This window comes from Lethenteron reissneri, chromosome 2 (assembly GCF_015708825.2).
Source record: "Lethenteron reissneri isolate LAM-NWPU_2019-01 chromosome 2, ASM1570882v1, whole genome shotgun sequence".
NCBI lineage: Eukaryota > Metazoa > Chordata > Hyperoartia > Petromyzontiformes > Petromyzontidae > Lethenteron > Lethenteron reissneri.
Window position 1 is genome coordinate 10,765,664 of NC_083780.1, and position 72,089 is coordinate 10,837,752.

The 72,089-nt window shown below is 53.2% G+C and overlaps 1 protein-coding gene across 1 annotated transcript; it reads right to left on the reverse strand.

Annotated features, from left to right (window-relative positions):
* Window positions 1-9,305: 9,305 nt before the first annotated feature.
* Window positions 9,306-52,584, reverse strand: LOC133343943 (liprin-alpha-4-like). The gene is made up of 32 exons (XM_061553976.1): window positions 52,462-52,584; window positions 49,985-50,074; window positions 41,641-41,742; window positions 40,429-40,593; window positions 40,071-40,145; window positions 39,388-39,486; window positions 38,807-39,031; window positions 37,309-37,455; window positions 36,618-36,752; window positions 35,316-35,399; window positions 34,761-34,892; window positions 34,552-34,614; window positions 34,032-34,123; window positions 32,997-33,132; window positions 32,250-32,584; window positions 31,751-32,033; window positions 30,898-30,927; window positions 30,101-30,234; window positions 28,840-28,979; window positions 27,724-27,817; window positions 26,989-27,070; window positions 25,755-25,955; window positions 25,073-25,135; window positions 24,097-24,123; window positions 23,346-23,521; window positions 22,822-22,919; window positions 21,702-21,877; window positions 20,034-20,102; window positions 19,061-19,226; window positions 17,772-17,839; window positions 16,431-16,499; window positions 9,306-14,749 (listed from the first exon to the last, which is right to left on the reverse strand). The coding sequence occupies exons 1-30, from the start codon at window positions 52,516-52,518 to the stop codon at window positions 17,781-17,783; spliced, it is 3,735 nt and encodes a 1,244-aa protein (XP_061409960.1). The 5' UTR covers window positions 52,519-52,584; the 3' UTR covers window positions 9,306-14,749; window positions 16,431-16,499; window positions 17,772-17,780.
* Window positions 52,585-72,089: the final 19,505 nt, after the last annotated feature.

The following is a 72,089-nucleotide window of genomic DNA, read 5'->3' on the forward strand; positions in this document are numbered from 1 at the left end:
ACAGTGAACGAGCAGTGCGCGTTATTACTATTGTTAAATGTATACGCGGTTTATATTTGACAGTGTAACTGCATTCGGGACATGAGTGAATTATGTTTCAAGTTGAACCAAGTTGTAAATGACAGATCTCATCAAAATCACATTTATAATTGGGATACTTTTTTTTTTAATAAATCTGGGCGTAACATCACAGCACAATGGAATGAGTTGCCAGATTCGAAAAATAACCAGCCAATAATCCACTCGACTGGGATTGCATACAGCAGCAACATCATCCCACTCCGCCCGCCCTATTGTGATTCGATTGCAGACGCAGTCAGTGAAACACAACAACAACAACAGCAGCGACGCTTCGCTTGCCAATGTCCTTGCCGTCAAGGATCAAAATGTCCCAGCTCCTCCTTTGAACGAATCCCCGATTTTTGGGACAAACGAAATAATGAAATGTAACAACAAAACAGATTCCGATTGTGATTCGAATAAGCGTGTTACTTCTCATACATTTTCACGGTAAAAAAATAATAAAAAAACAAAATCCAGTTAATGCTACGTTGCTGTAGAATCGCGAAACTTTCCAGCGAAGGGCCATTTCGGTAAAAAAAATAATAAAATAAAAAGACCCACCTCATCTTCTTGGTTCCTTCGGCTGCTTGCGTTGTGGCCAAAAAGTCGTGAGAATTATTTTATAATGTTTTATTTTTATTATTTTATTATTATTTCCATTCTACGTGACTTTACCGAAAGAACCAAGAAGATGAATCCCTGCAGCCACGAAAGCTTTAAATCGAAAGACCCACCCCGTAATTCCGGACACGAAACACAACACGCAATTTGAGCGTTGGTGAGAATCGCAGCGCCCCCCATCATCATTATCATCGCGCAGGCCAGTCCCTCTGTTATTTTGAACCGGGTTTTCGGAGCTACGCCGCCGGGACTTCTCCTCTTAACCCCTCGACGCGACCGCGACCCCAGATGGCGGCTCGCGTTGCCAACTCGCTGCAATCGCTTCCGCGCATTGTTGTTTAAGATCATTTTGCCGCTCGTGGATTTCCGCACGATGGGGGGCCTACACTTCATCTTCTTGGTTCTTTCGGTAAAGTCACGTCGAAGGGAAATAATAAAATAATCAAAATAAAACATAATAAAATAATTCTCACGACGTTTCGGCCACAACGCAAGCAGCCGTCCTCACCTGAGGCCACCGAAAGAACCAAGAAGATGAATCCTTGCAGTCACGAAAGCTTTAAATCGAAATTTGGCCGACACTTCGTTGGGCTATCATCTGTGGTGGCCAGGTCGCTTATGAAACGTAAGCCAAATAGCTCAGCGGGCTTTACCTGGTAAGATAAAACAAAATAGTTTAGTTTGTCTTCTTGGTTCTTTCGGTAAAGTCACGTAGAATGGAAAGAACCAAGAAGATGAATCCCTGCAGTCACGAAAGCTTTAAATCGAAATTTAGTTTAGTTTGATTTGTAGATTTTTTTTAAAGCGATTTGTTTAGCTTCTTTGCACTCCTATTGTGTTTTTGTCATGTTTGTGGTTGTAACGCTCTGACCTGTACTGGATTCCTCGAGTATAAACAAATTTTCTGATTCTACCTGTCAACTTGCTGACCAGAGGTCACCCTTTAGGAAAGTGAATTGCAAATCTCAGCGGAAACGGGGGGAGGGGGGGTGTCTCTCCTCCCCCTGTAGGATAAGGCCGACCCCATCGATCGATCGATCAATCAATGGTCAAACTTCTCCGCACGAGTATTAGATTTACGTCCGAAGAGTCGCGGCCGGTGCATCAATCAGCCGCCGTCCTTGGTTTAAACAAGGTCGGGGCGGTGTACGAGAATCTCCCGAGTGATTAATAACTCGGTCCGAGCGTGGGACCGCGTTGTACCGGGGGGAGGGGGGAACGGCACGATCCTTCGACTCGGGTTCACACGTAAAATTTTGGAAAACATTTTCACGAAAATTAATTGTCACGCACAACGAGTCTGTGTGCAAAATGTCAGCTCGATTGGATCACGGGAAGTGGGTTAAAAAACGACCGAAAGATTTGCACGGTCGTAAGCGCGCAAGCAAGTGAACTTAATATAAAGGATTTAATAAATTAACCCGTAAAAACAAAGTTTTTCACTATAAATCCTTTATATGCGTGGCGGCTAGAGTCCTCTCGTCCACTGGCTTGAGATGGCTGCCACCTATGGGTCAGGTGATTGCCTGCCACCATTACGCAATTGGTAATTAAATATAAAAAAATCCTAAAAAGTGTAAAATTTTGGAAAAAAAATTTTCACGAAAATAAATTGTCACGCACAACGAGTCTGTGTGCAAAATGTCAGCTCGATTGGATCACGGGAAGTGGGTTAAAAAACGACTGAAAGATTTGCGCGGTCGTAAGCACACAAGCAAGCAAGCAAGCGAACTTAATATAAAGGATTTAAAAAAGATCTCAGAGCTGCCTCTGCGATCTCCACTTCCGTGGACCGCTTCTCCTACACGAAGGGTTTGAGCCGCCCGTGCTCGAGTTTCGGGTGGACACATTGTCCCGTGACGACGTGACGACGATTGCAGCACAAACATTGCTTCCCTTTATTAATGCTACCCCTACCCCCTCCCTTTGATGCTGCTAATCCTGCATAATGCATGGGCATAATATGACTTTGAAAACCCCCCATCCACCTCCTACGCATTTCACAAGTAGCACTAGTCGCATTCCTGCATTTCCTATAAATATGCTAAATTCATATTGATATGCAAATTATTTTATCAAGGCGCTCTTCCTCCTCCCTCCTAGCTTAAATAGACTCTCCAAGCCTAGGACGTGTCATTCAGACTCTGTCTTATCGACAGACATGTTCTTCACCTGAGGACGGCTGCTTGCGTTGTGGCCGAAACGTCGTGAGAATTATTTTATGTTTTATTTTTATTATTTTATTACTTCCCTTCTACGTGACTTTACCGAAAGAACCAAGAAGAAAAATAACACTGGTCAAAAAAAAATAAAAAAAAATTTCTGGTCTGGACTTTTGCAGCTGTTTTAGACTAATTTCAGGGTGCTGATTCCAAATCTGATCTCAGATTTGCTCTATCACATCTCATCTTTTTGCTATCGGCATACCCCATTTTCATTGATTTTACCCGAAATTAACACTGTCACTTATGATTGCAAGTTGTTGCGAGTCAGTGACTGCTTTAGTGTTAAAATATGGTGCTGTATTTTTAGGATAGTGTGTTTATAATATCATTTTATGTAGATATCCACATTTATTAAATATTTTTCTTCTGCAGTTTTTATTGAAAATGCAATATTTGATATCTCAAAAACCTGATGTGATAGACAAAAACTGATGCCAGATTTGGAATCAGCACCCCAAAATTACCTTATAACCGTTGGAATACCTTATGCCAGAAAAAGTGTGTTGACCAGTGTAATATAATCGGGATACAATTGGGGAAAATGTCATCGTCGTCAACACAACAACAACAACGCGGGGAGATCAGATCTCTGCACCAGAGCTGAGCATGATGGCAACGTGATTTTTAGTGTAAGTGCCAGATTAAAACCGCTATTGAAATCGCGAATTTACACCACTTCCCCCACCTCACCCCAAACCCTGTCGGGTTCACGTTGACCTCTGCCTTCCCACATCGCTGCAGCTCGTCCGCGAGCCGGAGCCACTGCGTTTGGTCGGTGTTGGCCCTCTCTGTGTCAAGCCGTGAACGGCTCCCTTCATCAGACGCACTGGGACTCTACCTCGACGTTTCACTCCTATCGTGTGTTGTTGTTGTTGTTTGTGTGTGTACTGTTTGTTGGTGTAACGTTCTTACCCCGTGCCCCGGCTGGACATCTGTGGAAAAAAAGAGCTTTAGAGCTCTTCGGATTCCTCCTGCATGATAAATACCATATTCCGATTCTGAAATGAGGTCACTCCCGTGATACCAAATGTTGTTGTTGTTGCGTTATATGGAATTTCCAGGCGAGTTGGGCGTCTGTCTCAAGCGGCGACCTTGACATCGTACACTCAGCGCAGGCCCACATTGAGGGTTGAGCATCGTCACACCGCCCCCCCCCTTAATTAATTTGTTTTCCCCTTCTCTGTTCTTCCCCCTATCCGCTCCAAATCGATCGAGTCGATCATTGCCGCGACGTGCCATCGCCGGCTGCCGTGTCTCGCCGCGCACGCACGCGCTGGCACGCCGCACGCCAGCAATAACGTGCACGCGCTCAAATGTATCGTCGACAGCGAAGACGACGACAAAACAACAACGAGAAGAGGCGCGGCTCGCTTTGCAGCCTTGGCACGACCACCAACTCAAAAGAGCTGAGAGTTCTCGATTATTGTTTTGTTTAATCCAGGCAGCAGAAGGACAAGGCAACTCCATAGCAGAGGGTGCTTTTGTTTTGTTCGATCGCGTAAATATAAATGTGTCGTTAGCTGTGTCGGGTGGTTGCGGGTTTAACGACACATTTATATTTACGCGATCTAACCCCAACCCCCCCTCTATTATAGATAATATTGGTCGCGAAAGCCTCCTACGTGTTCAACGGGACAAGGCAACTGTTTAGGGGTTTCACACTTATTACGATTCGTCAGCACTGCGTGAAGCCCATCGTTGTCCACGGCCACCCGTTGTGCCCATAGGGAATTGGCGGTGGTGATCGGAACCCGCACCCCGCTCACTCTACACGGTGGGGGAAACCACGCGTCACGGGCTGATGGAGAAACAATACAAGATTCAAGTACTTTGGCTGAAGAGGCAATTCATCAGCGAGCCAAAAAAACAAACTCAACGACATTTACACGCGCGCACACACATACACACACACACACGTATAGTACATTGTGCTTGACTCACAATCACGAGGTTACGACTTCAAATCCCTGGTCCGGGCTCAAATTCAAGGCTTCTCATCTTTTCGGCGTCGGTGAAAAATTGGAAACCACTTTTCGGGAACCCAACAACAGCGGTTTGTCGTGCGGATTGACCGGCCCCCTAGAAAAGTTGGGGAACTTCCCACACTGCTCCAGGGCCACTGCTAGACAATGAATGCTGCCTCATTACGAATTTGTAACGGAGAGACACCGGTCTGACTTTTTGACCGCTGACAACGATGGGCTGCTCACGAAAAAAGTATCCACGAGAATTCGGTGCGAACGCCGGCGGAGCAAGCGAACTCTGCCTCGTTGCTCATTTCGGCGGAGGGAGATGCGTCCGAATCACGTTTCCCTCCGCCCCTGGAAACATCGTGCTAAAGATATTGATTCGTAATCATAACGTCAACGTGTACATGCGCTGCTGCGGAGGCCCCAGGAGGATGAACAACAGCCGAGCGGGAGAGGCAACAGCCATGCGGTGCGCCGACATCAACTCCCCGCCTACCCCCCCCCCCTTCCTCCACCAAGCTCTGCGGACCTCTATATATTAAGATGCTATTGGCCAATTAATGTCTAGATATTATTTGTTGCACACAGCGACGCCTAAGGTCAGACTGTTAACCAATTTTTTAAATTAATACCCACCTCTCCCCCTCCCCCCAACCTGACTTTACTCAATTTGCGTTCGCTATTCGGCGAATCGCTGCAAGATGTCGTGTTTACATAGTAGCGAGATGTGCGCAATTAACCCATTAAGTAAGCAAGCCGCGGCGCTACGGCTGCGACGACAAAGCGACAATTAAGGGTCTGACGGGTCATCACCGCTGCGCATCCCACGCGACGTAACGAGGGCTTCGTTTGCATCAGCCGTAGCCGCCCGAACTCCGAGGGAAAATATTCCCCCCGCCAATAACATGCGCGGAGACCACGGCCCCCGGTTGCGCAACGGCCCGCAACCGGTTGCAAAGTCGTCCGTTGCACGCAACCGAATTGCGCAACCGATCGCCGCCGAGATGTTGGGGCGACCGGGCTTAACGAACAACAAAAAACACTCAACACATTTGTCACGAACACTGCCCTAAAAGGAAAACGTGTATATATGTATGTGTTATAATGAATATCCCTTGTCTCAGAGCGGGGCAATGTGTTGTGCTTCGTGTACCACCGACAACGCGGCGCTCACGATGCGTTGTTCTCGTTCAATTGACCGTGTTGTTTTTGTGTAAAATATCGACGGCGATCGCGGGATAAGAGAGCATCTTTTTCGCGTTCTCTGCAGCGAGTGGTTTACGCAGAAATATCGGTGGCGAAATAACGTCGTATTTTTTAAAGTGTTTGATTTTCTTCCGACTATAATATAGCATTTAAATAAGCAATCTGTTAATAAGTCGTAATGAATTGCAAGTCTTGTTCTGCTAAAAGATACTCGATTGCTAATGGCAACATTGACATTCAGGCACGCATCCCACACACGTAATATGACTCTGTCATCCCCCTATCTACATCAGCTCACACCTCCCGTAAACCACGTGACTTCTTTGTGCCCCCCACCGACTACCCCCCCCCCACCACTCTGAATATCCTCCCAACTCTCCACCCACTGTGAAAACAGAGGCCATTCGTTTTGCCTCGCACGGTCACACCCAGGCGATGTATCGTGACTTCCTCTTTGCCTAATCACATCACAGAGGTCGCAAACGGGTTTTGATTCCTTACCCGTACCCGGCCGCACTAGGGTCGCAAACGGGTACCCGTACCCGGCCGTACCCGTACCCTACCCGTACCCAGCCGGGTACGGGTAGAGTACGGGTATCGGGTACCTGATTGCGACCTCTGGGATGAAGCCATGTTGCAGGCGCGGGTGGGTGACTGCAGGGATTCATATTCTTGGTTCTTTCGGTAAAGTCACTTAGAAGGTAAATAATAAAATAATAAGAATAAAACGTATAAAATTTGATTTAAAGCTTTCGTGACTGCAGGGATTCACATTCTTGGTTCTTTCGGTAAAGCCACGTAGAAGGGAAATAAAAAAATAAATTAAATAAAACATTATAAAATTTCGATTTAAAGCTTTTGTGACTGCAGGGATTCACATTCTTGGTTCCTTCGGTAAAGCCACGTAGAAGGGAAATAATACAATAATATAAATATAAAAAACAATACAAATGATTACGACATTTCGACTGCAACACAAGCAATCATCATCAGGTGTGAGACACGGACAGTGAATGGAAACGAAACGCGATTGGTAAAAACGTACGTTTGTTGTTTGTTTGTTTGGGGTCAGGCCGCCTAATGAACGGGCCGTGTTTGCGCTGTGAAACCCTCCACCACCCGGCGCAGGCGAAAGGCGTCACGAGTGTCCGGTGCGTGGTGAGTCGGGAGGACGCGGCTCGCCGCTGGGGTTCGACTCGATTCGATACGCGACGCTTTGCCCGAAACTGCGTCAAGCATCCTAGATTTGAAGCTTTCGTGACTGCAAGGATTCATATTCTTAGGTTTTTTCGGTAAAGTCACGTAGGTAAAAATTTAAAATTTGTAAAATAATAATAAAATAAAAATCACGACGTTTTTCTTACTTGATACAGCTATCGTGCTGTGACGGTTCCAGCTGAAGACGGAGGCTTGTGTTGCCTCCAAAACGTCGTGATTTTTATTTTATTTTTTATTTTACTTTTATTAATTTTAATTTTTTACCTACGGGACTTTACCGAAAAAACCTAAGAATATGCGTCAAGCATCCTCATGCGAGATGCCAAGGGGGCATCGGACTAACGTCGGGTTGCGAAAAGCGACGTTGCAGACAAACAATTATAGGGACAATTATCGACGATATAATTGCGGTGAGGCAGTTGAATTGTTTAAATATCGCCGTTCGACGGCACGACCATCAACATATCCGCCCGGAGCTAATTGACCGCCCACAACGCAGCCAAGTATTTGTGCACAGATTAAATTAATGGAGGTGGGGGGGGAGGAAATAAACCGATAAAACAATGTTTAGGCATACTCTCTGGTTCTTTCGGTAAAGTCACGTAGTTAGAAATAAAACAAATCACGACGTTTCGATCGCAACACAAGCGGTCATCATGAGGCAAAGGAGTCAGCCTCTAAAGGCAAACTGTTTGTAAGGGTTTGTGGATAAGCTTAGCCCAAGTGTATCAACAACACCAGGAGTACGGGCGGTGCATGAGTGCCAATGCAGCAACAATGCCAATGCAGCAACAATGCCAATGCAGCAACAATGCCAATGCAGCAACAATGTCAATGCAACAACAATGCCAATGCAGCAACAATGCCAATGCAGCAACAATGCCAATGCAGCAGCAATGCCAATGCAGCAACAATGCCAATGCAGCAACAATGTCCAATGCAACAACAATGGCAATGCAGCAACAATTCCAATGCAGCAACAATGCCAATGAAGCAACAATGCCAATGCAGCAACAATGCCAATGCAGCAACAATGCCAATGCAGCAACAAGGTCAATGCAGCAACAATGCCAATGCAGCAACAATGCCAATGCAGCAACAATGCCAATGAAGCAACAATGCCAATGCAGCAACAATGACAATGCAGCAACAATGCCAAACGCTGGGGATGCGGGGGGAAATTAACTCGGAAAAATAGACTAGTACCCGGCAGACATGATGGAACAACCATAAACAGTGAAGGTTTCACCTGGTTAATAACAGCTTCAAATCACGAATGTTTAGGCATTGAGGCCACAAAACCCCCACCACCACTGCCACCACCACCCCCACCACCACCGCCACCACCACCCCCGCCACCACCGCCACCACCACCACCGCCACCGCCGCCACCACCACTACCCCCACCACCACCACCACCGCCCCCACCACCACCGCCACCACCACCACTACCCCCACCACCACCGCCGCCACCACTACCACCACCGCCACCACCACCACCCCCACCACCACAACCGCCACCACCACCCCCACCACCACCGCCACTACCACCACCGCCGCAGCGCGTGGGTCCATCGGAGCGCCGCGGCCCCCCTTCGGACGCGAGCGGCGCCGAAGTAACAAAACAAAAAGCAAAGACACGAACCCGCCGCCCGCAACGTCATCCACCGCTCGATGGTGGCGAGCGGCACGCGCGAGGCGACACCCCCGAAGCGTCGATTGATCGCTCGCGCGCGCTCACGACGACGAGGAGCTACGGCCCCCAGCCCCCCCGCCCCATCGCCGTCATCGGCGTCGTCTGCGTAAAAACGTTCAAGCGCCCAGATGAATTTCTCCGCGTCTCAGCGGCGAATGAGCACAATTCCCCGAAGCGATCGCCACGACTACAATTTGTGACTTCATTTCGCGTTTTCTCAACGGCGAATTCCTGAAACGAACGAATTTTCTACTCCCCCCCCCCCCCCGCCTGCCCCGCCCGCCCGCCCCCCGAGAATTTTTCAGGTTTTGTTGCAAACGTTCAGGCCTCTCTCCTCGTTAATCTTTTGTACATCTTCCATTGAAGACAAACGTGTGGCACACTCCGCACGGAGCTCTGCTCGGATGAAAGAAGAGAGCATCTATGATACACAACACACACAACACATGCACGCGGGAACGCCACCGACACTGCAGACCAGGATCACTGTCATCAACCCCGTGAAAGGGTTTTGCTCCGTGTCTATGCAGTGCGTTAGACGCAAATAAATTACCTTGAATGCTATGACATATATATATCTCATGGTGCGTACGTGTTTAAAGTACTGTACGTATGGTACATAACTTCAGAGGATGTGGATTTTACATTTAATAGAGGAATTGTCAACTTATGGAGGATTTACCTTCCATGAACTCAGCAGTTGCATGACACCAGGGAATGGTTCTTGTTTATCGGAAATAATATCATCCTTATTGAGTTTCAAGACTCGTTTTTTCAGGAGGGTCCTGCCAGGTTTTCGCTGCGCGGGATGGACGATGCTACTCAGTGTGATGCCCAAATGAGTAATGTGCAGGTCATTTGTAAGCCTTGGGGTATTTGCCAAATACCAATTACAATGTTTGTCTTTCATTTTTTACAGCTATGGAAGAGAAACCCGAGAATCCGGAGGAACCCCACACACAACAGTGAGAGAATGTACAAACTCCACACACACTCACTCTCACACTCACTCACACACTCTGCAGGACAGGCAAATAACACGCTAACTTCACACTCACACACTCACTCATACACACACTCACACACTCACTCACACACTCTGCAAGACAGGCAAATAACATGCTAACTTCACACTCACACACTCACTCATACACACACTCACACACTCACTCACACACTCTGCAAGACAGGCAAATAACATGCTAACTTCACACTCACACACTCACTCATACACACACTCACACACTCACTCACACACTCTGCAAGACAGGCAAATAACATGCTAACTTCACACTCACACACTCACTCATACACACACTCACACACTCACTCACACACTCTGCAAGACAGGCAAATAACATGCTAACTTCACACTCACACACTCACTCACACACTCTGCAGGACAGGTAAATAACATGCTAACTTCACACTCACACACTCACTCATACACACACTCACACACTCACTCACACACTCTGCAAGACAGGCAAATAACATGCTAACTTCACACTCACACACTCACTCATACACACACTCACACACTCACTCACACACTCTGCAAGACAGGCAAATAACATGCTAACTTCACACTCACACACTCACTCATACACACACTCACACACTCACTCACACACTCTGCAAGACAGGCAAATAACATGCTAACTTCACACTCACACACTCACTCACACGCTCTGCAGGACAGGTACATAACATGCTAACTTCACACTCACACACTCACTCATACACACACTCACTCACACACTCTGCAAGACAGGCAAATAACATGCTAACTTCACACTCACACACTCACTCACACGCTCTGCAGGACAGGTAAATAACATGCTAACTCTACACTCACACACTCACTCATACACACACTCTCACACTCACTCACACACTCTGCAGGACAGGCAAATAACACGCTGGATCCACACTCTCACACTCACTCACACGCTCTGCAGGACAGGTAAATAACACGCTAGATCCACACTCACTCACACTCACTCTGCAGGACAGGTAAATAACACACTAACTCCACACTCTCACACTCACTCACTCTGTAGGACAGGTAAATAACACACTAACTCCACACTCTCACACTCACTCACTCTCTGTAGGACAGGTAAATAACACACTAACTCCACACTCTCACACTCACTCACTCTCTGTAGGACAGGTAAATAACACACTAACTCCACACTCACACACTCACTCACTCTCTGTAGGACAGGTAAATAACACACTAACTCCACACTCACACACTCACTCACTCTCTGTAGGACAGGTAAATAACACACTAACTCCACACTCACACACTCACTCACTCTCTGTAGGACAGGTAAATAACACACTAACTCCACACTCACACACTCACTCACTCTCTGTAGGACAGGTAAATAACAGACTAACTCCACACTCACACACTCACTCACTCTCTGTAGGACAGGTAAATAACACACTAACTCCACACTCACACACTCACTCACTCTCTGTAGGACAGGTAAATAACACACTAACTCCACACTCACACACTCACTCACTCTCTGTAGGACAGGTAAATAACACACTAACTCCACACTCACACACTCACTCACTCTCTGTAGGACAGGTAAATAACAGACTAACTCCACACTCACACACTCACTCACTCTCTGTAGGACAGGTAAATAACACACTAACTCCACACTCACACACTCACTCACTCTCTGTAGGACAGGTAAATAACACACTAACTCCACACTCACACACTCACTCACTCTCTGTAGGACAGGTAAATAACACACTAACTCCACACTCACACACTCACACTCTCTGCAGGACAGGAAAATAACACGCTAGATCCACACTCACTCACACTCACTCTGCAGGACAGGTAAATAACACACTGGATCCACACTCACTCACACTCACTCACACACTCTGCAGGACAGGTAAATAGGAGATGTTAACAACCTCGCTTGGTGTACAGGAGGTTGTGGGTTCGAACCCTACCCTGCCGCCTGCCGCTGTATATTTGGAGTTTGCGTGCCGTTTCCCTCTCACCCGTGGTCGCGTCGATTTTTCTCCGGCTCCACTGGTTCCCCCCCCCCATCTCATCTACATTGAGAATCAACGTCACGCGTTTAGAGTGTTTGGCGACTGCTATGAATTTGCCACGTGATGTCGGTAAGCTTCTTCGTCATCCGTGATGGCCAAGTCGCTTCTAAACTACGCTATCATACAGGGAGCTTCAAAAAATGCGAACACTTATACGGGACTCTCGTGTTTAATGGCAAACTAACGGATAATACTACGCTGTAACATATGATGACAAATGTAACGTTAATAGCTTCAAAAAGTCAACGAGTCTCCCCTTGTCAACGCGTGCCTGGAATCTTCTCCAGGTGGTCTCCAGAGCTCGGAGGAGGCAGATTTTTCGCGTGTTATTGTAGCAAATTCTCAGAAGCGTTAAAAAAAAAATTGTGCAGCACCCTGTTAAAGGAGTAGCCAAGTGGGGCCTTAACCCGGTAAACAAAAACAAACATTTTTTATATTCTTGGTTCTTTCGGTAAAGTCACGTAGAAGGGAAATAATAAAATAATACAAATATAAAACAATAAAAATGCAATCAATGATTGCAATCAATGATTGCTTGTGTTGCAGTCGAAACGTCGTGAGAATTTTTATTGTTTTATATTTTTATTATTTTATTATTTCCCTTCTACGTGACTTTACCGAAAGAACCAAGAATATGAATCCCTGCAGTCACGAAAGCTTTAAATCGAAATCAAACTTTTTTAGTTTCATGGTTTAGGGTGACGGTCAGTAGGGGAGTCTCCCGGCTCCACGCGGCTCCACGCGGCTCCAGGGGTTGTCTGTGAGGCACGGCAACCACGCACTGGTTCGTTCGCTCGCCACCTACGAGAATCGACCGGGTCGCATGGTCCCAGATCGCGAGGCCATCCCAGAAATCAATGAATCCCGTTTCGTAGCGTCGCACTCGCGGCCGCTTGTTCTGTATCGTCTGGCTCATTGTCTATTGTCTGTCTATTGTCTATTGTCTCATTGTCTGTCTCTTGTCTATTGTCTGTCTATTGTCTCTTTGTCTATTGTCTCATTGTCCCATTGTCTATTGTCTCATTGTCTCATTGTCCCATTGTCTACTGTCTGTCTATTGTCTCATTGTCTGTCTTGTCTATTGTCTGTCTATTGTCTGTTCTGATTGTTCTGGCTCGATGTTAGTTGTCTCACGTGCTGTACTTTGTTCGGTCTCGCTCCTACTGTCTCATTTGTTCGATCTCGTTTGGCGCTGTTGGGCTCGTGGGCTTTGTCTCTCGTTCCCGTCAGCCGTCTCCATTTGTGTTGTCCGTGTCATCTTGCGTAAATAACTTGTATACGTTTATATTGTTCAGATCTGGTTTCCACGCTTCCCTGTTTGCACCTTCTCATTCGTCTCTTGCATCTGCACGCTGTCCCGTCGAATCATTTGTGCCCCTCACTCGTACGGATTCCCCCTCGTCTCGTATCGAGTTACGTCACGTGGGTCCTTTCTCGGTTTTTCTTTTCCCTTCCCGTCTCCTTTGTAGCTTTGTTCACTCGAATTGGCATCAACACATCGTGCGGATCTCATGTTGCGCGTCATCTCCCACGCATCATTTGAGCGGTGAAATGTGATTGCTTTCGGAGGGGGGGGAGGAGGGGGGTGATGCGGCCGAGCGCCGCTTTGTTGTCACGGAGGCTCGCGGTGCGAACCCGGCGGCCGCCCCGGTTAGTACTTGCGGTGCGCGGATCGTGAACAGCAAAACAAGAAAGCGCCGCCTGCTTGACAGCGGGACGTTACGGATCCCGTGAGTGGGCCACGTGTTGCCGGCGTCACGGTTCCACCGTTTTTGCCGAAATCTGTAAAACGACACCCCCCTTGGTACTTTCACAACGGGGATGGGGGGAGGTGGGGGGGGGGCAGGAGCCACACCGCGACATCGTCGTCGTCGCGACATCGCCCCCCGAATGCCAAACAACCGCAGGCTATACCCGTCCGTGAGACGCGGCGTGATTAGCCCTGCGCTGCGAGAATGGCGCCGACTCCGAATCGTAACGGCGGATGATGACGATTTGAACCTCGACGCGTTTGCCTGTAGGAGAAACCCGCTCCCCCTCCCTTTCCTTAGGATGAGACCCAAACTTCCCGCTCCGGATTGCTTTTTGACCGACTGTGTCCGCAGCTCCCGCAAAACAACCTTCCGTGTCTTCTTGGTTCTTTCGGTAAAGTCACGTAGAAGGGAAGTAATAAAATAATAAAAATAAAACATAATAAAATAATTCTCGCGACGTTTCGGCCACAACGCAAGCAGCCGTCCTCAGGTGAAGACCAGGTCTGTCGGGGAGACAGCGTCTACGTGACTTTACCGAAAGAACCAAGAAGATGAATCCCTGCAGTCATGAAAGCTTTAAATCGAAATGTAACTTTCCGTGTGTCCTCCACCGGCTTGCTCCACGGGCCTCCTCAGCATCCTCGTCCACCATCTCCGTGTCCTCCCTCCTTTCTCTCAACGTCCAACTCCAGCTGCTGGACGTTCCTCTTCAACTTTCTACTCTCATCTCCTCCTCCCTGGCCCCTTCTGCCTTCCCGGCATCTCCTCCGCCGTCCGTTTCCCTCTGCGTCTTCCCCGATCTTACGAAACCCTACGGCGTGGGCACAGCGGCGGCCGCGTCGTTCGCCGCTCGTTTGCGGAGGCTCGCGGCTTGTATGCGACAGGCCACCCTGGTTATTGCTGCGGGCGTATGAACCGTTAAAAACAATTAAAAAAAATCATACTAATAATAATTTTAAAAAGTTACATTAAAAAAACACGCGCCACATGCTGCACTCATAGCGGCCGTTCAAAGATCCACGCGGCGTCGTTCCGAAGAGAGTATGACTCGTTGTAGGTTTTTACCCTTTCAACTGGTACAAAACTGACACCTTTATACAAGGCATCATGTTTGCAATAACCACAACACAAGCAGTCAAAATGCAAACAAAAAGAAACAACTCTGATAATGGTAATGATATGCACTGTCCTTGAAGGTGATTGGTCCACACCCGAGACATCTAAGGAAAGCTGTCTCGAGTGTGGACCAATCAACTTCAAGGACAGTGCATATCATTACCATTATCAGAGTTTTTTCTTTTTTTGACTGCTTGTGTTGTGGTTATTGCAAACAAGATGCCTTGTATAAAGGTGTCAGTTTTTGTACCAGTTTAAAGGGTAAAAACCTACTAATATATTTTGCCACTGGTAAAGGAGGTCTCATAGTATATAAGAGTATGACTCGTTTGAGACTACGCACACGAACACACGCACACACACACACGGCAGCGTCGCTCTCTTGCCGTGAAACTCTGCCCGCGAATCACGGCGCCTTCGCGAGAGCCTTGTGCTATAAGAGCGGCGTGAATACCGACCGCTCTGAATCGTTATCGAAGCAGGGTGCCTTCGTTTTCGTCACCTGCGTCTGCTGCTAGTCATCATGTACCACCGCCTCTACGTAAATTTCAGATTGTTAATTTTGGTCTCGTTTCCCGAATGTTATCCTGGTTGTGCCATCGGCGCCACGCGACGAAGAATACATTCGCAACCCTCCGCAGAGCAGAGAGGGCCCATCGCTCCGCGTGTCACAGAGCGGCCCGCGGAAGGCGATATCGGCGGACCTACTTCCGAGGTCCGTCGATCAAGTGACCTCTCATCCACTTGTCCCACGCGCCTCGCTCTCAGGGGTGTTCATCGCGTGGCCGGACCAAAACTAAAAAAAGGAAAATTCTCAGAGTATTTGCCCAAATTAAGCGATGCGGATTCAACATTTTCTTTTTTACATTCACCGGCGAGCGAGCGAGCGTGCTGAGGCCAAGTCAAGCTGCCGCACTTGCGAACCCGGATTAACGGCAGGCAGTGGCTGAGACCTGGATTGGAACCCAGGATATCTCAGCAGGTGCCGGGCTCCACGTCTACGGCTCAAGAGCCTCCTCCTGGCCTCCTCCCCCCATCCCATATCCTCCATCGATGCTGTCCACATCTCTGGCTACACCGCCCCCCACCCCCAACCCCCCACCGTCCTCATCTTCTCGTCGATTTCACGTCCCCCCCCCCCCCGCCACCTTCGCGACTTCTCTCCCTCTTGTTCCTTCACCCTTGTTCTCATTCTCTCCCCTCCCACCTTCCTGGCCACCACAGAGTCTCTCCCTGTCCCCCCCATCTCCCCGCTGCCCCCCTTTCATTCCTCCACCATCTCTTCTTTTGTTTTCTCGTCGCTCCCACCGCCACCCTCTTCATGTCCTGCTCTTCCCCACCGCAACCGAAAGTAAATAAAACGACGGTGCCGATTAATTCGACCGTGTGTTTTGTTGTTGTTGTTGTTGTCCCGTTTCAAACGTGTGGTCTGTGTGTTTAAATGTCGGCGGTTGATTGACGTTACGCTGATTCGTCGGCACGCCGCTCCCCTGCCTGGATCCTTGGTCGCGCCGCGCGTCCGAGAGCCGCTCACCTGCGAAGTGAATCAGCACGCACGCAGACACAGATCCCCCGTGTAGCCTTCAACAGTGCTGTTAGCGAGCACCTATGGAGGGCGGCACGGCACACGATGGGGGTGGGTGGGCCAGCAACCACGCCTGGCCGCCTTTGTCTCCCCAGTAGCGATGTTTACTACACACCGCACCGGGTACTCATCATTTGAGGCTGAGTCGATCTAGGGGAGGCCCAGGACCGGTTCAGATAATCGTCACCGGTGTTTGCCGTGAGCGGGAATCGAACCCGGGTCGCCAGGTTCGTAGCGCAGCACGCTAACCGCTATACACCACCGCTCCTCACAACACACAGACACACGCACTCACATATGCACACACAAAAGACCAAGATCCCCCCCTATAGCCTGAACAGACTGTCGGGGCAAGTGCTTTGAGTGAGCACCTATACTCTTTGGTTCTTCCGGTAAAATTAAATAAACCATTTTATTTTCTACCCACGTGACTTTACCGAAAGAACCAAAGAGTATGGATTCCTGCAGTCACGGAAGCTTCAAATCCAGACTGAGCGAGCGCCTATCAATCAAGGTGGGCACGACACACGAGTGTGTGTGTGTCCAGCACCACGCACGCGCACGCGGACACACGCGCCAAGGTCGCCATCTCCCGGCTTGCCAGGGTAGGGCAAGCCAGCCAGCAGGGCAGAGGTCGCAAACGGGTTTTGATTCCTTACCCGTACCCGGCCGCACCAGGGGCGCAAATGGGTACCCGTTCCCTACCCATACCCGTACCCTACCCGAAATGAGTGACAAACGGTTACTCACCAGTGACTCACGGCCTACCCGTACCCGTACCCGGCCGCACCAGGGTCGCAAACGGCTACCCGTACCCGTACCCGGCCGGGTACGGGTAGCCGGGTATCGGGTAGGGTACGGGTATCGGGTACCCGGTTGCGACTTCTGCAGCAGGGGCGTGAACTTCGAACTGGATTCCACGTGAATGGGCCACAGAGAGAACTACCCCCCCCCTCCCTCCCTCACTCGGTGGCTTTTCTCTCCCTGTGCACCGGGTCTCCCTCCCACACGTGCAAGCGATCGCCAATGGAGTCGCCCAAATACCCTAATGTAGGACCGCAGAGCTTGGGCAATGACTGGTGCCGGCTCTGGCTGCCTTCGTCCGTAGTTTCCCACGCCTCCGAATCGTTCTCTCTCTCTGTCTTGAGAGTGTTGAACGAAAACGGTGCGCGCTGCTAATGAATGAATTAGAAAGAAGCAAGCGGAAGTGAGAGCACGTACCGGGCAACTTCAGCAGGAATATGTGCGGACGGCCGAGGGGTCCATCCTCTGAGGACCCGAAGAGCTGCCTGGAAGAAAAAAAATCCGCCCGTGGACGAAAACGGAACGTCGTTTTACGAGGAGGCCGCCTCTCCGCACCGTTGGGACGAGCACGCTGTCAAGCAGGACGAGTGGACGGACGCGCAAGACAGATCAAGGCAACCGGGTGACATCGGGAAGCAAGGACGAGTTGGTGATGTCCGAGTGTGCCAGCGTCCACCGCACAGCCCCCCCCCCCGCCCCCTCTCTTAAAATCAGAGTAACTAATCCAGCAGTGGACCCAGTATTTTTACACATCCCATCAGCAACACGGTCTTCTGGGAGTGCACAACTGCCACGGTTCAACACAAGCACAACCCTAGACCGGTTTTGACATCCAATGTCTCATCGGCAGTCAGGCTCGCGTGAGCCGATGTCGGTCAGCCGCCAGACGTTTATCGGCCAGGTCAGTCCCGTGACCTCCTGCCGGCAGGGGAGAACTTCAGTCGCGATCGCCTCGAAGTGCACCCAGCCTGACGCAAGCACCGTGTAGTGACGTCACGGCCGCTCGGCAGCAAACGATGTATGTTGATTGTTGTTGTTGTTATTGTGCCCATGCGTGTGCCCGTGTGTGTTATGCGCGTGTGTGCGTGTGCCCGCGTGTACGTGCGTGTGCCCGTGCGTGTTACAGAGGTCGCAACCGGGTACCCGATACCCATACCCTACACGATACCCGGCTACCCGTACCCGCCCGGGTACCGTTTGCAACCCTGGTGCGGCCGGGTACGGGTAGGCCGTGAGTCACTGGTGAGTCACCGTTTGTCACTCATTTCCCAACGTCTTGTCTCTTCTCACAATTCAAGTTCCTAGAATCAACCCAACCACGCCTGCAACATGGCTTCATCCCAGAGGTCGCAATCAGGTGCCCGGGTACGGGTAGGGTACGGGTAGGCCGTGAGTCACTGGTGAGTAACTGTTTGTCACTCATTTCCCAACGTCTTGTCTCTTCTCACAATTCAAGTTCCTAGAATCAACCCAACCACGCCTGCAACATGGCTTCATCCCAGAGGTCGCAATCGGGTACCCGATACCCGTACCCTCCCCGATACCCGGCCGGGTACGGGTAGCCGGGTATCGGGTAGGGTACGGGTACGGGTACCCGGTTGTGACCCTGGTGTGGTCGGGTACGGGTACGGGTAAGGAATCAAAACCCGTTTGCGACTTCTGGCGTGTTATGCGCGCATGTGTGCGTGCGTCCGCACGAGCCTTACCGTCGGGCGCGGGGGGCAGGGGCTTGCCGGCGGGGAGCGGCGGGGGCGGAGGCCCCACGGAGGAGGCGACGCGGAATCCGGGAGGCAGCGTCTCCGAGGAGCCGGCGAGCAGCGAGAGCGCGTGAGCGTCCTTCGGCCGGAAGCGCTTGCGCCACGACGGCGCGTGCTGCAACGCAACAGCACCACCCCCGCGTTCGCGACGACGACGACGATACGACGACGATACGACGACGACGATGATACCGGCTGAGATGAAGTCGGGTGGACGTGTCCCGTGCCAACAAATGTCAGCGCCGGCACGCTCAAGCACCGTCCCTTCCCACACTGCGATGGGGCTGCGAATTCAATAAGTTCCATCCTTCACAGGCGAGACGCGTCAATTCTGTCGTTCGAAACGGTCGCGGGCCAATTTGAGCCAGACACGAGATTTCCACTCAGTCGGAGGACGAGAGATGCTGGATGGAAATTCGTGTAGCGGGAACGATGTGTTGACGGGTCGGTTTTTCCAGCCGATGTCGTGAATCAGATTTTTTTAGTTTTTATTTGTTTAGGCTATGCAATGGTCTGGCTCAATTTATGCCCCCCGAAAAAGCCACAGCAAGTTAAGCTGCCTGTATGCGTGGCAATTTGGCTATGTCGGGTGGTGGAGGGTTTCACGGCTTAAATTGTGCCAGACCGTCACGTGACCTCACCCAAAATGCCATCGTGACGTCTTGGACAACGCCCTAACGGACGGGTTGCAACCAGAGCCACCGTGACGATTATATGAGTAATCGATTGCTCTGCCGATTGCCGGTTAGACTGTTCAATCGATCGGACGAAGAAATCTGCATAAGCTCTCTGCAGGCACGGGGCTTCAATCAGCATCTGGAGAAGAGGGCACAGCTACGGACGGCCCTCCTCCCGGAAGATTCCCGTCGCGCTGCGTGATGCCACGGCCGGTAGGTGGAGGTCTCCCGTCCGCGGAACTCACCTCGTCCAATCTCCTCTCCGTTCCCAGCGCGAGGAGGTTGTTGAACTCCCTCTCCAGGACTTGTCTGGCCTGCGACGCACGAGGGAGAAGTCCAACTCAGTCGCTGGCGCTCGCCGACCGTGCTCAGCAGGCCGCCGAGTTGAAATCGTGGATTTTTTATTTTAGCCACTCAGCTCTGTCGTTATAGTAATAGGTTTTTACCCTTTCAACTGGTACAAAAACTGACACCTTTATACAAGGCATCATGTTTGCAATAACCACAACACAAGCAGTCAAAATGCAAACAAAAAGAAACAACTCTGATGATGGTAATGATATGCACTGTCCTTGAAGTTGATTGGTCCACACCCGAGACAGCTTTTCTTAGAGCGTAGTCTCCATTGGTGTTGGACCAGATGACGCCAAAAGGCATAATCTTTTTGTTTGCATTTTGACTGCTTGTGTTGTGGTTATTGCAAACATGATGCCTTGTATAAAGGTGTCAGTTTTTGTACCAGTTGAAAGGGTAAAAACCTATTACTATATTTTGCCACTGGTAAAGGAGGTCTCATAGTGTAAAAGCTCTATCGTTATTATTATTATAGGAAAGGCTCACTGAGTCTCTAAGGCTGTTTTGCAGAAGGGTCCTGCCAAGGCGGGGGGTGGGGGGGGGAGCAAGCGGGCGAGACCTGCATATGTGTGTGCTTATACACGTGTTTCCAATTGTGCGTTTGATGCGCTTCTGTGGCCGTCTGGAACGCTCTTCCTTCCGATGTTCGGAATTCACCGGAGCTATGCACTTTTAAATCATCATCTAGAGTGAAACCTCATTTCTTTAGAACTAATTTTTTGTAATATATATAATTGGTTGTTTACCCTTTTATCTGGCAACAAAACTGACACCTTTTTTTTACGAGGAGTCGTGTTTGCATTGACTACAATACCTGCGGTCGGAATGCAAACAAAAAACACAACTCTGATAATGTATGCACTGTCCTTGAAATCCAATGGTGTAAATGCTTACCCCGAGCTCTCATACTCTGATGGTGCATTGTCTTTGAGTTGTGCGCCTTTTGGCGTCATCTGGTCCAACACCATGTGAGATTAGGCTCTAAGAAAAGCTGTCTCGGGTGTGGACCAATCAGATTCAAGAACAGTGCATACATTATCAGAGTTGTGTTTTTTGTTTGCATTCCGACCGCAGGTATTGTGGTCAATGCAAACATGACTCCTCGTAAAAAAGGTGTCCGTTTTGTTGCCAAATAAAAGGGTAAAAAAACAATTATCATATTTTGCTACTGGCAAAGGAGGTTCCAATGGCGATTTTTTTAGTTTAGTTTGTTGCCCTTCGCCCCCGCACCTCCGATTAGCGCGGTTTGCTACGTACGGTGCCAAAGAAGTTCCACGTACGCTCAACAGCCTGCTAAAGTCTGCTTGGTTCTTTCGGTAAAGTCACGTAGAAGGAAAATAATAAAGTAATAAAAATAAAACACAATTATTTTACTATTTTTTTATTTTTATTATTTTATTATTTTCCTTTTACGTGACTTTACCAAAAGAACCAAGAAGATGAATCCCTGCAGTCACGAAAGCTTTAAATCGAAATTTAGCCTGCTAAAGGCTATACGGGGAGGGAGATCTTTGTGTGCGTGCGTGCCGACCCCCCCCGCCCCCACGCCCGCGCCGTGCCTGCGTGTTCTGCGTGGGTATCTGCAGCGCGAGCGCGAGGCTCGCGTGGTCGAACATCTCGTCGAGGGCGATGACGGCGCCGTGGACGCCGCTCTCCTGCAGCCCCGTGGCGAACTCCCGCAGGCCCACGGAGGCCACCCACGCCGTCACGCGCTCGTTGCTCCACACCAGCACGTCTGCGCCGCCGCCGCGGTGACGCGGAGAGCGCCGGCCGGCACCGGCAACACCGGAGTCATCGGCATCGTCATCGGCATCGTCATCGGCGGTATCGGCATCATCAGCGTCATCGGCATGATCAGCGTCATCAGCGTTATCAGTGTTATCAGCGTCCTCGGCATCATCAGCGTCATCAGCGTCATTGGCGTCATCGGCATCATCAGTGTTATCAGATTCATCGGCATCATCAGCATCATCAGCATCATCAGTGTTATCGGCATCATCGGCATCATCAGTGTCATCGGCGTCATCGGCATGATCGGCATCATCAGCATCATCAGCGTCATCAGCATCATCGGCATGATCAGCGTCATCAGTGTTATCAGCATCATCAGCATCATCAGTGTTATCAGCATCATAGGCATGATCATCGGTGTCATCAGCAACGTCAACGTCATCGGCAATATCAGTATCATCAGCAGCACCGGCGTCACCAGCGTCATCGGCAGTGGTGATGTTTACACATCGCACCAGATACTCATTTGAGGCCGAGACGAGCTTGGTGAGGCCCAGGACCGATTCAAATAATCGTCACCGATGTTGGCCAATGAGCGCGAATCGATACTCGGGTCGCCGGGTTCGTAGCGCAGAGGCGCTAACCGCTGCACCACCGCACCCCGTTGATAAACACACACCAATACCAACACCCGCCATTCGCCACTAAGTGACGGCGACGTGACCGCGGCGCCTGTGCCAGGCTAGGTGCACGTTGAGGTTGCCACGTGAAGTGTCGAAGGCTCACTGACGACAGGAGGAGGTCTCGGGACAGACCCAGCAGGTGCCATGGGTTAGCTGACCGTGATGACCGGTAGATGCACCACCAGCTGCTGTACCCCCTACTGTGCCAACCGCGAACACACACACACACGTGCGCTCGCAACGTGCGCTCCACTCCCGTGCTCACCTTTCAGCTCGTGCTGGCTTTCATCTCTCCTCCTCTCCAGTTCTTTGCGGTCGTAGTTGAGTCGCTTGAGACACATGATCCCGAACTGTAAACTCATCCTGCGCGGGCAACGGACGCAGAGTGCGATTGTTACTGTTGTCAGCTCTTTTGAATACTTTTGACTTAAGGCAAACATTTATATTGTATGCTCTATTTATTCATTATTTATCCATGTTTCTATTAATATTAATGCTTTAATGTGTTTGTATAACGTGTATTTATAAAAAAAAAAATTGCGTGTTTAAATATTACAAAATGTGTTTTTATGGTGAAAAAGATCAACTTCCGATCGTCTTGGCACAACATAAGCTGTTAACATGTATTTATTATATTCGATCAACGATAATTTCTAATTAGCGATCGTTTTCGTGGAACCAACCAACGCCGTTAACCGAGGTGGCCCACTGCACACTGCATCATTATTATCATTGCTCTGGAGAAGGCGTAGTCCCACATCCAAGAAGGCCGAACGGGGCAAGCGTGACCTGTGGAAGCTGTCGACCATCTTCAAGTTGACCCGCAGGTCCTTCTTGGTGAGGTGGTCGAGCATGCGTGCGTCCACCAGGCACTCCATGAAGTAGCTGCGGTACTGCGGGAGGCCCAGGCTGGGCAGCCACTCGTTACCGATCCACTCGTGGTTCATGTCTCCGTAGCCCAGGGTCTTACGCGGACAGGGGAGCGAGGAGAAGGGAGGAGGGAGTGGTGGTGGCGGGGAAGGGGGGAGTGGACGAGGAAGACACACAGAAACCAAGTGGCACGGGCTCGTCACCGTGTCTGTATGTATGTAGGTTGAGCTTTTGTTCACACCGTACGTAAGCAACCGTGCTGATTTATAATCGGAGGTGCGGTGGGGGCAGACCATCCTGGAGAAGATTCCAGGCACGCGTTGACAATGATGGCGAACAAGTGGAGATTCTTTGACTTTTTTAAGCTATTAACGTTACATTTGTTATCATGTTACAGTGTGTTATCCGCTGTTTTCCATTAAAAACGATAGTCCCATATAAGTGTTAACTTTTTTTTGAAGCACCCTGTGTGGTGTATGTTGATCTTCTGTTCACAACGGAGGTGTGGGGTGGGGGGGGGGACCAGTGCGAAACGCACACAGCATTCAGCTTTGACGAAAATGATTATTCCGATCCCGATGATGACACTGATGGCGATGTTGACGAAGATGATGATACGGATTATGACAATGATGGAGCTGTGATGCTAATGGAGTGAAGCACCACCCACCTGGGCCCAGGCCAACTCTTCCTCCTCCTTACGTGCGCATGCCACATTTGGACAAGACAATTACCATTAGCACGATCGCATGCAAAGACACACACACGCGTACACAAAGACAAAGATCCCCCGTGCAGCCTGTAACAGACTGTTGGGGCAAGTGCTGTTAGCGAGCACCTACGAAAGGCCGGCACGGCGCACGAGGTGGCGGGTGGCCAGCACCACGCCGGGACGCCTTTGTCTCCCCGAGTGGCGATGTTGACTCCACACCGCACCAAATGATAATCGTCGCAAGTCCTAGCCGAGTGAGATTCAACTGGGAGCTCGAGTGTAGTGAGCTGATGGTCTCAAGCTCACTCACCAATGACCGCTCCAAAAGAAAATCGCATCAAAATCAGTTTTGCAACCTATTTGCCGAAATTCCAGCTCCATGATAGTTCAAAATGTCGGTTTGCGTTCATGCGACGGGCAGTCCTCCCTGTGTTTGCAGGGTGGGTGGGAAAAGTGCTGCCCTCTGCTCTGAGGGTCAGAGGTCACTTGAATAGGGATGTCTCAGAAGTCGCTCTTGCGATGTTCGTTTCCGCGCGGCCGTCCTCCGACACTGCTCTGCGGGAAAATCCGGATGGGGTTCTCCATCCGAACCTGTCAACCCCTTATCAGTGCCCTGCCTTATTACACACCAATTCACACCTTATTGGTCACCCCGTGCCCCTTATACATCTCAACGTTCATCCTTACAAAGTCCCATCACAAGGGAGAAACACAAATAAATAGACACGTTTTTTTTTCATTTGCCCGTATTGAAACGGCTGTACGCCGTATGAGCCTGAAAAGTCAATTTCCCTGCACAACAATACGGGGTAAACCGTGTGGGTTGACAGGAATGTCCCTCTCTCGCGATGACTCGCCACGTTGGGGGGGGGGGGGGGAGGGGAGGAGAACCGCGTGCGATTAAATAAACCAAAAAGGTTGACAAAAGCGGTACCGTTTTCTGTGCGGCCGCCAGGTTCTCGATCTCCTCGTGGGTCAGCCACACGTTGCCCGTGGGCTGCTCGCGTCGCACGGCCACCACACCGCACACGACACATCACACGACGCACCACACGGCACACGACGCACACAACGCACCACACATCACACGACGCACCACACACAACGCACCACACGGCACACGACACACACAACGCACCACACGGCACACGACGCACCGCACACGATGCATCACACACAACGCACCACACGACGCACCACACGGCACACGACGCACCGCACACGATGCACCACACACGATGCATCACACACAACGCACCACACGACACACAACACACCACACACAACGCATCACACGGCACACGACGCATCACACACAACGCACCACACACGATGCATCACACACAACGCACCACACGACGCACCACACGACACACGACGCACCACACACGACAGAGACAAAGACAGTGAGTCCTCTGCTCAGACTTGTGGACAGCGTGCGGCAAGCGCCGTTAGCAAGGGCGTCACGCTGCCTGGCCGCACGGCCGGTGCCACGGCGCCGTGCGTGTGCGTGCATGCATGTGTACGTGCGTGTGTGCGCGTGCGTGTGCGCATGCGTACGTGCGTGTCCACGTGTGTCCGTGTGTGTTGCGCGTGTGCGTGCGCGCGTAGGGCACCGTGCGCGAGGTGGGTGGCGCCGAGGGGCTGGTGAGCGACACCATCTCCTGGATGGCGAGGCGCAGCTTGAGCCGGTGCAGCGGGTTCGAGATGCCGATCTCGCGCTGGATCTCCGTGTCCGACAGCGCCGACATGATGGCGCCGCTCTTGACGTTGGCGCGGCACGCCGCCACGTACCACGCCGGCATGCCCACCCACAGCTGCGCGGCACAGATCGGCAAGCCCCGTCAGCGAGCCCCGTCAGCGAGTCGCGCCCGGCTGTTCGGCCTACCGAAGGAGCGAGCGGAGGCGGAGCGGCGGCCCCAGCGGGTACCGTGCTATCCCCCCCACTTCCCTCGCCGCTCGTCGCCGAGGTTTCGCAGGTTCGAATCTGGCGGGCCGCCCCGGTTAAGTCCCTGCGAGGGGGTGGGGGGGGGGTGTCGACTGCTTCGCAGTGGGCCATCAGGAGATCGCGTCGCACGACGTAATTCGAGGAGAGCGGACCGCCCGTGCGTCGGTGGCCGCGATTCGAACGGGCCAAATTCGAAGAGATCACCCGCAAAAAAATGTCCCGCCGTGGTCGACGACTGCACGCGGCAGCGATCGCCGCAGGCTGCCGCCCCGGCCACAGGTCACGTGCTGGGTCACGCGGCACCGCGCAGGGCACAGCTGTTTGACGTGACTTGTGACGCGAGTCGCTCGTCGCGTGGAAAGCGCTCCGAGATACCCTCGCAAATAATTGCGTTATTACTTTTAGGAGTGGTAGTTATTCGTAGTGGTCGTCGTACCAGGAGGGAATTGCTCGGCAATGGAAAGTACGAGAAAGCCGTCATTGTCATGCTCATCTGTACTCAGAGCACGAACAGTAATCTGCTTGTTTAGGTGATAAAATCGCCAGATACTAACGTGGTGTGTTATATCCGCTAGGATTTGAAGAATATTCCGGCGAAAAGAATGACATTCATAGGAGCAAAAAAAGTCAGAGCGATTTTACTTGAACCGTAGTCAGTCTTCGGTGGAGCTCTCTCTTGTTCTTATTAGTTGTCTTCTAAACTTCTCCGTCCGCCGTTTAAATTCAATTCAATGTCTCATTTGTTGCATGAAAGATCCCGTTTAGCCACTTACCCAGCTGGCTTCAATGGCACCCCCCCACCCCCGCACAATAAAATTATTGTCGGGGGTGGAAAGCACCCCAGCCAGCCAGGAAACTCGAGGCAGAAATTATTTTCAACATCGGTGTCGTTAGTGACCCACCTCAAGCCAGGCCACGACGGTTGGGCCATCCCAGAGGGCAAAGGGCAGGCCGTGCCTGCGCGCCTCCTCCAGAAGCTCGTGCCTGAAAGCAGAGTGACCACAGCGTCACGCGCGCGAGGGGGAAACACTCTATCCCACTCAGGTGGCGTCAACAGTTTTGCCGCACTGTCTTCTGCCGGAGAGCCAGGGCACACGGCTCCCACTCGACGCTGGATCACAGCCGTGCACGGCTGCCACCTGGCTAAAGATCTCAGAAGACAAGCAGGGGTTGAGCCTGGATAGCGCTTTGATGGGCGAGCCCCACGTCACCCGGGATGTTATGGGCTGCCGCGCGGACCTGCCTTGTCGGCAGCAGAGGCACACCGCAGCAGAATCCCGTCGTTGCGCTGTACTTTCTATGCTCCCGCGTCTGTGCTCCCAACATTCACACCCCCACACTGGCCAGCGTGGTGCCAGTATACGCGAAGAACCGTCGCCAGGCCGTGCAACCCCCGATCCAGCAGTGATTGAGAAAAGGGTTTTTAACCATCTTCCCGGCAGACAAGGAACGTTGGGCAAAAAGTTGGGCCAACGTTGGGCCCCAACGGTTCCGACCGCGTGCCGATAACGTTAGCCCGACGTTGGGCCAACGTTGGGCCCTAACGGTTCTGACCGCGTGCCGACGTTGGCTCGACGCGCTCAGCTCAGCGGCAGAGGGGCACGAGCGAGCGAGCGAGCGAGGTGCCGGCCACTCACTTTTTGCGGAGCCTCCGGTCTCTCTCCGCCTGCGCCCCCATCCGCCCCAGCCCCATGACGTCCGGGGTCGTGACCTCGGAGTCCGATGAACTTCCTGGTAGCGTCCAGAAAGGTGAAGATGAAGACATGAAGGAAAGATCGCCCGTATCGTTGTTATTTTTATTATCACAGTCGATCATCGATTATCCGGCTGCTGCCAACATTATCGGGCAGGTCCTGGTCCGATCCAGCAAAACCGCTCCAAATGCTGCACCATGTGGCATGACTAAAAAAGTTGCTTCGCTTGATTTCAATGTTAAATATTATATACGGTACATTATACACTACGTACAACTTCAACAATGAAAATACTGCACGTAGATACATCACCCCATGCAGAGTCTTCGAGATTGGAGTGTTAAGTAGGGTACTGTAAATACAGTCACTTTTTTAAGTAGGTTATTTATTTTCGTCTATTCGTACGTTTATTTATGCCAATTTCAAAGGGTAAACAAATGTAAAACACGAAAAAAAGACATATAACAACACCTAAAAACAAAGCGGTCGGAAAATCGTTGATCTGTAATAAAATCGATGGTCTCCTGTATTAATTATAAAAAACAATGACGCAGTTGCTGGGCACAAGCCGAAGGGCCCAATACACCAGGCGGGCAGCAACAAACAGCGCCAAGAGTGACCTGGGGCACGGGTCTGCCAGTAGGAGGCGACAATGTTTGCTGCTCTGTGTGCTCTCCATTGAGTCACTGATGGTGCTGCTGATGACGCTGAAGACCCAAGACGCTGTTGCTTATGCCGATGGGAAAGACACTGATGATGCCGATGATGCTGAAGACAGAGACGTTGTTGCTGATGATGACGCTGACGATGATGACACTGAAGACGGACGCTGTTGCTGATGATGATGATGCTGACGATGATGATGCTAATGATGATGCTGACGATGATGAGACAACATGACCAGTCACGCACTGCTGCTGATGATGACACTGACGATGATGACACTGAAGACAGAGACGCTGTTGCTGATGATGATGACGATGACAATGAAGACAGGACCGCTGTCGCTGCTGTTGACGATGACGATGATTGATCGTCGAGGACGCGCGCCGCTCCCACCTTGCGACGAGAGGCCGGCCTCCTTGCCCGTTTGGCCGATGCGACTCTTCCTGCGGAACAGGAGCCCGAACTTGAGGCCTCGCTTCTTCTGCGCCTTGCGCAGAGTGTCCGAGCCGCCCGCACCCCCCTCCATGCAAGCGCTGCGGGGGGGGAGGGGTGGGGGGGTGGGGGTGGGTCGGAGGGGTCAGGGTGGAGTGGGGGGGCGGGGTCGGGGGGGGTCAGGGGTGGGGTGGGGAGGCGGGGGTGGGGGTGGGGGGGGGCGGGGGTGGGGTCGGGGGGGTCAGGGGTGGGGGGGGTGGCGGTGGGGTCGGTGGGGTAGGGGGTGGGAGTCAGGGGTGGGGTCAGGGGTGGGGGGGCGGGGGTGGGGTCGGTGGGGTAGGGGGTGGGGTGGGAGTCGGGGGTGGGGTCAGGGGTGGGGTCAGGGGTGGGGTGGGGTCAGGGGTGGGGGGGGCAGGGATGGGGTCAGGGGTGGAGTGGGGAGTGGGGTCGGGGTCAGGTTTAGCAGGGAGAAGGGGGCAACCACAGCAGGGTGTTGTGTGTAAAGTAGAACCACCTCCTGACGACGGTAATTAATTGGTTCCACGAAACTGGTCGTTAAGTGATTTGCTTGTTAAGCGAGTCTAGGAAATACACGTTAAAGACTTCATTCATTCCGATGGCATCGAAAGTTACCCTTTTTTCACCCAAAAAAATTACTTTAAAATATTTAAACAAAGGATATTCATACATAACGACTAACAACATGATAAACACATACTATTAAAATAAACACGGTTAATCAATGCATTAATTAACATTTACTGCCCGTCGTTAACAAGGGAGCGGTCGGTAAGCGAACACATTGGGCTCTACGGAGGCCTGTAGTTAAGCGATTAGTCGTTCACATGGGTGGTCATTAAGAGAGGTTCTACTCTACACTACTATACACTATACACTACACATTGGGCTCGATGGAGGCCCGTCGTTAAGTGTAAATACACAGGGAGAGGTTGGCGGAGCGCTTTGCACGCGATAGGCAAACTCGCGCCACCTCTCGCCCTCACACATTTGGACGGAGGCACCCCCAGTGGCAGCTATCCCCGTGCGACGCCAGGTAACTTGACGCCCTAAAAGTGTGCACCAGCCTGCCAGCAGGGCAGCCGCCGCCGGGAACCACCGACACGTGGTTCGATCTCCCGGCGGGGCAGCTGAGACTCGTGGCGTCTTAAGCGTCGCAGCGGTTCATGCCGTTCGTGCCGTTCGCACCGACGGGCCCTCGTACCTGCGCATGTCCTCCGTGCTCACCGCCTTGATGCCGTGCGCCAGCTTGTGGAACTTCCCACGTGGCGAAGGCGGCGGGGACGTCTCGCACTTGATGGTGGCCTTGTCCTCCCGCTCCTCCTCGCCGCCCATCGTCTGCGCGAGCCCGATACGCGCGCAGGCAAGGACAGCCGTGAGGAACGCTGGGGGAGGCGCGCGTGCCGGCGAGCGCGCAGCGAACGCAGCCCGGGCGTACAAGCGTGTATTTGCATTTGATATACATCCTTGCCTGTTCGCACGTTCGTGCGTTGCTCGAAGAGAGTTAAACAACGACGGAAAAGTGCGCAAGAAAAGCACTGGGAAGTGCGCGCGATGAGATTTACGCCGAGAAACAGGAAGAGGAACGCACGGTTTGCACAAGAAATGCAAGTTGGAGACATCACGGTGACTGCTCGTGAAAGTCAGCGGGCTTAAGGCAGGACATGTCGCCAGGAGGCTCGATGATGGCCGGTGGTCGAGACCAACGATGGAGTGGCAGCCAAACGGGGGACCGCGTGCGAGAGGGGACGCCAAGGGCAGAGATGGAGCGACGAGATCGGCCCGTGCGCAGGCGCGAGACGGATCTCCGCGTCGCACGGCCTTCAACGGAGCAGCGGGGGCGGAGCACGGCTAGACACGATCGGTGGCCCGCTCAAGGAACGTCCTGGGACGACGGGCGACCGACGCGTGCCAGAGTTCGCAGGACGCGCGACGCGTGTCACGGTGCGGCGGGAGCGCCGCGCTGGGTGTGAGAGCCGTGTCCGGGGCACTGATACGCACCCTCCGGCGGTATTTCCTCAGGTCGCTCGGCTGCGGAGACACGAAGACAGCGCCGCCGATCACTCGATGCGTTTGGTACCAGAAGCCGAATCAACAAACAAGAACGGCAGGCTCACGGTACAAGCCCAATACTGTCCCTAAACCCAACCCTAGCCCCAATACTGTCCCTAACCCCAACCCTAACCACAATACTGTCCCTAACCCCAACCCCAAAACTGTCCCTAACCCCAACCCTAACCCCAATACTGTCCCTAACCCCAACCCTAACCCTAATACTGTCCCTAACCCCAACCCTAACCACAATACAGTCCCTAACCCCAATACTGTCCCTAACCCCAACCCTAACCCCAATACTGTCCCTAACCCCAATACTGTCCCTAACCCAACCCTAACCACAATACTGTCCCTAACCCCAACCCTAACCCCAATACTGTCCCTAACCCAACCCTAATCCCAATACTGTCCCTAACCCCAACCCTAACCACAATACTGTCCCTAACCCCAATACTGTCCCTAACCCAACCCTAACCACAATACTGTCCCTAACCCCAACCCTAACCCCAATACTGTCCCTAACCCAACCCTAATCCCAATACTGTCCCTAACCGCAACCCTAACCACAATACTGTCCCTAACCCCAACCCTAACCCCAATACTGTCCCTAACCACAACCCTAACCAAACTCTAACCTTCATTCTATCTCTAAGTCTACTCCTAAACCCAAACACCACTCACCACCTCACCTCCACCTCACCTGCAGCCCTCTCCCTCACCTCCACCTCAGCCTCCCCACTGCCCCCCCACCCGCCCCGCCCCCGCCCCGCCCCCCCCCCGCCCCCCAGCGCCAGCTCACCAACGTCATGACCCCCCCCATGCGGTCGAGGTCTCTTGCGGGACGCCGCGGCGGCGCCACCTTGGGCGTGGAGCGCCCGCTCACGGGGGGCGAGGGGCTGGGGGGCAGCGACGAGGAGGAGGAGGCGGTGGCGGTGGTGCCGCCGCCGCCGCCCAGCGAGCCGGGGATGGAGGAGGCGGAGCGCAGGCGCGAGAACGCCAGCGACTCCAGGCTCGCCGAGCTCACGCGAGACTCCAGCTCCTCCGTGCGCAGCTCCGTCGACTCCTTCTCCTCCTGGATGAGCCTGCGGTGGGGGGCGGGGAAGGGGTGGGTCGGGTGGGGGAGCCAAGACGACGATGACGACGACGAGGTGGTGAGTGGTGTTCGGGTTTAGGGGCAGACCTCTGTTGTGAATAGCACAGGTCGCGAAAGCCTCCTCCTATGTATTCAACTCAAAAAGACGCGGCGCCAGCCTCCGCCGTGGCCCGGCACGGCCCGGCGGCGGCAGCCTGCGACTCGCCTGATCTCGTGGTTGATGGCGTCGAGCTGCTCCTGCAGCATCAGCGCCAGCGTCTGGGCGTCCGAGCCTCCGGCCCCCGCGCCGCCACCGCCGCCACCTGCGCCGGGAGACAGCAGCAGCGAGTCGGAGTGGCAGAGGTCGCGGGGTCGGCCGTCCCGCCCCGGCTCTCCGTTGTCCTGATCGCTGAGGCTCCCGTCGGGGTCCAGCGAGCGAGTGGAGCCGCTCAGGAGCGATGGTGTTCCTCCTCCACCTCCTCCCATCATTCCACCGCCTCCTCCTCCTCCTCCCATCCCGCCGATTCCACCGCCCAGGTCCCAGCCCTGCTCGGTGAGCACCTGGGGGGGGTGAGGGGGGGGGACCGTGGAGGGGAAGCACCGAGTGAGGACCGGGATGTGGGGTGTTGGGAAGGTCCTCCCGATTGGGATCCTCGGCCAATGTCGTTGTGAGTGTTTCCTTCTCTGGAATGTGGAAAGTAAGCGGTTGTTCCAGTGCGTGAGCGTGCCAGGGATTTAGTGAGTGAGTAAACGGGCTTGGGTGGGCGACTGAGTGAGTGAGTGGGCAGGCGAGCGAGCAAGCGATTGGGTGAACGAGTCGGTGAGTGAGTGAGTCGGGGAGTAAGTCCACAGGTGAGCTTGTGAGTGAGTGAGTGGGCGGACGAGCACGCGCAAAAGTAGATGAGATGGGTGAGTTCGTGGCCGAGTGAGTGAGCGAGCGAGCGAGCCGGCGGGCGAGCGGACAAGTAGTGACCTTGCTGGGATCGTCCCGGAAGGGTGGGAGTCGTCCCTTCTTGGCGCGGCGCATCGTAGCGTAATGATCGACGGGGTCGAGGGTGAGCGACCCGCGCGAGAAACGAGACGTGTCCACCGCGCTGCTCCGGTGGGACCTGGCACACCCAACAAAGACAAAGATCCCCCGTGTAGGCCTCACAGACTAGCGGGACAAGTGCTGTTGGCGAGCGCCCGTGAAGGCTGGCACGGCGCCCGGCCGCCTTTGTCTCCCCAGTGCTGATGTGCACGTACTGTACCAGCTGCTCATTTAAGGCTGAGTCGACCGTGATGAGACCCAGGACCAGTTCAGATATCGTCACTGGTGTTGGCCGTTGGCTGTAAGCGAACTCGGGTCGCCGTGTTCGTAGCGCAGTGCGTTAACCATCCGGTCATCAATCCCCACGCATAAACGCACACACACACACACGAACATGCATAACCAGTCAACAACAACAGCCACCATTCACTACTAAGCGGTGGTGACATAACACCAACACTTGTGCAGGCTAGGTGCACGTTGAGGTAGTGAAGCATCGAAGGCCGCTGGCCGGACGTCACAGGACAGACCCAGATGCCATGGGTTGATTGACTGAGATAACTGACAGATGCACCACCAGTGCTCCCTACTGCGCCAACTTGCTGCGTTTTATCCACCCGGCGCTCCACTTGTTGCTGTGAGCGTCACTTCAACGCGACTGCCTCCAACTGCCCAGCAGCGTCCTTCACGAACCTCCTCCTCCACGGAGGCCGATCTTGACACCGCTGGTACCAGCCATCGGCAAGTCCACTCAGCTCCAAATCATCTTCTTCCACATCGGCCCACCTCGTCCCTAGCTCGTGCCGCGCCCTTTAAGACCCCTCTATCCAGCCAAACAGAAAATGGTTGAGGCACGTGTTGGCTGGGCACGGGGTGGCTGGGCACGTGGTGGCTGGGCACGTGGTGGCAGGGCACGGGGTGGCTGGGTATGGGGTGGCTGGGCACGCGAGGCCACGACACACACGCAGTAGCGAGCACCTGGGCATCAAGGTCTCCGTGAACCCCGAGGGTTTGTGCCGCCACTGCTCCACCTCCGAGCGCAGAATCTCCATCTCCTCCATCAGACGCTCCTACACACGCACGCACACAAAAGCATTGAGAGGTGGAATCAATCAACAGCACGTGGAAGACATCTGAAGCAAGTGGAATCATTCAAAAGCACGTGGGAGAATTACGAAGAAAGTGAAAGCATTCCGAAGCATGGGGATGCATTCAGAAGCAGGTGGAGGCACTGACAAGTGAAAGAAACTCGAGGAATGTTGGATCATTTAGAAGCATGCCGAATCAATGACAAACAAGTGGAATCAATCGGAAGCACGTGACGTCATTCAGAAGCACGTGACATCATTCAGAAGCACTGACATCATTCAGAAGCACGTGGGATCATTCAGAAGCACGTGACGTCATTCAGAAGCACGTGACATTCAGAAGCAAGTGGAATCATTTAGAAGTACGTGACATCATTCAGAAGCATGCGGGATCATTCATCTCCTCCTGCCTTGTCCTGCTGCATCTCCTCGAGGTGTTTTCGCACATTGTCCAGCTCCTGCGTCAGCGCGTTCTGTACAGACAGAGGCGGAGACCCTTGAGACTCGGTGAGCATTCCCAGGGTAAACAAGCGCGACGACGACGACAACAACAACAACAACGACAACAACAACAACGACGACGACAGTAAACCACACCGCAGGCCAGCGATAGCCGCACCTTCTCCTCCAGGGCCGTCATCCTCTCCTTGAGGTGCAGCTGCAGGCGCTCGTTGGACTCGGACAGGAGCTTGTCCACGGTGTCCGACAGGCGCTTGTTGTGCTCCTCGTTCATCTTCTCCCGCTGGCGAGCCTGCGCACGCGGTCGTTCTACTTAGTGAGCGAGCGGCAACCGCTGAGCGAACGAGCGGCAACTTCTTAACGAGCTGCAGCAGCTTGACGAGCAGGCGGCAGCAGTTTAACGAGCGGCAACCACGTGCATCAAGGGAAAGGGTTTGAGGCCCCATTAAAACACAAGCAGGAGGGAATGTTACACTCAACGCGGAGTCTGATCAGGAAGCGAACGCATGGGGACACGGTGAGCGGCACACCGCAGGCGAGAGAGACGTCCCTTCGGCGGAAGGGCTAAAAGGGCGCCCCGCGAGTTTGGCGACGCGAGAGCGGGGGGCGGGGAGGGGAGTGGGAGGGGCGGGGCGATCCGAGGGAGCGACGGGGATTCGGAGCTCGACCACCGCGTGGGCTCTGCGACTCGGGATGCACGTGGGGAGCGACGCACCCGCTGGAGCTCCTGGTTCTTCTCCTCCAGCTGCCCCTCCAGCTGCCGCATCCTCTCCTCGATGTTCCCGTGTCTCTCCTCCGCCTACGGGGGAAAGAGCGACAGGGTCAGGGTTCGGGGCGGGGTGGCGGGGGGGAAGGACAACAAACTGAATACAAAAAAGCAGTTGTGAAGAAATGAGTTTATCAACCGAGATGACGATTTAAAAGCGGCGCAGCTCCCGGTGCCTTCCAAATATCGGAAGGGGAAGAGCGCGTTACCAGACGGCCGCAGAAGCGCGCCGGGAAAGCGAGCGACGATGCGGCGACTGACGTCTTTGTTCGGCGGCGAGCCAAAAAAATGAGACTGACAATTTACTCACTTTGGGATCACGCACGGCGGTAACAGCGCCCCCACCCCTCCCCGCCCTGCGCCCGCCCGCCCCCAACTGCAAAAAAACTTAGGCTTTCGCGACCAATATTATTCATAATAAAGGTATTCAAATTGTAAATGTTGTGGATTTACTCTCCAACGCACCGGTGGGCTGATTGACGCGTTGTTTATGTAACAAACCTCACTGGCTGTGCCGGGTGGTGGAGGGTTACGACACATTCATACTTACGCGATCTATCTCGCAAAATTTTATTACGCAACAAAAACTACCGCTGGCTGCGTCTGCGAAAGACGGGGCAGCGCCCTCCCAATCCCCATTCGTGAGAGCCTCGTGCTACGAGAACGACAGCGTGGAGACCGAATGTCCTCGGTCGTTACGGTGAAGGAGCAATGCTGCCGGACGTGTGGGCAGCGTCTGGCGCGACGAGATGTCGTTCCTCCTGTGATCGTGATTTGCTCCTGCTCCGATCGTTTTATCGGCGCTGTCTACGGAGTCCTCCCGCAAGCGGAGACATTTGGGCAAATTAAATCGGGATTAAAAGCAACCTTTTGTGGCGCGCTGCGACATTTCGTCTTATTGTTGGTGCGCGCGCGTGTTTGCGTGTGCGGGAGCGGTGGCGCCGCGGTTAACAGACCCGTTCACCAGAATTCTATATTCCCGCTCACGGCCAACGTCGACACCGGCGACGGATATCTGAACCGCTCCTGGGCCTCCCCTAGGTCGGCTCAGCTTCAAATTCGTAGACATCGCCACTGGGGAGCCGAAGGCGGCCGGGCGCCCACCAGCCCCCTCCCACCCCCCCCACCCCCCCCCCCGCCCCCCCCCCCCCCCCCGCGTGTGCCGTGCCGACCTTCGTACGCGCCGCTCGCTGACCAGCCCGCGCGGGCCACACGGGGGGCCCTTTGGCTTTGTGCGCGTAGCGAGCGCACCTTGGTGAGGGCCGCGACGCGCTGAGCCAACTCCGCCTCGACTTCAGGGAGCGTCTCGGCTTTGCGCAGCGTCTGCTGCAGCCTCTGCTCCGCCGTCTCCAGCCGCTCCTGCAGCTGCCGCCCGCGCTCCTCGCTCTGCATGGGAGGGGGGTGGGAGAGGGTGACGCAAATCGAGACCCCCAACGACCCCGCGCTCGCGTTCACCGTGACCCCAACGACCCCACGCTCACGTTCACCGTTACCCCAATGACCCCACGCTTGCATTCACCGTGACCCCAACGACCCCACGCTCATGTTCACCGTGACCCCAATGACCCCATGCTCACGTTCACCATGACCCCAACGACCCCGCGCTCACCGTGACCCCAATGACCCCACGCTCACATTCACCGTGACCCCAACGACCCTGCGTTAGCGTTCACCATGACCCCAACGACCCCACGCTCACCATGACCCCAATGACCCCTCGCTCACGTTCACCGTGACCCCAACGACCTCGTCTCACATTCACCGTCACCCCAAAGACCCCACGCTCGCGTTCACCGTGACCCCCAAGAACTAGTGAGGGTCACACACGAGTGAGATCACCAGTGAGCCGTCACCCGTGACTTCACTCACAATCTCACCCAGCGATGCAACAAGTGATCTCGCTCGCGACGTCACGGTGGCCGGCGCGTGCGAGGCCTCCCACCTGTCTGTGCAGGGCCTCCTTGTTGGCGAGCTCCGTCTCCAGCTTGTCGTTGAGGTCGTGCAGTGACGTGGCCTCGCGCTGAGCGGCCAAGTAGCGCTTCTCCAGGGTCGTGATTCTCTCCTCCATGTCCTCCTTCTGTGCCATCACCTAACGGGGCAGGCGCACACACACACAGACGCACACACGGGCGCGCGCACAAACACGCACGGGCACAAAAACGCGCGCACACACGCACGCACGCACACGCACGTACACGTACACGCACACAAGCGCACACACACACACGTAAGCGTGCAAGCATACGTACACGCGCGGACGCGCGCGCAAGCGAGCACGTCTGGCGGCGGTGCGCGGGCACGAGGGGACAAAGCCGCCGGACGAGCTCGTCAACGACGCCGTACGCCTTGAAACGTTGACGCGACACTGCACCGCTGCATCGAAATTCGTTCCAACTATCCTTGATACAGGTTTTTTTTTGGGTTAGATGGCGTAAATCTAATTGTGTCGTTCAACCCGGGAGCAAATCCACAACATTTACAATCGTAAATGGAAAGCAAATCCACAACGTTTACGATTGTCAACATTGTGGATTTGCTCTCCAACACACCGGTGTGCTGTACTAGAAACGAATTTGCACGTTCTGTTTACATGATAAACCTTACTAATTGGCTGTGTCGGGTGGTGGCGGGTTTCACGACACAACATTTATATATTTAACGCGATCTAACCAAAAAAAACATCTTTTATGGACGATATTAAAGCCTTTAACGTGTTAAATCGTCCTAACTGCTCGCGGATTCGCTCGCGCGCGTCAGCGTTGCCACCGAGTTCACGGCCTTTCATTCCGACGCGGAAAGCGCCGTCCATCGGCGTTGGCCGGCGTCCGCAGAGGCCATCTCTCACCCGCGTGAAATCAACGCGTTCATAACCGCCATGTTCCAGAAGTTGCGTTCTTCTAATGCACTTGCTGGGAATAACCTCCCAGAAGATACCCTTTTTCCTCGGGACAGGCAAAGCAACGAGGCGTTCATCGGCGGCGTTCACCGGCGTCGTTGACCGGCGTTGCTAACCAGTGTGTGTGTGCTAATTGGAGGTGCGGGGGAAGGACAACATACCAAAAACAATGATCAGTTCTAAAGAAACGAAAAAGGAGTGATCATTAAACGGCGTCGTGAACAGGTGGTCGTTAACCGGCGTCGTTAACCGGCGTCGCTATTTGGTGGTCGTCAACCGTTGATCGTCAACAGATCGCCGTCAACCGTTGGTCGTTAACTGTTGGTCGTCAACCGTTGGTCGTTAACCGTTGGTCGTCAACCGTTGGTCGTCGACCGTTGGTTGTCAACCGTTGGTCGTCAACCGTTGGTCGTCAACCGTTGGTCGTCAATCGGTGGTCGTCAACCGTTGGTCGTCAACCGTTGGTCGTCAATCGGTGATCATTCACCGACGTCGTCAACCGGTGTTGGCCGACGCAGCGAGTCCCCGCTGCGCCGCCGCGCACCTCGCGGATGTCGCGCTGGTGCCGGGCGTTGCTGTCCTCGGCGCGCGCCAGCTCCCGGCGCGACGCCTCCAGCTCCCCCTCGAGCTCGGCGGCGCGGCGCGACAGCCCCAGCAGGCGCTCGCGCAGCTGCGCCGCCTCCGCCCCCTGGCGCTCCACGGCCTCCTGCAGCTCCCGCAGGCGGGTGGCCGCCCCCTCCGCCAGGCCGGCCGACACCAGCGGCGCCGCCTGCGCGCACGGGGAGACGCGGCGACACGGAACGGTCGGGGCGCCGACGGACCGACGGTCGGCGCGGCGCGGTTGGGGATCGTCAGCGTGACGCGGCCCGGGATCGCTAGGGGGGGCCGGTTGAACGGTCGCTGCGATGCGAAGGGGGTTCGGTGAAGCGCGTATCGTCAGCATGATGCGGCCGGGATCGCTAGGGCGGGCCGGTTGAACAGTCGTTGCGATGCGAAGGGGGTTTGGTGAAGTGCGGATCATCAGCGTGATGCACGTATGAGCACCACCGTTAGCGCTCAGTCGACACGCCAGGGACCGTAGAGGTGGAGGAGAATACGAGAGAGAGAGAGACGGAGAGCAGGCACCTGTGAGCCGTCTGATTGGCCGCTGGCATCCGACTCCGCGCCATCCCCGCCGCCAACCCGAGGTAGGCTCCGGCCGCTGTGCTCCCGCCACAGCAAAATCTACGAGCGGAGAAAATGGCGGCACACGGAGGGGGGAAAGAAAGAAAAGACCTTCGAGTGAAATCACTTTCTCAAAAGTCGTTGCCACCACGACGCCGTCCGTCGATGATCCGAGCATTCACCGATTCACTCCCGGTCACTCGCTCGCTCGGCCGTGGCAATCGGCCGCCTCTTCGTCACTCGTCTATCGCTACGACTGCCGTGGCAACTTCTTCTCGTCATATTCCTCCACCCGCGTTGCACGGTTGGCATCGAGCAGTCTGAGAGAGGTTCGACGCCGGCCGTTTCCGTCTCGTCCACCACGCTGAGCTCAATCGCCACCGGCACTGCAGGCCACAACCGCCCACTCGCTCACCCCGCTCACCACACCCCAGGTCACAAGCACTTCTCATATCCGCTACTTCACTCTGGAATTGCCTCCTCCCATCACCACCATCGTCTCTTTCTCCCCCCAACGGCCCCACGGTAGCCACTCCGGCTGCCTTGTTGCTGCCCTTTCGCTGGGCCCCCTGCGATATGCCGGCGATCGATCGCTCGATCGCTCAATCGATTCGCTCGCTCGTCCACCCGCTCGCCCTCCTCACCTCCTGATTGGCCGCCGTCAGCTCCGCCTCCAGGGCCGCCACCCTCTCCAGCGCCACACGCAGACGCTCGCGCACCTGGCGCGCACAACGACACGCGCAACGTGCCGCCACGTGTCAACGCCACCGCAACGCGACGGCCGACGCGCGTCCCATCACGGGGTTCACTTCCCCCGTGCGGCCCAGCACCCAGGTGGGCCGAGTTCAATTCCCAGGATGGGAATTTATTTGTTCTTGTTGTTCTAAAGACGTGGACACGTTCACAGGCACGCGGCGCGAAGACGAAGCGAGCGAACCGATGGAGAACGAGCGAGCATGAGTGCGAGAGCGAGCGAGCGAGCGAGCGAGCGAGAGCTTCCACCTTCTCGTCCAGCGCCTTGTGGTGCTCGAAGAGCGACTTGAGAGCCTTGAGGACCTCCACCTCACTGGAGACGCCGGCGGGCGACTGCGCCTGCCGCTTCACCACCGTCATGCGCAGCGAGCGCTCGTGCCGCGACACCAGGCACTCCAGGTGCTCCAGCAGCAGCTGGTGAAGGAGGAGGTGAGATGGGGGGAGAGAAACGAGGAGAGGGGGGATCACCTCACACGCGCGTGGATTCTGAATGAGAATCTGAATCTTTATTAATACCGGGAGGAATCCGATGAGCTGTAAAGCTCTTTTGCACAGATGTCCAGTACGATGACGTCACCACGGCCAACGTCACTGACCACCACGACCACCAAAAAAAAGACTAAAGATCCCCCGTATAGCCTGTAACAGATTTTTGGAGCAAGTGCTGTTAGCGAACACCTATGAAGGCCGGCACGGCACACAGGGGGATGTGTGGCCAGCACCACGCCCGGCCGCCTGTATCTCCCCAGTGGCGATGATTTTTACACACCGCACCATGTATTCATTTGAGGCTGAGTCGACCTAGGGGAGACCCAGGGCCGGTTCAAATAATCGCTGTCACCGGTGTTGGCCGTGAGCGGGAATCGAACCTCGGGTCGCCAGGTTCATAGCGCGGCGCGCTGATCGCTCCACCACCACGACCACCACCACCACCACGACCACCACCACCACCACCACCGCCACCACGACCACCACCACGACCACCACCACGACCACCACCACGACCATCACCACGACCACCACCGCCACCACCACAACCACGACCACCACGACCACCACCGCCACGACGACCACCACGACCACGACCACCACGACCACGACCACCACCACGACCACCACCACGACCACCACGACAACCACCACGACCACCACGACCACCACCACGACCACCACGACCACCACCGCCACCACCACGACCACCACCTCGTCGCCAACGCTTCCTCCCCTCCGCCAGATCCCCACAAAAGATCTAAACATTTTGTGAAAGGTTCGCAGGTGGTCCCCGGTTCGACTTCCACGCCCGCCGCGGTGAATGCTCAAAGTACGAATCGCGGGAATCTTCTTTTTGTTTCTTCCGCGCACCACCGGCGTACCGCCAGTACGTTCACGTGTTGATTGTTGTCCACGTTGTTGTTGTTCCTGCTGTTGTTGTTGACCAATATCCGTCAGTGCCGCCCTTACCCGAGTGTTGTTGCGCTCCGCCTTGAGCTCCGATATCTCTTCGTCCTTCTCCAGCAGAGTTTCCCGGCACAAGTTTAACTCCTTGGTGAGCGCCGCCACCTCCTGCGAAACGCAAGAAACACGGGAGAGAAACCGACGGCAAACGCTGTCGTGTACAATATCACCACCGCGCCGGCTAATTTACAGGCAAGTAAACGGTTACGGGTGACATTGGTCGCGAAAGCCTTCGAGTTAAACTGTCAATTCCAAAGTGGAACGGCACGAGGGAAGAAGCAGAAAGAGAAGCGAGGTGACCTGCAGTGTGGTGAGTGGGTGGGTGGGTGAGTAGGTGAGTGTGTCAGTGGGTGAGTTAGTGAGTTGTGACCTGCAGTGTGGTGAGTGGGTGGTTGAGTAGGTGAGTGTGTCAGTGGCTGAGTTAGTGAGTTGTGACCAGCAGTGTGGTGAGTGGGTGGGTGGGTGAGTAGGTGAGCATGTTAGTGGCTGAGTTAGTGAGTTGTGACTTCCAGTGTGTAGCTGTTGAACAAAATATGGTGAGTGGATGAGTGAGCGAGTGCGTGAGCGTGAGTGGGTGGCTGAGTGCGTGGGTGATTGAGTGGGTGAATGGGTGAGTGAGTGAGTGAGCGTTAGTGAGTGGTTGAGTGCGTGAGTGAATGAGTGAGTGGGTGGGTGGGTGAGTGCATGGGTGGGTGGATGAGTGGGTGAGTCGGTGAGTAAGTGCGTGAGCGTGGATAGGTGGTTGAGTGCGTGGGTGAATGAGTGAGTGTTTGGGTGGGTGAGTGCGTGAGTGGGTGGTTGAGTGCGTGGGTGAATGAGTGAGTGGGTGGGTGAGTGCGTGAGTGGTTGAGTGCGTGGGTGAATGAGTCCGTGAGTGAGTGGGTGGTTGAGTGTGTGGGTGGATGAGTGAGTGGGTGAGCGTGGGTGGGTGGTTGAGTGCATGGGTACTTGAGTGGGTGAGTGGATGAGTGAGTGAATGAGCGTGGGTGGGTGGTTGAGTGCGTGGATGAGTTCAGGGAACGCGTCTTTGGGACCAAACCGCGACACGGGCAGCAGTGGAATGACGGGCGACTCTGGGGCAGCGGATAATAGAAAGGAGAAACCGGCGGCTGCTACCACCGCCGCCGCCGCCGCGTGTGGCAGCAGAGTGGAGTGGCTGATGGATCGCTATGGGGCCGTTTTTCTCCCGTTCTTAAGAGGCTCTTATGGACACCGTCGAGTTCACTGCAGCTTAAAGCGCCGTCGTTTACGAGCTTCCTCGTGGCCTCCTCCGCGCGGGGCATTTGCTTGAGGGATAAATGACAATCTCGTGCCAAATGAAAGGCGCGTGGGTTGTTGTTGTTGTTTTTTAGCAATTTACTACAGGACGTACGAGCTGAGCGGTCAGCACTGCTGCGCTACGAACCCCGGCAGCCCGAGTTCGATTCCCACCCATAGCCTCAAATGAGTACCCGGGTGCGGAGTTGCGTAGACGTTGCCACCGGAGAGACAAAGGCGGTCGGGCGTGCTGCCGGCCACCCACCGCCCCCTCGTGTGCCGTGCGGGCTTGCTAACAGCACTTGCCCATGCGGTCTGTTAAAGCTCTACGGGGGAACTTTGTCTTTGTGTACTTCAGTGCCCCTTGGCCGATGACCACATCACCTGGTATGCTTCCGATCTCATCAGATCTCAAAAAAGCTAAGCAGGCGTTGAGCCTGGATAGCGCCTGGATGGGTGATCGCCCATCCAGGTGCTATCCAGGTGTTACAGGCTGTTGCGGCAGGCAGAGGGCAGTCAGCGCAGACACACCGACTCGGACCTCTGTCTCTGTGGAGTTTGTATCAATCTAGATTTGAAGTTCTATATAGTATAGAGTTTGTATGTCCCACCCCCCTCACCCCCTGTTCTGCATGGCTTCTCGGGGTTTCCTCCCGGAGCTAAGAACACCATCAAAACGTCACGGACGTTGTATTCAGGAGGTCGTGTGTTCGATCCTGACCCTGACGCCTGCTGTATATTGGGAGTTTGCGTGTCTCTCTCTCTCTCTCTCATCATCATCACGGTGGCTAGGAGATGTTGACTACCTCGCCTGGCATACAGGAGGTCGTGGGTTGGCCCAAACATCCCAACGCAGCAGGAAACCTCTTGACAACAACAACGACAACGAAAATCAAGAGTCTTTGGACTCTTCGTTAAAAAGGAAAGAAAAGACGAGAGTCTCACCGCTGTGACATTGCTGGGTGCATGACTAATTACGACGCACGGGACCCGCAGGACAAAGGGAGACCCCCTCGTCCAGCAGCGGATTAACAACAAAGGGGGGGGGGGGGGCTTGCACGGAGCGCACCTTGCGTGCACAGCAGTGGGGGCACGTGCGGTGGGCAGCACTCGTGCCACGGGGCTAGCGGCGGGGATGCGATGAGGTCACGTTGCTATTTCGAGCCGGGGGCTGCCTGCTAGCCAAGCAGTCGGCGCTGTGCACCGCGCGTGCGTCTGCGCGTTCGCCTGCACCGGCGACTAAGAAGTGAATGAATCGATCGAATGAGCCGAGGAACGAGCGAGCGAGCGAGCGGGCCAGCGAGACAGCGAACGAACGAACGGGCGGATGCGCGGATGTTCCCGCGCGGTGACAGATTTAACGGCCAGATTAATGACCCTGGTGCAATTTTAATGACGGGGCGCGACTCATTATTGCATGGCAGAGATAAATAAATAAATAGCCACTCGAATGAGTTTTGGGGGGGAGGGGGGGGGAGAAAAACGTGATTCATCTTTTTCATCGGCGGTCAATTTCGCAGTGGACGCGTCTTCCTGTGGTTGGAGCGAACGCGACCAAGCCAAAGGTCCCCCGTGTAGCCTACGCACGCTGTTCGGGGCAAGTGCCGTCGGCGAACATCTATGAAGGATGTCACGGCGCAAGAGGCGGTGGGTGGGTGGCCAGCGCCACGCACCAAGGCCGCCTTTGCCTCCCCGGCGCTGCCGTTCACGCACCGCCGCACCAGGTACTCCTCCGAGGCCCGCGATCGATTCAGACACCGGCCACCGATGCGGGCAGTGGTCGGGAATCGAACTCGGAACCGACGGGGCTGGCAGCGCGGGGCGCTAACCGCTGCGCCGCCGCTCCCAGAATACTGGGCGAGTGCGGTCACGCGAACGCCTCTTGAGATCGAGAGAGCGAGCGGCGCGGCTCGTGGGGGGCGCCAGGTACCGACGCGAAAGCGATTTCGCGACGGAGCGACGGCCGCCGGTCGAGACTGCGGACGGAGCGGCAGCCAAAGTGGAGGAGACGGAGCGGCGCGTTGAGCTCGCGCGCAGGGGCCGGGCGGGTGGTCACGTCGCAGGGCGGCGGGGGGGCCGTGACGGGTTGCGGAGGGCTTCATCCAGCAGTGGATTGACCGCGGCCGACGTGCCCAGCTTACGTGTTGGGTCACGGAGCAGACACAACTTGTACGGTTGCTTGTGTTGCAATCGAAACGTCGTATTCAATTATTGAAATTTATTTCTTTCTACGTGACTTTACCGAAAGAACCGAAGAGTAAATTCCTGCAGTCACGAAAGCTTCACATCAAGTTTAAATATCTACCTTTTTTTGGGCGGTGGGGGAGCGGGGTGGGGGGGTTTAGGCACTGCACCACCCGAAACATGACTTTATGAACAGACATCTAAACGCTTGGACATTGTTCTGAAACCAACATTACAATTCAGCAACAAACACGGCTGTGTGCGTGTAATATCTAATGGCACGGTTTGTCACATTTAACGAGCGACACAGAGTCTGGGACAAGAAGATCGCTCGCACCCTGGGCGGTCAAAAAAACACAGAGGGAACAGAAATTCTCGGGACTGTCATCATCATCGGCAGGCATGATCTATCCACTACTGGATGAAAGGCCTCCCCCAAACCGCTGCTGCTTCTGGCGTCCCCGCTGTGCAACGGGTCCGCCGAGCTCCCGCGCACGAGCCCATGTCCCGCTCCATCTCCTACGCAGTGGTGGTGCCCTTTCGGCCGCGATTCCGATCCATGGCCGGTGCTCTGCTACCGGCCTCTCGAGCAGTCAGCCGATGTCCCTTCCCCGTAGCCGGGGCGCGCTCCTTTGCCCAAGCCCCCCCCTCCCCTTCCTTCTCCTCTCCCTGATGGTCTGAACGATGGCTCGTTGTCGACCGTATGGGCGTCTTCTAGCGCCCTGAGAACGATTTTTAAGGGCGCTTTCTAAATTTAAATCATTTTAATTCTTGGTTCTTTCGGTAAAGTCACATAGAAGGAAAATAATAAAATAATAAAAATCAAACATAAGATTAAATTCTCACGACGTTTCGGCCACAACGCAAGCAGCCGTCCTCAGGTGAAGAACAGGGCTGTCGGAAAGACGGCGTCCTAATGAACATCGCTAAGCTTGGCAGCGTATTTTTAAGCTGGGTTAGGGGAGGAAGGGCGCCTTGACAAAGGAATTTACATATCAACAGAGGAATTTAGCATATTCATGACAAATGCAGATATGGGATTAGTCACTACTTGTGGAATGTGTAGGTGGTGGGGGGTCTCAAAGTCATATTATGCTAGTGTATTATGTAGGATTAGCAGTGATAAAGGGAGGGAAATAGGATTAGCAGTAATAAAGGGAGGGAAATTTTAATAGCAAAGAGCTGCAGCAGCCAAACCACCGCGTATCAAGCTCGTGCATTGTGTGGACAACAAAAAATGAGTTTCTAAAGAACTACAAATACCAAGAAATTAAATAATTATTATTTTCATTAAACCGGCGTGTTTCCCCATTTCTGTCTCTCAATGCGAATTTTGCGAGCGGGCATCTCTCTCCGTTGCTTCTTTGCACACTTCTTGGTGTTTTAATTTTTTTTCTCTCCGTATTTGTTGACGCTTCACAAGCTACAATTTAGTTCCGTGTTAAGGATTGCTTCACAGGCCCTGCAATCCGATGGAGCGTTCACGATTCAAGGCCCGCGGTTCCAATCGAGGGGCGAATTTTTACGTCAAATGTTTGCCGTCTCATTCTGACCGTTTCTCTGGTGCATAAGTCTCATTTGTACCACTCTGGTCACCGCTGTTTTTCCTAAATGTAACACATTCCTGCGGAGGGAGCTGGTAGGAACGTTGGGTTGCTCGGTCAATGGTCAGGGTCAAAGGCGGCGTGGTGTATTCCGCAAATATGTTCGACTGTGAGGGCGGGCACAAGCCGGCGTGAGTAGGTTAAACGTTGAGTTTTATAAGGGCACCACGGGGTGACCAGCCACTCCCCACCCAGCCCCACAATAACCCTCCCCACCTAGCCCCTCCCCACCCTCCACACCCAGCCCCTCCCCTCCCCACCCAGCCCCTCCCCACCCTCCCCTCCCCACCCAGCCCCTCCCTCCCCACCCAGCCCCTCCCTGCACGACGGACGGACGGACACAATAATCCCCTGTGAGCTGGTGTAACCAGAGGTTCCTACCAGTAACACTCCAGTGCAATATTCTCAGATACCGCCCTGATAACTACTGTTTAAGGGCAATTTACAAATGTTAATTATTATAATCGATTCTCATGGACATGAAATCCATGCAAGTTATCGCGAGCGCATGAATCAAGTTCAGTCGATGAATCGATGGCTTCGTTCACACAACATGCGCTGACCCTGTTGATGAGACACCGCATGTCGAAACCGCGCCAGAGTTTTACTTGTCTGGAAATCTTAACGCTGCTGAAATCTGGCACTCCCAAAAGGCCGTGCAGCTTATCGGTTGGAAAGCGGATATTTGAAAAGACGTACGGTCTGCTTATTGTCATCCACGCGATCAAATCAAGACGATGATTGTGGTGGTGAGGATGATGATTTGATGATGGCGGTAAGTTAACTATGATAACTCTATGTAACACGATTTTTGCCCCATGGTAGTATTATTTTTTAATTGCTTATGCCTAAAAAGTATAGAAAATGGATATTCCCCGCAAACTTTGCTTTTGTACCAGGACTTTACGTGAAGGAATGACAAAATGCACAGCACGTTTTCTCATTGAAAATAGGTAAATTTCAAAATATCACAGAATTAATCAAATCTGATGTGCTCAATAAAAGTGGGTGGCTCGCATAAAGCAAATTAAACAGATCGAAAGGAAGCCACCCACTTTTATTGAGCACATTTGATTAATTCCGGGGATCAAAATAATTTATTTTCTACTTTTGAGTGCAGAGGAAAGTGCGTGCATTGAAAATCTAGTTTTTTTGACCGAATTATTTTGTGTAATTGTTGTTCTCGCAGCTAAGGAAGAGGGCAGCACAGCGGCCGCTACGGCGCCATGACGAGCGGCGATAGAAGCACCCCGTTCATTGGTCATTGGCTGGCCAGCAACAGCCGCTGTGATTGGACCATACTTTTTCCGTCATAGGGGGCGGTAAAACGTATGATTACACTGGTCAACAGCTGTTCTAGACTAATTTCAGGGTGCTCATTCCAAATCTGATCTCAGATTTGCTCTATCACATCTCATTTTTATGCTATCGGCATACCCCATTTTCATAGATTTTACCCGAAATTAACTATGTCACTTATGATTGCAAGTTGTTGCGAGTCAGTGCCTGCTTCAGTGTTAAAATACGGTGCTGTGTTTTTAGGATAGTGTTTTTATAATATCATTTCATGTAGATATCCACATTTATTTAATATTTTTCTTCTGCAGTTTTTTTATTGAAAATGCAATATTTGATATCTCAAAAACTTGACGTGATAGACAAAAACTGATGCCAGATTTGGAATCAGCACCCCAAAATTACAATCGTTGGAATACCTTATGCCAGAAAAGTGTGTGTTGATCAGTGTTATTAATTAGTAAATTTTTGTTTAAAAAATAAATAGGACCACGATGGTCGTGACCTGGACCGGTTTATTTTATTTCTTTACGAAATCTGGAATTGTCAAGCTAGGCGTGCGAGTCTGTGTCGAGAATTTCGTAGATCCGAAGATATTAAGCGTCAAAAGATTCCAAAGACTATGAAACAGACAACACGGAAAGTAAAAAAAAAGTGCGTGTTAAAAAAAGGTACAGCCGATGACCTAATATCGCTCTCAAACCTTCCTGACCACTCCAGCAGATACAATTATGCAAGACGGCACAGCCTTATATGAATATACACAGAGCCGATGCTGCTGCTGCTGAGAATGCAGCAGCTTGCTTTTGCTGGCTTAAGCCACACTAGGGGGAGAGTTTGGGGGGGGGGGTTGTCAGGAGGAGATGGGGGGGGGTGAATTATAGACTTACAAGATAACGCCGGTTGTAAAAGCAGCAGGGAAAATAAATAAAAGGAAATAAAATAACGGCAGAGCCCCCCCCCCCCCCACCACCGGTGGTAGAGGGAGGGATGTGGTGGTGGTGGACAAAATGAAATCAGAGGATTATCCACGGTGGGATTGCAAGCCCCCCTGATGAGCACGGGCGTGGGGGTGCAGGGGGGTGTACTTACACACGGACATGCCTGCACACGTGTGTAGACACACAGACACACAGACACGGACATGCCTGCACACGTGTGTAGACACACAGACACACAGACACGGGCATGCCTGCACACGTGTATAGACACACAGACACACAGACACGGACATGCCTGCACACGTGTGTAGACCACAGACACACAGACACACTGACATGCCTGCACACGTGTGTAGACAGACACACGCGGCCCCCCACTTCAGACCCTGCGCCCACATACACAGACGTACACGCCAAACGGACACAGTACACAGACACACGCGGACAACACATACAAACATCCCCCGTATAGCATTTAACTGAGTGTTGGGGCAAGTGCTGTTAGTGAGCACCTATGATGGCCAGCATGGCACACGAGGGGGTGGGTGGCCAACTCTACGCCCGGCCGCCTTTGTCTCGCCAGTGGCGATGCTTTACACACCGCACCAGGTACTCGCTTAGTCTGCGAGTTTTGGAAAGAATTGTGTCAATGCGTATGATTTGTTGGAAAACAAATTTGAAAGAAAAAAAGTCATTGGGGCAGGAGGAACTGGGGAATACCATTGTACATAATTCGGAATATTGAATAATTCGGCAAGGCCAGAACCCCATATGTGTCCACATTTACAATCAATAATGTGGCGTTGAGGAGTAATTTGGCTGCTAAAATGTCCATGTGATGGGCCAATTCGTTGAGCTGTCATTTGCGAATAGCCAGGGTCGCTCTTGACAAAGAGCTACACAGCTCAGTGGGCCTTACTTGGTTAGTTTAAAAAAAATGTTTGTTGCAGAGGTTTTCGTGGTTTGAATCTGGCAGGCCGCCCCGGTTATTACTGGGGCCGGAGAGATGCCGCAGTGGGGGGGGCGGTGTGGGGGGAGGGCGGCCCCGGTGTGGTTCGCGGGTGCCACCTGTGGCAGGGCGGCGTTGAGCTGGCGGTGCAGCGAGTCTCGCTGGTGCGTCACCTCCTGCAGCCGCAGCTGGGCTTGGGACAACCCCTCCTGGGACAATGGAGAGCAAGGCAGACCAAACACCAGACCGACAGGTTGGAGAGCAGACCAAACACCAGACGGACAGGTTGGAGGTCAGGCAGACGGACAGGTTGGAGAGCAGACCAAACACCAGACGGACAGGTTGGAGAGCAGACCAAACACCAGACGGACAGGTTGGAGGTCAGGCAGACGGACAGGTTGGAGAGCAGACCAAACACCAGACGGACAGGTTGGAGGTCAGGCAGACGGACAGGTTGGAGAGCAGACCAAACACCAGACGGACAGGTTGGAGAGCAGACCAAACACCAGACAGACAGGTTGGAGAGCAGACCAAACACCAGACAGACAGGTTGGAGGTCAGGCAGACGAACAGGTTGGAGAGCAGACCAAACACCAGACGGACAGGTTGGAGAGCAGACCAAACACCAGACAGACAGGTTGGAGAGCAGACCAAACACCAGACAGACAGGTTGGAGGTCAGGCAGACGAACAGGTTGGAGAGCAGACCAAACACCAGACAGACAGGTTGGAGGTCAGGCAGACGGACAGGTTGGAGAGCAGACCAAACACCAGACAGACAGGTTGGAGAGCAGACCAAACACCAGACGGACAGGTTGGAGGTCAGGCAGACGGACAGGTTGGAGAGCAGACCAAACACCAGACGGACAGGTTGGAGAGCAGACCAAACACCAGACCGACAGGTTGGAGAGCAGACCAAACACCAGACAGACAGGTTGGAGGTCAGGCAGACGAACAGGTTGGAGAGCAGACCAAACACCAGACGGACAGGTTGGAGAGCAGACCAAACACCAGACGGACAGGTTGGAGGGCAGACCAAACACCAGACAGACAGGTTGGAGGGCAGACCAAACACCAGACGGACAGGTTGGAGGTCAGGCAGACGGACAGGTTGGAGAGCAGACCAAACACCAGACGGACAGGTTGGAGAGCAGACCAAACACCAGACGGACAGGTTGGAGAGCAGACCAAACACCAGACAGACAGGTTGGAGAGCAGACCAAACACCAGACGGACAGGTTGGAGGTCAGGCAGACGGACAGGTTGGAGAGCAGACCAAACACCAGACGGACAGGTTGGAGAGCAGACCAAACACCAGACGGACAGGTTGGAGAGCAGACCAAACACCAGACAGACAGGTTGGAGAGCAGACCAAACACCAGACAGACAGGTTGGAGGGCAGACCAAACACCAGACGGACAGGTTGGAGGTCAGGCAGACGGACAGGTTGGAGAGCAGACCAAACACCAGACAGACAGGTTGGAGAGCAGACCAAACACCAGACAGACAGGTTGGAGGGCAGACCAAACACCAGACGGACAGGTTGGAGGTCAGGCAGACGGACAGGTTGGAGAGCAGACCAAACACCAGACGGACAGGTTGGAGAGCAGACCAAACACCAGACAGACAGGTTGGAGAGCAGACCAAACACCAGACGGACAGGTTGGGGGGCAGGCAGACGGACAGACGGGCAGGTGACACAACAGACAGGTGAACGCAGGCAGGCGCGTGTGGGTGTCACCGCAGTGCTCTGCACACAATACAAAGATCCCCTGTGTAGCCTTAACAGACTTTTAGGGGCAAGTGCTGTTAGCGAGCAGCCGGCACGGCATATCGAGTGAGGTGGGTGGCCAGCGCCACGACACGTTTTTACTCCCCGATGGCAATGTTCACACACCGCACCAGGTACTCAATCGACGCTGAGTCGACCCAGGAGAGGTCCAGAACCGACTCAGATATTCGTCAGTGTTATTGGTCGTGAGCGGCAATCTAAATTGGGTCGCCGGGTTTGTAGCACAACGTGCTAACCGCTGCACGAACTCTACCCCACTGACACAACGGCCGCCATTTGCCACGAAGCGTCGGTGATGTCACCACGGCGCCTTTGCCAGGCCAGTTGCACTTTGAAGCCACGTGAAGTGTCGAAGGCTCGCTGACAGGAGGTTACGGGACAGACCCAGGTGTCATGCGTTGACCGAGATGACTGGCAGATGCACCAGCTGACACACACACTGATACAAAAAATAGATCCCCCGTATGGCCTTTAACTGACTGTCAGGGCAAGTGCTGTTAGCAAGCACCTATGAAGGGGGTGGGTAGCCAGCACCAGGCTCAACCGCCATTGTCTCCCTAGTGGCGATGTTTACACACCACACCAGGTACTCATTTGAGGTTGAGTCGACCTAGGGGTGACCCAGGACCAGTTCAGATAATCGTCACCGGTGTTGGCCGTGAGTGGAACTCAAACTCGGGTCGCTGAGTCCGTAGCGCAGCGCGCTGACCGCTCCACCACCGCTCCTACACACTGACACACGCACTGATGCACACACACACACCGACACACGCACTAACGTACACACACACTGACACGCGCGCACCTGCGCGCCCCTGAGCGTCTCGAGCAGGCGGTCGCGCTCCTGCAGCATGCTGCTCATGAGCCGCTCCAGGCTCGCGTCCTCCCAGCCGTTCTGCGAGCCTCTCCGCGGGGCCGGCACAGGCGCCCCGGGGGGGCCCGTCGCCGACCCCGCCGCGACGACAGGGTCCCGACGATGACTGAGGACCCCGCTGACGAGGACGACGCCGGCCCTCCCGGCGGCGCCGTCGCCCCCGCCGCCGTCGTCGCGGCCGAAGAGGAGGAGGAGGACGACGATGAGGCCGTCGTCGTCAGTGAGGAGGGCGCGGGGTCCTCGGAGATCGTGGGCATCACCTGGCGGCGGGAATGGAGCCTGCGTTAGGCCTCGGTCGCCCGGCAAAGCGGCCGAGCACGCTCGCCACGTCGCCATCGCCGGCCATGGTCTATCCACAGCTGGATGAAGGCCTCCCCCCCTCCCCAACTCACCAAGCCGTCACCATGGTCTCGCGACGCAACGATCCGTCGAGCTTCCACACGCGAGCGCATTCGTCGCTCTGTCCATTATCACCATTTCAATGTTTTGTTGTTGTTCCATCATTGCGCTCGTCGAAGCAAGAAAGCTTCACCGAGCTCGTGACTCTTTCACAGGAGGGTCCGGCCAAGTTTTCGCGGTGGCGCGGCGGCAGCTGCTACGCACGATCCAAATCGAGCAACTCGCGCGGCAATTCAGTCAAGTTTGACAAAATGTGAACGTTTGGAATTTTTTTTTTACAAAAATTACACCGCCATTTACTCATTCGGTTTACACACAGCAGCAGAGTGGCTCCCTGCCGACAGACTTATACGATCTTTGAAACAGCACCTCAGTGATAGCCACAGGCTCTAAGAATGGCGCGAATACCAAATGTACTCAATTATTATGAATGATCATCGTTATTATTATTATTGGAACGTGGAATTTCCACCACTTGCTCGGGGTTGTGAACAGCAAAAGAGCGCCGCCTCTGAACGCTGCACATCTCCGAGCGGGAATTCACCCGCAGACTTTTGCCTCCTGACACCGACGAGGGGGGAGGAGGACGAGGAGGAGGGAGAAGGCTGCAAAGGGTGCGAGAGAGGAGACGTCTCACCTCGCACATCATGCCTGCAGGTGCAAGGAGAGACACCGCAGTGGTGGGGAGGCTGTACGTGCCGGCAGAGACTGACGCGGCGGAGATCATGCCACCACCATCATCGCCAGGAGTGCCATCGCGTCAGCCTCCCTTGCCTCCCTCCTTTGCCCGCCCGGTCGCCGGCCTGTCCCTCTGTTCCGTCGACCGCTTCCGCTGTTGTGCGATCGGCCGTTTGGTCACTTGTCCGCCCGCCCGTTCGCCCGTTGTTCGATCGCTTCGTCGCTCGAACCAGCTCCGACGATTACCCTGCAGCGACTCGTCGGGGCCTCGCGTTCGTTCGCCCGTTCGTTTGCGAGCGAGCGAACCGACGCGCGGATCAGCGGCCCGCTTGATCCCGCGTCGCCTGAACGTTCGTTCGCCCTCTCCTCTCGCGCGCGCGTTCCCCCGTCCGCTCGTTCGTGTCGCTCGCTGGCTCGTCCGTGCATCCGCACGTTTGACTGCCCCCTCCGTCGGCTTTGCTCCTTATCCTCGTTTGCTTGCCCCGTGGAGATTGTCAGCGTGTCCGTTTCACTTGGTCGTCCGCTCGCTATCGTTCGACTGCTTGTTGGTTCGTTGGCTCCGTGCTGTGCAGCTGATTAGCCGCCCTCCCTAGCAGACAAAAGAGAAGATGGGGAGAGAGTGAGTTGATAAGGGATAAGTGAGTTGGTGGGTGAGTGAGTTAGTGGGTTGTTGGGTGAGACAGTGAATGGGAGGGTGGGTAACTGAGTGAGTGGATAATTGGATGAGTGAGTGAGTGGGTGAGTTAGTGGATGGCTACATAGGAGGGTGGGTAAGCAAGTGAGTGAAGAGATGAGAAAGTGAGTTAGTGAGTAGGTGAATGAGTGAAATGGCAAGCAGGTGAACAGATGAAAGAGTGAATGAGAGGGTGGGTGAATGGGCGAGTGAGTGAACAGGGGAGTGCAGGGGTGAATGAGTGAAACGAGCAAAGTGAGTTTGGCGACTGAGTGAGTGAGTCAACAGATGAGCAAGTGACTGAACCCGCGAACGAGTGAGTGACCGAACGAGTCAATTGGCGAGCGTTTGAGTGAAACGGCGGTTAAGGATGTTGACACAAACGCGGCAGAATTAACGATCTAACCTACTCCCCGGCCATCGAGAGCATCCATCACCCGGCAGGGAAAAACAATAAAACAAGCGCGCGACAAAACAGGAAAACACTTCCCAGTCGTAGCACGGGTTCGTCGGTTCCAGAGGGCGAACTTCTGCAAGGCATTGTGGGCACCTGCTCACGATGCCGCGCGACCAAAACACCCCTTTTCCCATCGAGCGCGTTTTATTTATTAGACGGCGGTGGATCGATGGCGATACGTAGCCACGTCCCGATAATCGATTGCGGAGAGCCCGCGCCCGTTTAATTAATCCGGCCGCCTCCTAACGAGGCGCGCTAACGAGACGGAGGAAACGGGGCGCGAGAGACGCGGTGCCCCTTGAGCCTGTGGCGCACGCGACCGAGAAGCAGACCCGCGTGCGGCTCAGAGAAGCTCACCTCAAGCTCACCGGTGAGCCGAGCATCGGTGAGTTCGAACGCTTGGCTCACCGCGTGGCAAATTTCACTCGTTGGGCCACGTCGGCTGGTGGAGGGAACGTAACGGACCCCCGCACGGAGACAAAGATCACCCGGCAGAGCCAGGCCGCTTGCGGGCAAGCGCTGTCGGCGAGCGATTTAGAAGGCAGCCGGCAGGGATGGGTGGCCAGCACCGCGCACAGCCGCCTTTGTCTCCCCCGTGCTTAATGTTGACCACGCACCGCACCAGATACTCATTTGAGGCTGAGTCGAGCCAGGGGAGGCCCAGGAACGATTCAAATATTCCTGAGCGGGAGTCCAACTCGGGTCACCGGGTTGGGAGCGCAATGCGGCAACCACTGCACTAAGCGGCGGTGACGTCACCACGGCGCTCGTGCCAGGCTAGGTGCACTCCGAGGCTCGTGCCAGGCTAGGTACACTCCGAGGCTCGGCTGGCAGGTCACACACTCGCACGTGAGAGCACACACTCCAGTGTTTAGAGTATTGTTTTTTTCTATCATTCGTTCAGCAACCCCCGCACCAAGATGTAATGACGATATAGAATTTGTCGCTGTGAATTACAATTATCGTGCACACACAAACACACAATTGAGTGTGCACACCCAGACACGCGCGCGCGCACACGCGTGCACTATTCCTGCGCGTTCCGATTCAAACGCGGACAAGTCGAGGCCAGACGGGAAAATTGATATCCCCTTTTGAAATTTATGGTACGCACGAGCGTGTTATATCTCTCGAGTAGTGTCGCGTGTATAGGAATGACACGCAGACAAAGATTCTCCCCCACCCCACCCCCCTCCCGTGTAGCCTTAGCAGACTGTTGGGGTAAAGTGCTTTGAGCGAGCACCCTATGTAGGCCGGCACAGCACACGAGGTGGGGTGGGGGTTGGATAACACACCACGAACGGTCGCCTTTACAAACTCGAAAATGTTGAGGTTACTCATTTCAGGCGGAGTCAACCTAGTGGATGCCCAGGACCGGTTCGAATATTGCATCACCGATGTTGGTCGAACCCTTGAACCGCTACACTACCGCTCCCCCCGCCCCACACACACACACGCACATATACAACAGCCTCCGTGCGTCACTACGGCGCTCGTGCCAGGCTAGGTGCACCGTGAGGCCACGTGAACGTGTCGAATGCTCGCTGCATTCGACATGAGGTCACGGGACAGACCCAAGGTGACGTGGGTTGACTGACCGAAACCACTTACGCTGATCCAGTCTGGTTGAACCCAGGGACGGATCATTCACTGGCGAGCCGGAAAGTTTCAAGTTGGCGCAGGGTGTTTCTGTAAAAGGTGGGGTTCCACGTTTCGCAAGCGCAGAGAAGGGGACATCATAGCAACCGTGGCTGAGAAGAACTTCAAAGTGACGGAGAGATCAGGCAGCTTCCACTCAGCGTCACCCGCGCAGCCGATCGACAGATAATGCCGCTCGACACATTCAGGGCGAGCACCTCCGCTGCCAAACAAACTCCCAGCTGGGGCTTTGAGCAAAATGTGCGGGTACAATCTTCTCTCGAACCACTCCATTACCTCGTGCAGAGTTGAGGGGGGTGGAGTGGCGGCTGATGTCTTGACAAGCCGTGCCCCCCCCCCCCCACCACCTTGACCAACTCGCACTGACCAGCGTGAAGAATTGTGGTCAAACCATCGACCACGTGAACTCCGGGGTCATCCTCGCAACAGCAGCAGAGGCTCTTTGGGTCAACCATCGAATAAAAGATGGCCATCGCATCGCTCGCTTCTGCGGCCGTCTGGCAAAGCGCTCTTCATCATGCCGATATTAGGGATCCACTGGGAGACGTGCACTTTCAAATCGTCTCGATGGACAAAACTCATTTCTTTTCAACTGCTCTTTGTGTTCACAGTTCCTATGACCACTGTTTCATCGCTTTATGGCTTTATTTTGGTGATTTTACGAAAAGTTTTCTGGTTTGGCCGTGTTTGTTTGTTGTAGTACGGAGTTAGACTGATGGCCTTAATCTAAGTTGTCTTGTGGTTGTTGTTGTTTGACTTGCATCCCACTGGGATATTTGCACAGGGTTGGTGTACGGTGATTGTTCTGCAATATTTTGCTGTCTTTTCTTGGATTTTCTGTTTGCACATAGTCACTTTAAGATGTTTTCTTGTTCATGTTTTTGTTTTTTGTTTGTTGCGGTTGCACCCGATTCAAGAGCCGAATGGCTCACAGGGCTATGCCTAATAAATGAACTTGAAACTTGAACTTGAACTTGAGACCCATTGAGACGTATTATTACGTCGACTGGGACGGGCAGTTGGTCGGTCGTTGACCGAAACCTCTCCCTCTCTGGAGGTCAAAAGTCAGTTGGGCCACCACCGTCTGAGACTTCCCCACAAAGTGGTCGCAATTTTATCGACCCCAGAAGGTGGAGATGATAGGCCTAGTCAACCCCCCCCCCCACGCCTTACCCCCTCCAACCAGGAGTTTAACTAGCGACCTTCCAACTGCGGGCATGCTCACCGCACCACCGGTTCTCTGCATATTAAATTATTTTTTAAATCCTTTATATTAAGTTCGCTTGCTTGCTTGCACGCCTACGACCGTGCACATCTTTCGGTCGTTTTTTAACCCACTTCCCGTGATCCAATCGAGCTGATATTTTTCACACAGACTCGTTGTGCGTGACAATTAATTTTCGTGAAAAAAAATGTGCAAAATTTTACACTTTTTAGGAAAATGTTTTTTTATTTAATTACCAATTGCTTAATGGTGCCAGGCAATCATCTGACCCATAGGTGGCAGCCACCTCAAGCCAGAGGACGAGAGGACTCTAGCCGCCACGCATATAAAGGATTTATAGTGAAAAACTTTGTTTTTACGGGTTAATTTTTTATTGTCTACTTACATTTATTCTTTCGCGTTACTGCCGAGGCAACGGCGTTAATGGAGGGCTCATTGCGAGCACGGTGAACACGACGTTCCTCGCTGCGTGCAATCAACGGAACAACTCGAGACGACCACCGACTCTCACCCCCCACCACCACCACCACCACTCTCCACAATCCCATCCTTCTGAAGTGCCAAACACTTGCCGCCCCCCCGCTTGGGAATCGCACCCCCCCCCCCCCCCTCGGGATGCGGCAAATTACTCGGTGCACCCAGTGCCGGATGAAGCTAGTGGCGGGGCCTGTAGCAAATGTTATAAAGGGGCCCTACGGTTTTTTTTTTTAAACACATACATATTAAAACACATTTTTTTTTACTTGTATTGTATTTTTTTATTTGCTATAAGCCAGATAATACGACAAATCGCTAACCTTAAACACCCAGTCGTTCATAAAAGTTGAAGGCGGTATAGTACTATAGTAATAGAGCAAGTGCAGAATCACTGAACCGGAATTGATAGCTTGAAAGCGTTTAGCGCGGGGCCCTTGAAAGTGCGGGGCCCATAGCTACTACACATGCAGTAGCTACTACACGTGTAGTAGCTACTACTAGTGTAGCAGCTACTACACGTGCAGCTACTACACGTGTAGCTACTACACGTGCAGCAGCTACTACACATGTAGCTACTACACATGCAGCTACTACACGTGTAGCTACTACACGTGCAGCTACTACACGTGCAGCTACTACACCAGATACTACACGTGCAGCTACTACACGTGCAGCTACTACACGTGTAGCTATTACACGTGCAGCTGCTACACGTGCAGCTACTACACGTGCTGCTACTACACGTGCTGTAGCTACTACACGTGCTGTAGCTACTACACGTGCTGTAGCTACTACACGTGCAGCTACTTGTGCTACTCGGACAATCCGGCACTGGGTGCACCGATGCTGCTGGCGGAGTGCTCCGTAAGTGGGACGTGGACTCGCAGCGCTGTCGCAGAGCTCTGGGCTGAGCCTGCCCTGTCGGTGAAACCGTTCAGCCGCGGCGATGTTTGAGAACCTTTACGGGATACACAAATTCTAAAAGGCGGTCACCCGATGCGCCTAGGTATATACGCACCGGCTTGACTAACCCTCTGTGCAAACGCCTCATCTCTCGAGCGCTTGTAGACAGACCTGCTGCCCACGCCGGACATCTGTGAAGGAGAGCATCAGAGCCCATCGGATTCCTCCTGCGATCTCAACAAAGATTGGGACTCTGAACATTTTTCGATTTAAAGCTTTCGTGACTGCAGGGATTCATCTTTTTGGTTCCTTCGGTAAAGTCACGTAGAAGGGAAATAATAAAATAATAAAAATAAAACTATAAAATAAAATAATTCTCACGACGTTTCGGCCACAACATTGTTCGAGATTGACATCAGCCGCACAGCTAAGATCATGACTGTACGTGCCATGCAGTCATTTACAGGCCTTTGACATCTCCGCTGCTGGATGGAGGCCTCCACCCTATCCGCGTTGGGCACGGGGCTCGTTCGACCATACTTCACCACGCTGGTCAGTGTGGATCGGCGGAGGAGGGGATAGAGGTGGTGGGGGGGGGGGGGGGGCCTCGCCACTGATGCTTGCCACTGGCGAGGGATCGAGCTCAACAAAAGCACAGCGAGTTTACAGCGCAAGTGCGCCAACCGCTGCGCCACCGCTCCTGCAATGTGGGCTATAAGCAGTTTGCACCGTTCAGCGCGAGCAATGCTTTGCGAACGTGCAGCCACAATCACGCGCCGTCACGCGCACGGCCCAATCGATGCGTGTCACCGTGACCACAGCGCACTCCCATCGCAGGTGGAGCGCGCGGAGACGCAACGGAACAGCGGTGCAGAGGGGAGCAAGGAGGGGCTGGTCAACGTGCTCGTCGGCTACGCCAAGCTCGCCATGTACAGGGCGAGGAAGGTGGCCCTGGAGGGGAAACGTCCGGCCAGCAGCCTGGGCATCTTCCGCGCTCTGGTCGGAGCCAGGGTGTGGCTGGAGTTCCGCCACGCGCGGCTGACCCACGCCGTGCCGGCCTTCAAGGAGCAGTGGGCGATGGAGGAGGCCGTGTGCTCGGTGGCAGATGACGGGGAGCTCTGCATGCTGTTATGAGCTACCCGTCGGAGGCCGTCGGACTGCGAGAAGGGCTGCGTGCAGAACGAGAGAGAGCGAAAGAGTGAGCGAGAGAGTGACCGAGAGAGTGAGCGAGAGAGTGACCGAGAGAGTGAGCGAGAGTGACCGAGAGAGTGACCGAGAGAATGAGCGAGAGAGTGACCGAGAGAGTGAGCGAGAGAGTGACCGAGAGAGAGGGCGAGAGAGTGACCGAGAGAGTGAGCGAGAGAGTGAGCGAGAGGTGGGGGTTACATAAAGCAAAGTAAAAAAATAAAAATTACGAAATGATGAACGAAGCAAAGTGCCGACTACACCGAGCATCTTCTTGTTTCCACTGATCATAAAAAAAGAGAGGGGAAGGAGGGACAAGCGGGGAGGGAGAGAGGGAATGGGTAGGAAGAGATGACCCACGCCGTGCCAGCCTTCAAGGAGCAGTGAGCGCTGGAGGCGGGCCGTGTGCTCGGTGGCAGAAGACGGAGAGATCTGCATGCAGATACGAGCTACCCGTGGGATGGCCGTGGGACTGCGAGAAGGCCTGGGTGCAGATGCAGCACTTGTCGGGAAAAAAAAGAGAGAGAGAGAGTGGGGGGAGAGAGGGGAGCGAGGGGTGAGAGGAGGGAGACGCAGGGGGGAGAGAGGCAGGAAGAGAGGGAGACGCAGGGCGGGGGGAAGGAGGAAGCAGGGAGAGAGAGAGGGGAGGGAGAGAGAGATCGAGAGCCAGCAAGATCTAATGGGCAGTGGAAAGCAATCAGCAACAGGGAGGGAGAGCTTTGATGACGAGAGACACACCTAGACAAATATCTCTATAGCCGTGCAGGCCGTTGGGGCAAGCGCTGTTAGCGAGCACCTATTAAGGGCCAGCATGGCACACGAGGGCGGTTGTGTCGCCAGCACCACGCCCGGCCGCCTTTGTCTCCCCAGCGGCGATGTTTACACACCGCACTAGGTGCTCCTGTGAGGTTGAGTCGACCTTTGGGGAGAGACCTCGGGACGAGCTCAGATCGTTGCAGCTGACGTTGACCCCGTGGCCAGGAATTGAACTCATGTTACAGGGTTCATGGCGCCACCGCTCCGCCAAAGAAAGAGAGACAAAGACGGTGGGAGGTTGGTGGGTCGGTGGAGGATGCAGATGTTGAGATTATATAATGAATGCGTTTTTATTCTTTGGTTCTTTCGGTTAAGTCACGTCTAAAGATAAAATAATAAATTAAATAATAATAACCGAAAGAACCAAATAATAATTCCTGCAGTCACGAAAGCTCCAAAATTAAGATTGAATGCGTTTTTATTTAAAGCTTTCGTAACTGCAGGGATTCATCTTCTTGGTTCTCTCGGTAAAGTCACGTGGAAGGGTCTTTACCGAAAGAACCGAGAAGATGAATGCGTTTTTGTACGAACAAAGTGTGACTGATCTTAGTGGCAGCGTCTGTAAGACGGACGGAACGCATTCTAACGTATTAGGGGCCGTCCATAAATGACGTCACGCGATTTTGGACGATTTTTGAACCCCCCCCCCCCTCGTCACATGGCGTCACAAAAAGTCAGACCCCCCCCCTCAAATATGACGTCATAAAGCTTTGCCCCCCCCCCAAATAAAACATGCTTCAAATCGCTTTAAACTATTGTCATTGTAGTGCGTATTTAATGTGGCGCTGCACTCTGATGTTGTAGGAGAAAACATTTATTCAAAAGTCTATTTAATTAAGTAGAACGTGTTGTCTATATTTAATTAAAGTTGCGCATTTTGATGTGACGTCACATTTCTCAAACCCCCCCCCTCCCTCATCACACATCGTCACAAATGTCTGACTCAGCCCCCCCCCCTAGGTGTGTGACGTCATTTATGGACGGCCCCTTATAACCGCTTCACAAAGGTGATGCATTCTAAACAAGACCCGCAGCTTCTCCATAATGGTGTTTCATGTTGTAACAAAACGAAAACATTGTTGTTGTTATTGTTGTTGTTATTGTTGTTGTTTTAAATGCATTGAGCGACATTTCATCCGAGTCTCAACCGGGTGGCCGTGTGAGAGAGACATCGATGCGCGCGTTCGAAGAGAATAAGGGATGGAGAATTGGGAAGAGACGCGGACACACAGAGACAATTGTCACGAGAGGAGAGACAGACAATCAATGATGGGGTGGAGGGGGGGTGCAGACAGTGACCTCGGCAGTGGGAGCTGTTACAGACAGACCCAGTGACCAGCAGACAGACCCAGTGACCAGCAGACAGACACAGTGACCAGCAGACAGACCCAGTGACCAGCAGACAGACGCAGTGACCAGCAGACAGACCCAGTGACCAGCAGACAGACCCAGTGACCAGCAGACAGACGCAGTGACCAGCAGACAGACGCAGTGACCAGCATACAGACGCAGTGCCCAGCAAACAGACCCAGTGACCAGCAGACAGACCCAGTGACCAGCAGACAGACGCAGTGACCAGCAGACAGACGCAGTGACCAGCAGACAGACCCCGTTACCAGCAGACAGACGCAGTGACCAGCAGACAGACGCAGTGACCAGCAGACAGACGCAGTGACCAGCAGACAGACACAGTGACCAGCAGACAGACACAGTGACCAGCAGACAGACACAGTGATCAGCAGACAGACCCAGTGACCAGCAGACAGACGCAGTGACCAGCAGACAGACGCAGTGTCCAGCAGTCAGACCCAGTGACCAGCAGACAGACACAGTGGCCAGCAGACAGACGCAGTGACCAGCAGACAGACGCAGTGTCCAGCAGTCAGACCCAGTGACCAGCAGACAGACCCAGTGACCAGCAGACAGACACAGTGACCAGCAGACAGACGCAGTGACCAGCAGACAGACGCAGTGACCAGCAGACAGACGCAGTGACCAGCAGACAGACGCAGTGACCAGCAGACAGACACAGTGACCAGCAGACAGACGCAGTGACCAGCAGACAGACGCAGTGTCCAGCAGACAGACACACGAGAGACACCCAGCGACGCAGTGGAAACAGCACACAGACGGAACTGAATCTAAACCTGTGACGACTCTCCCTATGGATTTGGCTGCATGCTCCCCGGGATACATTGTGATGTACAGTAGCACTGCCTGCAACATTTTAAAACCCTTTTACAACGAATGCTTAAAATATTCATGTTGGGAAAATGCTCGGTTTTCGGAAACACGTTGAGTCAGTGTGTTGGATATCAACGTGTGTGTGTGTGTGTGTTTGGGGAGCGGTAGTGTCGCGGTTAGCGCGCTGCAACTAAGAACCTGGCGACCCGAGTTCGATTCCCACTCACGGCAAACACCACAGTGACTATTGTTGGAACCGGTCCTGGGTCTCCCCTAGGTCGACTCAGCCTCAAATGAGTACCTGGTGGCGTGTGTAAACATCGCCACTGGGGAGACAAAGGCGGTCGGGCGTGGTGCTGGCCACCCACCCCATCGTGTGCCGTGCTGGCCTTCATAGGTGCTCGCTAACAGCACTTGCCCCTACAGTCTGTTCAGGCTATACGGGGGATCTTTGTCTTTGTGTGTGTGAGTGGGGTGATAGTGCAGTTGTGTTAGCACGTTGAGATACAAACCCAGCCACCCGAGTTCGATTCCCGCTCACGACCAATAACGATGACGAATATCTTAAGTCGGTTCTGGACCTCCCCTACGTCGGCTCAGTCTTAAATAAGAACCCGGTGCAGTATGCAAACATCGCCACTGGGGAGACAAAGGCGGCCGGGCGCGGTGGATGGCCACCCAGCCCCTCGTGTGCCGTTCCGGCCTTCAGAGGTGTTCGCTTAATCGAACTTGTTGGCCGTACAATGCAATGTAGAGCGGGATCAGTGTTGGGGTGTTTCACACGAATAACAAAACACAAATTCAATTCTAGACATTGGCACACATCATCATCAACAGCGGACAACTGTGAAATCCAGTTGAAGTATGAAAAAAAATATGCTGCAAGTTGACAAAAAAATTACATTAATTTTTTTATAAAATGTGTCTACAGCCCATACGCCACACACACGGCATTCTGAGAGTGCACATTTTCAGCAGCATTGGTTTAACACAAGCAAACTCTGGACGAATGTTTCGACATTCAATGACTCAACAGCAGTCAGGCTCGCTTCAAGCAATGCTGGTTAACTGCCGTATGATTATAGTTTAGGAGGTTTGACATTCAGTGACTCATCAGAAGTCAGGCTCGCTTCAAGCAATGCTGGTAAACTGCATGATGATTATAGTTTAGGAGGTTTTGACATTCAGTGGCACATCAGCAGTCAGGCTCGCTTCAAGCAATGCTGGTAAACTGCCGGATGTTTATAGTTTAGGAGGTTTTGACATTCAGTGACTCATCAGAAGTTAGGCTCGCTTCAAGCAATGCTGGTAAACTGCATGATGATTATGGTTTAGAAGGTTTTGACATTCAGTGGCGCATCAGCAGTCATGCACGTTTCTAGCAGTGCTGGTTAACTGCCGTATGATTATAGTTTAGGAGGTTTTGACATTCAGTGGCACATCAGCAGTCATGTTCGCTTCAAGCAATGCTGGTAAACTGCCGTATGATTATAGTTTAGGAGATTTTGACATTTAGTGTATCATTAGCAGCCATTGTCGCTTCGAGAAATGCTGATGGCCTGCCGTATGTTTCATAGGCAAGGGACCTCTCTTGTTTTTTGACCTCTTGCCAGCGGGCGTTCGACACTTCACGTGGCCTCAAGATGCACATAGCCTGGCACAAGCATTGTAGTGACGTCACCGCCACTTAGTGGCGAATGGCGGTTGTTGTTGTTCAGTCTATGTATGTGTGAGTCAATTTGTGCGTGTAACTCTATGTGTGTGTATCAATGGATTTGCGTGCGTAACTACATGTGTCTGCCGTTTTCGCCCGGGCAACGCCGGGTACTAACCGCTAGTTTAATATAAAGGAGACACACAAATATTGAGACGAGACGAATTGCCAATTGCTTGACTTTGTTTCTGTAATAGTTTCCGATTGAAGAGAAATTCGTCAAGCCATCTTCGGTGGGGTGGGTGGTGGGGGGGCAGTTCCCACATTCGATAACGTGAGGATCTGCCGACAAAAAAAAGATTGATTCTAAAAAGGAAACGTTTCCCTCGCCCCGTGACCCAGGCATGCATTACCCATCAGTGCACTGCACGGCGCATATTCTACTGCGTTCATTATCCGTGTGTGGGGGCAGTCGGGAAAGTGGGTTGCTGACCCATCTGTATGGATTTTTACTTCTCTCCCCCACCCGCCCACTCCCGCACCACCACCCCCAGTCGTCTCCTGATTGTGCTCGTGGCGTCACGCCAAGGAACGAAACGTCCATTCAGAAAATCTAGCGGGGGCGGTGAGTTATAGACCGCCCCTCCCCTCCGTGGAAGTGGACATCCCAGAGCCACTCACGAGATCTTTTCGAGTGACTTCTCATCCGCAACGCGCTGCCGTAGATCGCGTGGCGATGGAGCTGCATCGATTCAATGTTGGCATTCGTCAAACGTGAGAGCGAAAAACACGACTTTCGTTATCGAGGGCGGTGCTTTTGCACGGATCAATCAATTCGCTACGATTGGTAGAATCCGGTTTAACCACGGGGCAGCTTAACTTTGGAGCTTTCGTGACTGCAGGAATTATTCTTTGGTTCTTTCGGTAAAGTCGTGTATAAAGAAAAAATAATAAATTAAATATGTAAAAATAAATTAAATAATTATTTGTTTCATTATTTTTCCTTCATACGTGACTTTACCGAAAGAACCAAAGAACACGGGACAGCTTTAAACCTGGATTCAAACCCAAGAGCCTCTGCGGCCGAGGCTTTGAGCCAGGGGCCAGTGCTGCGGATCTGCTGGCATCAAGGTCACAAGGTCATCGTGAGCCAAGCCGTAGATGCCGCCACACGTGGTCGTCGTCATCATCATCATCACTCCCTTTCACTCTGCCAAATCCCAGAATTCTCGTGCAGTCGACGCCACGGATCACTCTGACCGTAGAGCACCAGCTGGCTGTTATGTATCTCCTCCGCTACGAACCCGGCATCCCGAGTTCTATTCCCGCTCACGGCCAACACCGGTGACGAATATCTGAACCGGTCCTGGGCCTCCCCTAGGTGTGTAATAAACATCGCCACTAGGGAGACAAAGGCGGCCGGACGTGTTTGCTGGCCACCCACCCACCTCCTCGTGTGCCTTTGCCGGCCTTCATAGGTGGTGCTACTCGCTAACAGCACTTGCCCCAACAGTCTGTTGAGGCTACACGGGGGGGGAGGGATCTTTGTCTTTGTCAGTATGACTACTACTGACGACTCCTCGTTGACTCACTCGTGACCGTGTCACGTGAGCACGAGGCAGCCCCAGTCCCCGACCTCGTGCTCGGATGAGTGACCGCCGTGCATAACAGGTGCCACAGGCTGCGGGGTTATCGATTTTATTTTTTTGAGAGGGGTAGAGGCGGGGGGCAGCAGAGGACAGTTGACATCTTTGTCTTTCTTAATTTTGATATTTCGTGACCGCAGGAACTACTCTCTGGTTCTTTCGGTAAAGTCACGTATAAAGATAAAATAAAAAATTAAATAATAGCATACAAAGTCACGTATAAAGATAAAATAAAAAATTAAATAAAAGCATATGCTGATATTTTATTTATTGTTTTATCTTAAATAAAAGCATATGCTATTATTTAATTTAGTATTTTATCTTTATACGTGACTTCACCGAAAGAACCAGAGAGTTAATCTTTGTCTTTGTTAGCAGAGAAAAAATAAATGTGACGTCTGTCGTCACTGCAATTCTGTGCTCGCACGCCAATGCTTCCCTCCCCCCCCGCCGCCGCCGCCTCCACCAAACCCGCACTGACCAGAGCGGTGAAGTATAGTCAAAACAGCCCCCCCGCGCGGGGCGGGGGTCATCCAGGACTTGGTCTACACGCGCGCGCACAAAGTGCTGACGCGTCGCCACGTGACTTTGTGATGTGCCGAAGCACAAAGGGCATTGCAGCTCTTCCACTTCGGGAACACCGATGCGATCAATACAAAGGGTGCCGTCCATAAATGACGTCACGCGATTTTGGACGATTTTTGACCCCCCCCCCCCTTCGTCACACGGCGTCACAAAAAATCAGACCCCCCCCCCCAAAAAAAATATAAAACATGCTTCAAATCGCTTTAAACTATTGTCATTGTAGTGCGTATTTAGTGTGGCGCTGCACTCTGATGTTGTAGGAGACAACATTTATTAAAAAGTATATTTAATTAAGTAGAACTATATTTATTTCAAGTTGCGCATTTTGATGTGACGTAACATTTCTCAACCCCCCCCCCCCTCGTCACACATCGTCACAAATGTCTGACCCCCCCCCCCTAGGTGCGTGACGTCATTTAAGGACACCCCCTAATCTACAATCTCATTTCCTAAGAAGAAGAAAGAAAGACGTCTTGAGAATGCCTCGCGTTATCACGCGCGCGAATGATCGTTCCGACTTTCAGGAAATCTTTGAGCGAAGTTACAAAAGTCGGAGTAGTATCATCACGTCTTCATTTGAAGCTTTCGTGACTACAGGAATCCATAACTCTTTGATTCTTTCGTTAAAGTCACGTTGGTGGATTGTGTTTGCGATCGAAACGTCGTGATTTTTTTTTCGTTCTACCTACGAGACTTTTACCGAAAGAACCAAAGAGTATGTGGTATTATCATGACGAAGAAACGCCCTGCTTGGGCCTCGTGGCGAGCGAATAAACGACGGACGCGACCGAGTGGCGATGTGGAAAGCCGCACCTCGTTCGGCCCGCGCGACCCATCACGACGTCTCGGACAATCTTCTCGACGGACGTTTGATGAACAAAGTTGAGAGAATTAAAATCAATAAAATAAAATAAAAATAAAATAAAAAATCACGACGTTTCGGAGGCAACACAAGCGTCCGTCTTCAGGTGGAACCGTCACAGCACGCTTGCTGAAGACGGAAGCTTGTGTTGCCTCCGAAACGTCGTGATTTTGATTTTATTTTACTTTAATTAATTTAATTTTTTTACCTACGTGACTTTACCGAAAAAACCTAAGAATATGAATCCTTGCAGTCACGAAAGCTTCAAATCTAGAATTAAAGTTGAGAGAATCCCCGCGGAATTGCCCGGTCACCCGCGGCCAACGCGTTCCACTCCGCGCGGATGGTGCCTTTTCTCGGCACGTCCCACGGATTTGGGTTTTTTTTTTTGGGGGGGGGCGGGAGGTGGAGTTTTTCTGCTGCGAGATTCCATCTCCTGGCTTTTCGACTCGTTCCCACACCGCCCGCCCGCCCGCCCGTCCGCCCCCCACACACTTTCATTACGAGATTAACAAAAAAAAACATTCGACTCAGCACAAAGGTGGTCGGCGTTTAAACGTCAATCAGCTGGTACGATTTACGTGGCACAGCGGGCACACGGTTCTGGAAGGGGCCGCTCTCGCAGTTTCACGTTCAACACCAGCTGGCGTGAGTTCGTCCCCCATTGTTACGCCGTGAACGCGCCCTTCAAGGACCAACTCTTACGCTATCAACGACAAAGATCCCGCGTGTGGCCTTGACAGGCTGCTGGGGCAAGCGCTGTTCGCGAGTAGCACTTATGAAGGCCGGCACGGTGGCACACGAGGGGGTGGGTGGCCAGCACCACGCCCGGCCCCCTTCGTCTCCCTAGTGACGATGTTTACTACACACCGCACCGGGTACTCATTTGAGGCTGAGTCGACCTAGGGGAGGCGCAGGACCGTTTCAGATAATCGTCTCCGGTGTTGGCCGTGAGCGGGAATCGAACTCGGGTTGCCGGGTTCGTAGCACAGCGCACTAAACCGCTACACCACCGCTCTCCACTCCGACGTTATCACCACCAACTGGTTTTAGCACTTTCCTGCTGGTACATCGACTTCTGAGTGCAAATTCCCGTCTCGGTCACGTGCCCTCCAACTACCCTGGCACAGCGCGTGTCTCTCTGTCCATCACATCCTCCTCCTCTTCTCGATCATGACTCCAACATGGAACAACGCTGTTCCTGACTTCCACGTTCCTCCTCCTATCCTGCCCCCCACCAAGGGCAACCTTCCCATCTCTCGTGACGGCGCTTGCTACTGAACTTCCACCTTTTGCCTTTCGTCGAACCCCGGATAGGCTGACCCAACACATTCGCACAGACACGGCCCGCTCCTTGAAACGCTCATCTTTGGTACACTATAATGTTGCTATTTGTTGCAATTCCAAAGTGGTTTATGTGATCCATGCGCAAATACAGGGTGCTCCAAAATGATGGACCCAATTTCAAAGCAGTATATTTCACGATGGCAACATGTTAAAATTACACAAAAAGTTACAAACGGTTTTATGAGTTATCAAGTTTTACTAACGATTGTATAAATTATCATCTTGGTTCTTTCGGTAAAGTCACGTAGAAGGGAAATAATAAAATAATAAAAATAAAACATTATAAAATAATTCTCACGACGTTTCGGCCACAACGCAAGCAGCCGTCCTCAGGTGAAGAACAGGTCTGTCGGGAAGACAGCGTCTGAATGGCAGTCACGAAAGCTTTAAATCGAAATTTAAATCGAAAATTTATAAAAGCTCTATGTGCCCTCCACCTGCTGTACGGACAACATCGAGACGATAGTTTAATTCGTCCCAAACGCCTCTCTTCTCACGTTTTCCTCTGAGCTGCATGGTCGCCCTGTGCTCTTCCCCTTACATCAACAGCAGCCTGCTTCCTCAAATTGCCGGTACCAACGACGAAAGCTCTTTGACATTGGCGGATCAATGCCAAAACGCCGTTGAAACGCACGCTGCACCGCAATTACGGATTCAGTCTTGCCGAACTGCAGAACGCAAAACGCCCCTTGTGTGTTGCGGGGTCGCCGTCTTGCGAATGACTGAGGCTAGGGGCTGTTTGTGCGCTGTAAGAGGCATCTCGCGGTCATTCTAGATTTGAAGCTTTCGTGACTGCAATGATTCATATTCTTAGGTTTTTTCGGTAAAGTCACGTAGGTCAAAAAACATTAAAAAGTAAAATAAAATAAAAAATCACGACGTTTCGGAGGCAACACAAGCTTCCTGAAGACGGAAGCTTGTGTTGCCTCCGAAACGTCGTGATTTTATTTTTATTTTACTTTTTAATGTTTTTTGACCTACGTGACTTTACCGAAAAAACCTAAGAATATCTCGCGGTCATTATTTGAAACTCTATGCCCCTCCCTCCTCTCTATGCCCCACCCTCCTCTCTATGCCCCGCCCTTTCAAGTGGTAAGAGTTTCATTCGTGGGCGGTTCGTGGTTGCAGAGATATAGCGATTTCAAATTGGTCCATTATTATAAAGCACACCCTGTACTATGTACTCTAAAATACGATATAATAGTAGTATACATACTAGACTGTGTAGACAGGGCGTCCCATAAGTCTGGAATCATGGGGAAAAATAACTCGGGAACACATTGAGCAGGTTCCGTGAATGAAAGCGTTATTATTGCCTTTTTGTATTATTTTTCATATGATTCCAGACTTATGGGACACCCTACATGTAAATGCACGTACAACTCTATAACGGCAGTGGTCCACCACACAAGTCAAATGGCGAAACATCAATTCTGCACGTTTGCCAACGTGTCAAACGGGACTGCTGAACGCCCTTAGGGAACGTATGAAGAGCGCTGGCACATTCGTACGTAGCTAAGCACGCGCCTACGTACACCATCATCTTCATCATCATCGCACAGCGCGCGTGTACGCACGCATCTAAGCAATCACGCGCGCACACAAAATCGCATCTCACGGGGGCAAAACTAAAAAAAGAGGTATCGATGCGAAGTGGCGGTGACGTCGCCACGGCGCTCGTGCCAGGCTCGGTGCACCCTGAAGGTTTTTCAGTTTCATATATTTGGAATAGCCCTGTGAGCCATTCGGCTCTTGAATCGGGTGCAACCGCAACAAACAAACAAAAAAATTAACCAGAAAACAGGGCCACGTGAAGGGCCACGTGAAGTGCGCACGTGGAAGGCTCGCGGCCGACAGCGGGTCAGTGACGGCACAGACCCAGGTGCCAGAGGTCGACTGACCGAGACGGCTGACGGACGCGCGACAAAACGCGTGCACAGCGCGCGTGCGTCAAAGTGCACTTAGCCTGGCACAAGCGCCGTGCTGACGTCACCGCCACCTCGTGGCGAATGGCGGTTGTTGTATGCAGATGAAGAGCTCTTTCTGTTGAGCACACTGCTGAATGAGGGGGACTCCCTACCCCACAAGGAGGCTATTTGACAACACTTCACCCAGACAGGTGACTTGACCACACTTCACACAGACAGGTGACTTGACCACTCTTCACTCAGACAGGTGACTTGATCACACTTCACCCAGACAGGCGACTTGATCACACTACACCCAGACAGGTGACTTGACCACACTTCACCCAGACAGGTGACTTGACCACACTTCACCCAGACAGGTGACTTGACCACACTTCACACAGACAGGTGACTTGATCACACTTCACACAGACAGGTGACTTGATCACACTCCACCCAGACAGGTGACTTGACCACACTTCACCCAGACAGGTGACTTGATCACACTTCACACAGACAGGTGACTTGATCACACTTCACCCAGACAGGTGACTTGATCACACTTCACCCAGACAGGCGACTTGATCACACTTCACCCAGACAGGCGACTTGACCACACTTCACCCAGACAGGTGACTTGACCACACTTCACCCAGACAGGTGACTTGACCACACTTCACCCAGACAGGCGACTTGACCACACTTCACCCAGACAGGTGACTTGATCACACTTCACCCAGACAGGTGACTTGACTACACTTCACTCAGACAGGTGACTTGACCACACTTCACCCAGACAGGTGACTTGACCACACTTCACCCAGACAGGTGACTTGACCACACTTCACCCAGACAGGTGACTTGACCACACTTCACTCAGACAGGTGACTTGACCACACTTC

Excerpts from the sequence above, each read along its gene's own strand:
- LOC133343943 (XM_061553976.1), bottom strand. The coding sequence starts at position 52,518 with ATGAGCAGCATGCTGCAGGAGCGCGACCGCCTGCTCGAGACGCTCAGG. Across the intron at positions 33,133-34,031 it reads ACGGAGACCTTGATGCCCAG|GTCCCACCGGAGCAGCGCGG; the intron begins GTGCTCGCTACT and ends TGGGTGTGCCAG. Across the intron at positions 32,585-32,996 it reads TCCGGGACGATCCCAGCAAG|GTGCTCACCGAGCAGGGCTG; the intron begins GTCACTACTTGT and ends CACCCCCCCCAG.